The 62,300-nt window shown below is 40.3% G+C and overlaps 1 protein-coding gene across 5 annotated transcripts; it reads right to left on the bottom strand.

Moving 5' to 3' along the window:
- Window positions 1-1,664: 1,664 nt before the first annotated feature.
- MIA2 (MIA SH3 domain ER export factor 2) lies at window positions 1,665-59,917 on the bottom strand. Of its 5 annotated transcripts, none has more exons than XM_077819101.1 (26): window positions 59,766-59,917; window positions 50,612-50,839; window positions 50,397-50,497; window positions 43,304-43,435; window positions 32,672-32,693; window positions 32,459-32,547; window positions 31,899-31,970; window positions 30,953-31,063; window positions 29,578-29,649; window positions 29,141-29,245; window positions 24,711-24,833; window positions 22,439-22,550; window positions 21,919-21,965; window positions 21,389-21,479; window positions 19,816-19,954; window positions 18,185-18,286; window positions 16,596-16,656; window positions 16,239-16,274; window positions 14,517-14,584; window positions 13,361-13,443; window positions 12,800-12,928; window positions 10,387-10,545; window positions 8,780-8,911; window positions 6,128-6,204; window positions 5,413-5,635; window positions 1,665-2,374 (listed from the first exon to the last, which is right to left on the bottom strand). In XM_077819101.1, exons 1-26 carry the CDS (start codon window positions 59,839-59,841, stop codon window positions 2,208-2,210), a joined length of 2,757 nt encoding a protein of 918 aa, XP_077675227.1. In that variant the 5' UTR covers window positions 59,842-59,917; the 3' UTR covers window positions 1,665-2,207. The 5 variants fall into 5 exon arrangements, with proteins under 5 accessions (XP_077675227.1, XP_077675228.1, XP_077675226.1 ...); XM_077819100.1 differs by having other exon boundaries at window positions 1,667-2,374; window positions 22,451-22,550; window positions 59,766-59,916; XM_077819102.1 differs by lacking the exon at window positions 29,578-29,649 and having other exon boundaries at window positions 22,451-22,550.
- Between the last annotated feature and the right edge of the window lie 2,383 nt (window positions 59,918-62,300).

The raw sequence follows: 62,300 nt of genomic DNA, 5'->3' as shown, positions 1-62,300 counted from the left end.
ACCTGATCCTTGATCACTTTTCCTTACTATTGCTGCTCTCTCCTTTGCCCCTGGAGATCCACAAGAGCCAGCATATTTGATACCTTCTTTATTAGGCTTATAGTTGTTGCTCCTTTCAAACTGGAACACTTCCCTAGAATACATACAGCACTGGTGAATCTATTTTTTGCACATGGTTGCTTCACAAAGCGTCCAGCCAGAGCAATCTGGCTTTCCGGTAAATTAAATGGAGGAAGACTGCTCAGAATTGACCATTTTTTACACCCCCCACCCAATGTAATCAGTTTTTGTTTGTAACCTAGGCCTTTTGTATTAGAAGTTGAAGCCACCCAGTAGTGCAGAGCTGTCCTAATTTAAAAAATAATTCCAGCCTTTGAATATAAAAAAACAGTGGAAACATAAACTGATCCAGCAACTCACCTGAAACCAGAGGCATGGGAGGGAAGAATTGCCACATTTACTGCAGTGGGGGAAATGACCATTTAAAATTTCAGTATTAACTAGTTCACTACTGGATGTTTCTGCTAATGCATTTATGCCAATGTCCCCATGAACTTGCCTTCACTACTGATCAGTTCTGTAGTGCACTTAAACTGTCACTACAAGTCTTTGGATGTGAACCACGAAGTGCTGTTGCAATACTGAATAGCATGGCACCTAGGAAAGTACAGGAACAGTGTGTGCCACATAACCAGCATGTGAACCAAGGGGAGAGGTGTGCTAACCTTACCCAGTATGCTAAAGATAGCACAGTAGGTGGTCCTCTGCTGCCCCCCCTCCCCCCCAGCATGTGACTTACGTGTTTAGCTATCCATCTCTTTCCTTGTTTGTGAATCCCTCTTGGCAGCAGACAGTAGGACCAAGGCAGCTGGCTGTTTATCTGAGTCAGTGTGCATGTTCAGGCAGGAGGTAGACACCCAGGTGCCTAGAGTGAAGCTGCTGTGTGCATGCCCAGAGGGGGGGGCAGGGGAGAAGAAACTTATTCACTGAATGAGCATAGGTTCCTACAGCATTAAGCAGCAGCTGAGTGGGCGTTCTGTGGATCACAATAGTGCCTAAAAACAAGTTAGGTGCCTCATTAGCCTCATGGATTCCACTCCCACTCCCTCCAGTTTTAGTTCTCAAAATTGAGTGTATATGGAATTTACCCTGGAGAAAGTGTACCCATTTCATAATTAAAACTCCTACATTTTTCAAAGCTGCCACAGTAAGTTCAGCTTGCCTTAAAGTACCAGGTCTTGCTTTTAACAGGGATGTTTGTAACAGTCACTGACACATCATTTGCCTTTCCTCCACTCAGTGTTGAGCATCAAGTGGCACATACATAAATATGGAATACAAGATGGAGTAGTCAGTTAAAGGGAATTACTAGCAAATCAATAATTAAGCAAATCCATTTAGATTTTTTCCAAATGTTAGATATAGATGTCATGGTTAGTAAGATCCCCAGAGTGACATGAGGTTTTAGTGTGAATAGATGCCATTTTCAGACTACATCTGTAACAGGACTACCTAAGAGATGAGATCAATAAATGGAACAAATTTGAAGTAAGGAATGGCTTAAGTCCCTCTTCCCTTTCATTCTCTCAATGGGTAAGCTAAACAATATAAATGCATAATTGCATTTAAGAGAAATATTTGTCTAGTGTAGTAGTATAAACTATTTGAGCTGAATGGCTTTGGGCAGTTAAACTTTAGAGACTACAAGCATTGCAGTAAGTTCACATTAGACTTGATAGGAGAAGGGAGAGAGTCAAAAGTAGTTTATACAGAAATTGAACAGTTTGCTTAACATTACCACCACACAAGTTTGTAAAGTGACTGCATTTTTATTAATTCAAACATTTGTTGTTTTCACTTTTTTTTTCTTACTCCTACAGCAAGCACTGCTCTTCGCATGCAGAGTTTTCCTGTGCAGAGGAGACAACAGCTGGACTGTTTTCAATGTTACTCTAGTTTAGTACACCTTCAGAACAGGTGACTCAAATTAAAAATACTTAATTTAAAATATGACTACTGTACAATGGAAACTATTTAATTTATCCTTATTTACAAAACACTATCCTGAGAATCATTCTATTAAGCTTCAATTTGAGCAAAGTATTTATATAGAATCCCTTAAGTAACAGCAGTTACTTAACTGAAGATGATTTTACAGGTATAGAAAGAGTACATCAGGTTAATTTCCAAGATGTCAGACAACAGCATCAGGTGTCTTGCTGTGGCTCTGGATGTCCTGCAGCTGGAGTATTTGATTGATTAATTAATGCAGGAGGCTCACTCCTATTTTCAAGTGAAGGCGGAGGAGGCAGAAAAGATCCAGTTCTTTGTGGTGGATATTGAGAAAAAGGCCTCACTGGAAATGGATTTCTCACTGTTTAAAGATATTTATAAAGTATTTAGCTAGTTACATTTTTAAAGCTTCATTATCCAAAATATATAGACTTAATGCTGGATATCCTTTTTTCACTATGCCAATCAATCTTTTAGCAGTTTAATAATTTACAGTGACCTGTGTCTGTAAACAAGCAAAGGGCACGATGCCAGAAAACACAAGACTTGTACTAGGTGTTAAGAAATTCCCAGTGCTACAGTCTAGGTTGGGAAAAGAGGTGGAAGACGCACCAAACCATGTTACACCTCTCAATGGTATCCAATTACAGGGTACTGCACTGTAATGAGGGTGAATGTAGGTATGTATATGCCACTGCCATCTCAAATAGTCATATGCACTTGAGGTATGGCATTCTGCAAGGTTCTCCTTTTGCTCCTGGAGGAGAAAGACTTGGATTATATCCATTGATTCTATCAATGGGACATGAACTGTGATGGCTGTTGGCAGGTACTACTTTATTACAGTACATTTAAGCATTTTGCTTGAAAAGCCCCACATCAGGCATTTTAAAAGTTTGATTTTTGTTGGTAGAAAATAATGGGAAAACTCCACTTAATAGTCCCTTAAAGCCTTTTAAAAGTATCCCTAAATATTTGTCAAAAGTGAAGATCAAACTCTCATCTCACACCTCCTACAGAGCTAGTATCTGAATTTATAAAGTGCACCTACCACAACTGTCCATGTGCAAATTTTTTAAATTCCACCAATACATTTGATCATGAGGTTTTGTTGCCTTTCGCGGAGCCTGCCTGGGGTATGTTGTTTCATTTGAGTGAGATGGTGGCTTGAGCACAGAAGCCTAAAAGTTTACTAATTTGAGGGAAGCTGATCTGCAGCCTCCTATAAGCAAGTATTAAGTGACCTCAAACATGAAGCCTAATGCTTCCTAATTTGATTTTGCCAACTCAGAGGCATTGGTCAAACGCTCAGTTCCACTTTCCCACAGCACATCTGTGTACTGAGGGTATGTCTACATTAGAAATGTAAGTTGACCTATATTAGGTTGACTTACAGCCACTGCTGTAAGTATGCACACTACCCTCCTTTGGTTGGTGGTGTGTCTCCTCACCAGGAGTGCTTCCACCAACATAAGAGGGGCAGTTTAGGGAGCTGAGAGGCCACTCTGCCATGAGCCCAGCTACCCCATAGGCTTGAGATGGGCTGTTTGTTTCCCTCTGCACCAGAAAGCTGCCTGAGGCTTTTCAGCCCCTTCCTCCTCCCTGGAAGGAGCCAAGTTGGCTTGTCAATTTCATGGCTTAGGAGGGAAGCCACTAGAGCAGGGGACAGCTGGGCTCCAGCTTCCCAGCTTTCTTCTATGAAATTGACAAGACAGCCAACAGTCAATGTAAGAGAGATGGTGTCTACACAGACACTGTGTCACCCAAACTAGTTTGACATAAGCTCTGTGCCTCTTGTGGAGGTGGTTATATTAGGGTGACCAGATGTCCTGATTTTAGGGTCGTCTTCTTATATAGGCTTCTATTATCCTCCACCCCGTCCTGATTTTTCACATTTGCTGTCTAGTCACCCTAAGTTACGTCAGTGGAATAGGGCACTTGCAGCAGCCGGAGGAAGGCTGTAGTATAGATACTGACCCGATTAGGTTGACATCAGGTGACTTATGTCAACCTTACTGTGTAGTGTAGACAGACTTTCAGATTCTAGAATTTATCAAAATTCCACTCTCCTGCCACATCAGAACAATCCTGTGCATGAAGTGGAATAAATATCTTACAGCTAGCAATACGCAATTTGACTTCACAGGTAGGCCAATGAAATAGGTACGAGTCTTAATAGAGGCAAAGGCAAGCCTTGATTTCAATCTGGGGGCAGTTAGTGGTTTGCCCATGACACAATCTTCTGAGCAGTGGAAATAGAGGAACAGCAACAGCAGCATTATGCCAGCATGCAGCCTTCCTATCATGATAGTGAGGTATTTTCCTTTATCAAGTGACTGCATCCCTGCAGATCTTCTCCACTATTCTTGCTCTGTACTTATTTTGGAAGATTCTAAGCACCTGTGTATCATAGAAGGCTAGAACTTGGCAGGATCTCAGTTTATTTCCTTTAACCAAAATAAAAGCTATCCAGTTGTGGAAGATTTAACTTTCATTTACATAGCCTCAGTTTAAAGCTGGCACGTGATCTAGTTCACATTGTTGTCTAATGGCTTCTTGTTGAAGGGTGGAAGATATTTTTAAAAGTGAAAAGCAAGCGTAAGTATATAGAGAGACTAACACTGTCTAGAGTGCATGTAGGAGGGAGCCTCCCAACCTGGATCTGCACAGCAGAGCTCTGGCTAGTGCACTAAAAATAGCTGCGTAGGGCGTACCTGGACAGACTCAGAATGGCTATTTTTAGTATGCTATGTCAGTGGACCTGGGCTGGAGGACTCGCTTCTAGATACATTGTACACATCCCCTGACAACACCAATTAAGTGTCAAAGTGCACACTTACAGTACAGTAAGATGTACAGGTCTAAAGAAATGGTTGGCCAAGCTTCTCTGGCCCTAGCATAAATTAGAGCTCCTGGGGCCTGCTCTAGCTTACCTCAGCAGGCTATGAGCTTCAGTTAGAGTGCAGTGTACTCTGCCAATGCCCCCTGTCTGTGCTGAGGCGGTGTTGGGATAGGAACTGGTTATATCAGTTCTACACCTGCTGGGAAATAGGGAGGGGCTAGAGAATCTGGCCTAGTTTCCTTGAAGCTTTACAAATAGTGATTTTACAGTTATGTAGTAAATTATACAAGAACAACAGGATGGACAGATTTGGGATGAAACTTAAGTCTTAACTAACTTTATGAAAAAGTAGCTACTTTGTCATGCCCTTCACATTAGCTTGATTTGGAGGAGAGGAAAAAAGGGTGTGCAGAACAAGAAAGATTGTACCAACACCAAAAGAGGTCTTAGAGAAACACAGTAAGATCAGGAATATAATTTACATATACACCCTGAGGATGGTAGTTTTAGGGAATTAAAACTAATTAAGAAAACAAATGCAAAGAGAAATGACATACTTGCCAAGGAAGGACGTGGTAGACCCACAAAATCCCTTGGAAAATATTCACGAGGTCCATACATGCCAATAGGAGGAGGAGGTGGGAAAGGAGGTCCTCTTCTTATAAAAGCTCCTCTAGGATCCACAGGCAACAGTGGAGCTCTCGGTGGAGGGAGAGGTGGGGGAGCGAACCCTGCTTCACTTTCAGAGGTGAGTGACTGATCAGACACGGTTAGGAAATTCTGTAGCAAAAATCAGAAAACTGGTCAATCAGCTTTTTGAAAGCGATAAGGCCTGTATTTTCAAGACAGGAGGTGGAGGACTGAGCTAGGAAGCCTGGGTTCTATTCCTTGGGCCAGTTAATCTCAAAGAATGCAGCTGGGAACAGTCAAAGGAAAAGAAAAGTGGGGAAATGAGTGCACACAAGCCATCATCTGGATCACTATAATTGTATCCCCTTCCCCACATCCTTTTGTCTTTAGTTTTTCAGATGGTCAATTAATTTGGGATAGGGACTATGTTGTCTTATATACGTGCTTAGTACATTGTGGGTGCTATCACAATCTATATACAAGTTTGCAGGTCTTTAAAAAGAGATAGAGGAACAAACTGGAACATAGCTGATCATCGAGTACATACAAAAAACCTGGTCTTAAAAAGTTTAGAACAAATAGATTAAAAATATATCCTTGCACAAAAAAATGAATTTAAGTTTTTATTCATCTATTACTTACACTAAAACTGGGATAGTCTTTAGTTTCATTTCCACTGGGCTCTGTCCTTGAACTATTTTCTGGAGACGCTTGCCCATCTGTGTTGAAAAGTAACAAAATAAATAGGTTTTCCCACCACTTCTTCTGCAGACCACCACCACCACCAAAGTTTGTCCCAAAAAAGAAGGGGAAGGGGGTGTTAGATACTGTCAGATATAGGACAGCATGCTTAGCAATTGGATAGGGGACGTTGGATACGGTCAGATACAGGACAGCATGCTTAGCAATTGGATATGTGCTAAGGGGCAGTTAAGGGTTAGGTTTCTGGGCCTGAGCATCACCAAGGAAGAGGATAAACATCTGATGTTAGCACTACAACCCAGCTGCAGGTTTTCCAAGTTGCTGTTGGCCCAATAAATCTTCTCTCTCCTGGATATTGTATTTCTCAGTTATAACAGGGTCTTCCTTGCTTGGGAACATACATCTTAGTATATGCACCACACCACTAAGGCTTGTTACTTTTAGTCTGAAGGCCTACAAAGATGGCCACCATCACAAGATGCAATCTTAGCAAAATCTCCGCAGAGACTGCAATATTCTCTCACCCACTATATCTGGGTTGAGAAGGAACAATTGTGCAAGTTTCCCCACAATGCCTTGTTGCTACTTGTGTTCGATCTGTTTTGTGAACAAGGGAATACATTTAATCTGGCACCTTTCATAAGAATTAAAATGTTCTCTAAAACAAAATGAAAAAAAAAAGAGGAGGAGAGGAAGCCAGAAGGGAATCTGACAGATTGTAATGTCACTGTTTCCTGTCCTAAAATAAAAAAAAAAAACAAAACAAAAACACACATAGTTGGGGAATTGATTTTTGAACAATCCTGCTTTAGCTTCTCCTTTTATATGAGCAAAAAGCATTGAAATGAAAAGAAATAACTGAGCCAAGACAGCTACTTATGCCACCAGGCAAATAATGCTGGACCTCTATTTGCACTTTCTATCTGGTTTGCTTCTTCCACAGCACAGAGGAGAATTTTTTCCTCAAATCAACAAATAGATTATCAAGGTCCCTTCTCAAAATCTCAAATATAGGTCTACTTTAAAAGATTTGTGGATCGTCTGTTTGGTGGGATACACTCTACTGAGGTGTGATTTCTAAAGTGCACTAACTTTATGCATTAACTGCTCCATGTAGACACAGTGTACTTCAACACAGCAGCATTTGAAACAGTACTACATTAAAGCACCCTAGGGAATCTTTACCGAGCACCAGCAGGGTGGCACTCAAGCTGTCAAACCTAGGAGCTAGGGTGGCGTTGACAATTCCAGCTCAAGTCACAACCCCAAAGCAAGATCTATTACAATTATTTTAGCATGCTAGTGCAAACCCCATTACCATAAGTCTGGACCTGGGCAGACAGGCTCACCCCCAGATGCAGCATAAGCACACCCTGGGGTGTTCCTCGTTTTCTAGATGTTCAACTTGAAATATCCAAGACCTGATTTGCAGGAGTGCTGAGCACTCTCAGCTGTAACTGAGTCAGTGGGTCCTGTGCTTTGAACATATAAGGGGTGTGGCAAGATGGCCGATTTTAGTCTGGTGGGTCCTGCGCTTTTCTTGGCGGGGAGCTAAGATGCCACCCTTTGCCACTGCTCTTGGGTGCCGAGGGCCCCACTACTAGTCCAGGAAGGTGGTAGAGGAGGGAAGCGGGGGAGGGGTCTGGGTTTGCTCCTTGCTCTGAGTCCCTGCCCCTCTCAACCCTGTGGGTTTCTTACCCTCGTCCCCCTTAGGTGGGGTTACCCTCAGTCCTTAGATGCTGAGGGGAAGGGAGTCTCCCTGTCCTGCTGTGCAGGGTCTCCCTTACTCCAATTCTCAAGTCTTCCAAAGCTCTCAACACACCTCCAAGCTCCAGTCCTGCCTCCTCCTCCTCCATCTGCCTGGCACAGGGGGTTTTATTAGGTTCCTAACAGGGCCTTAATTGACTGCAGGTGCTCCAATTAACCTGCAGCCATCTTCCCTAGTCTACAGGGAACCACGCCTTAATTAGCCTTGAGCTTATATATTTTCCCTCTAGCACTCTCCCACTGCTCCCTGGCCCTTGTGTATCACAGGGGCTATGAAAATAGTAAGTACTTGGAAAAAAATCAGGCCCTAAAGGTCTCAATTTGGACACCCAAAGTTAGTGGATACATGACAGTTTTAGCCTTAATCTCTCTCTACCTCAGTTCCCATTTTCCAGAGGGGATAATACCATTTTAGCTCACATGGGGGTTGTGGTAACATTTGTGAAGCACTTTGATGCTACAGCGATGAGTCCCATAGGAAAGCCTATGAGGAAATGATTAACATTGCATTCAGTGCAGAGTCTGAATGCTGTAAACAGGCATAGGCCCTCACACTGAATGAGGAGGATACAAAGAAAATATTGAATAGCTACCATTCAGTGAGCAAAATCCATCCTGTGGAATAGATTGCTATCCCGATAATAGGGAAAGTAGTATCTGGGCTAGCAAATGGTGAAATACATTTCTGAACAGAACAATCTTATGTTATAGGTTTGGGCCATGGTAACTAACAGGTAATCCACTACCATACCTTATTACATAATTATATAATTGTACTATCTTTCATTCAGTCACATAATGGCAGCAGATTAAAGCAATTCCTACCTGCTTTATCAAAAGACTGCATGTTATAACTTCGTAGTTCTGCTGGTCCAGAAAGTCTTCCTGAGTTTGGAGGATTAGAATAAAGTCTTTCTTGTCTTCGAGGGGGGAGAGTTGGATCATTATATGGCTGACCTACCATTCAATTAAATCACAAGAGGCAGTCTATTTAGCAAAGAGAGTCTCAGGATTTTTGTTAATTAAGTTATGTCTGCCTGTTTCCTCTTTGGATTTCTTAAAATCTCACAAAACATCCAAAATTAGATAGTGTATAATATAGGAAAATTGTCTTAAAATAAAATAAGAAATGAAAGTAAGTCTCCAGCAGAGCATCCTTACTACTTGCACTTCTGGTAAATAAAACATCGAATTCCACACAGATTTAAAATAAGATCTCAACGGCTGCTTAAGAATACAATACCAGAAAAATCTTACTATGCAAATTGAACCCAACATGACTGATGCAGCAGCTGATCTACATGCTGGATCCGTGCTCTAGTCAGGAATAATTACCATATGTTTTAAAATATGCAGTATGTTCAATATAAATGAAGTTTGATTTTTTTTAAGACTACATTAACATGTACTGTAGCAGGCCATGCTATAGACACTATCCTACTTCATTAAATCTGGAATACTTAACATTTAAGGCATATTGATCTCATGTACTAAAAGGTGACCTGAAACTGGATTTCTTTTTGAATTGAGTTTGTGCCCTTTACTGTTTTATTATGTATATAGATGGCCTGACAGGTTGTGTCCCCCTCACTTCTCCCATGCTTACGTTGTAACTTAGACATATCAGGAATGTCAAGGTTGGTTGTCCCTGGTTTTGCTAAAGAACACATGGGAGATCAAGAACATTTACTGTGAGCTTTAACAATTTAACTGAAGAGGCAAGGGTGAAATCAACCTCTAACAGAGCTTTCCTTTAATCAAAAAGTAAAACCTGTTTAACTTCAATGACTTGAGCACCCTTCCCCAACCATGTGTTTTAAGCAGTCTGTATATCTGCACTAGGAAAAAAGCTTGTTTTTAACAAAGATACAGGATTTTACAATGTGTTAAACTCTCTCTTTGTAAAAAAAACCAAAAAAACAAAAAAAACCCACACCATTTCCTAGTGCAGACATACCCTCTATGGGTCAGCTTCTGCTCTCTCTTAGCTCTTGAGATCTCACCATTTCTCCAATGAACATAGAATCTTCCAGACTAGACACAGCTTGAATTTCTAATGCCTAGAACAAGCCGCTAATAAAATACCTGCATTTAATTTAACCCCCAAATGCTCAGTTACACATTATATATATAATCCTATGCTTGGTGCATCACAGAGCCATGCATCTCCGGAGAGGAGCTCCAGGAGAAATCTAAACTCCTCCTGGGACTCACCAATGCACAAGGGGAATGAACCTACTATTATACCGTTCACGTGTTGTAGTATATTCTCCCTTGTGCACAGAAAGCAGGGTTACATGTCAAAGTTAGGTAGAAAGCAGTGACTGTGAATGTCTTTTTAAAATGTAGCTAGTATCTGAATACACATCAGTTTCCAATATTCTTATAATTACATTTTTACAAATATCTGATGGCCCAGGATATTTATTTACCTGATGATGGCAGCATTATCCTACGATCTCTGTCCCATGGAGGTGATAGGGACCCAGTGTCTGAAGGTGCTCTGTGGGGATCAGATAACCTGTCAGAGCCCAATTCTCCTCTTTCATTAGCAGCTTCATACATGGCAGGGTTCCCTGCTCCTCTTGATCCTTATTAAAGAAATAAGGAATCAGTTTATTCCAACATTTTAATAATGTGTTGCAGCAAACGTCACTGTCTGTCAATAGTAAGAAAAAAAGTGCCAGTACTTTAAGTATGTGGTAGAAGCATAGCTAAAGCAGGACAATTTACCAGGTGAATTGTCATGATTCACCATAATTGCTGCATCAGCATAGTTGTCATGTTTACTGAAAGTGTTTAAAAGGTTTGCTTAAAGAAATAAAAGCTTAATTCCTTAAAAGATGAATCTATAATATATTCAGAGTCCTCTTCTTTTTAAAAAGTATATTATAAATCCTCCTATCATTCCAATCAGTGAAGCTGGTACCTTCTTGTTAAAAGTTCTTCTCAGTGTCGGTCCCCTGCAACTTGAAGGGACATGGTCAAATTAAAAGAAAAAAAACTCAATTTTTTTAACCTACCATTCTAGTGAGCAACACTTTCAAAAGCCGGAAGAGAAGAGAATCAAAGGAGATTAGAGCATGTAAAGTTGGTTTCACAGATCAGAAGAAATAGGGAAAGAGAGTTTTATTGTAAGTGTGGCAAGACCACAAAAAATGGGAAGGAAAACTCAGGAGCTGAGTAGTAGGTGAAACTACTTTATTAATTATTTTATAAAATAACTCTTGTAAGTTGTTAGTTTCCCTTTAAAAAAAGCGTGATTTGCGCTGAAAAAAATGACACAAATATGAAACTCCATGATGTCATTTTGAGTTTCAATTACCCTTCCTCACTGTCAGCACCTCAAACAGCCTGGAATCTGAAAGTCAAGCTATTTTCTGTCTTACACAAAATTACAAAAAGATTATACAATCAGAACTTAGTTACCAATTTCTTTTAAAATATCTTGCTCACTCAGCTTCACTGGCTCTGCAGCATGAAATGAATGGTAGGTACTTATTTCTGTCACTAAAATAAATATGCAGGACTATGCATACATAGTCCCTTTTCACAGTAGAACTGCACTTTAAAGTGAACAAGTTGAAACTTTCATTCCTTCCTACTGTCCCCCCAGAGAGAACCAAATCATCCTGGAGACCATTCAACTGTTAATAACTACTGTACTGTTTCTCTTCAAATTTGAAGGTATTTGTAATGTAAAGGTGTATAAAAAATTCCAGTTTCTCCTATTTATATAATAAATTATTAATTAAGAGACCAGGTTTTAAATGTGATATAGCTAAGGCCGAACTTTCCATCTTCAGCCTGCATTTTCAAAGTTCTAAGAACTTAAATTGTTAACCTTGAAGTGCAGCTGGCCTCAATTCTTCATTTTAAAATGCTATTTTAATTGAATTTTGATTGTTTAGCATCCTAAGCTGATCTGCTGCTCCTCCTCGTCTTCACAAGTAGAAGGATCTCATCTCCAAGCAAGTTGGGTCTGAATATGTCATTAGGGGCAGACAATAGTAGTAATTGGAGAAGCAGCTTCTGCAAAGAGTAACGAACCAGAGACTTCCACTCTCACTGCATTGTAACAAACTGCTGAGCTCCCTTGCAACACTTCACCTTATCCCCATTCCTCCAGTTCTCTTATATTTGCAAAGACCACCACAGAATTTGTGAGAGATAGAGGTGAAGGGAGTCACAGATTCTCTCCCTCTCTTACATCTGTGGGACAGTGGTGTTCTCCTGAACAAAGGCTGCCACAGATTTGTATTTTTTTTTTTGGGGGGGGGGGAGGAGCTAATCCTTCCTTCAAGCCCTACCTCACTTTCCAGAGAGACATATTTCTTGCCAGCCCCATTAGGATTGTCCCACACTGTTTGAGTGCATAGGTGCACTCCCCTCCCTTTGTCATTTTCAGACCACTATTCTTTGAGCTGGGAGCAGCAGCACTCTCTTCAGGAAACTAATGATGTCACTGACCAACTCTTGTTGCTGATCGTGGAACGAGACTGAGCAGGAATTCTACCTCTGTAAAGGAGGAAAGGCTCAGGCAGCATCCCTGTCTGTCCAAAAGAGACCAAGTTTGCCTGTTTCCCTACACTTCTGTACAAAGTGATGCCACAAGGAGTAATACCATAGTTTAGTGATCCAGTATTGCTACCGATATTACATAATGGACTGCTTTAAAAATGAGCGGGAAAATTATTTTCATGTTTATCTGGGATTTCATTTTATACTGAATTGGCTGTTTTTAAATACTTTTGCAGGTCACCATCAGGAGAAAAAAAGATAAGATAGATTAATAGAGGAGAATGAAACTCAGAATAGAGATGTTTTGAAATTTGAGAATTGTACCTCTTCCTCCACCACCTGGAAGCATAGGTGAAAGTCTTAAAGGGCCCTCCAATAAGGTTGGCGGGGAAAGAAAAGCTCTTGTTTCAGATGAAGGCCGGCCCATGGGTGAGGGTCCATATGGAGAATGCTCTGGAACAGTTAAAACAAAATATTCAAATTCAGTGTTAAAAACTGCATAAGTAGTTTACTTTTCACAATTTAAATTCAAATCTTGGGTCACAAGTGAAATGAATCGGGTGGTTTTGTTATGTGTTCTAGAATGAAACCACGATGTGGTCTAATTTCAAAGGCACTTCAAAATTCTTATTTTAGACTAAATACCCAGTAGAAAATATTTAAGTGATCTAGAATAATGTATTCACTCAGGGTCAGCTTTAAAAAAAAAAAAAAAAAAAAAAGAAGAGGTGATATTTGCATGCACAAATGCTTGCTGTGCTTACAGTTATGAATATGCTGGTGGAGGGGGTGGGGGAGGGGGAAGAGAGCCAAAATATCACCACCACACAACACCTGTAGTATTTTACAATCCAAAAAAAATGAGTTTAAAAAACTCCACTGTACCTCTGCCAAATGGTCTAACTGGGACATCAAGAGCGTGAGGATCTTTTTCTAAAAGGTCAAATCTAAATTCTATTTCAGTTAATCTGTAAATATGGGAAGAACAAAAAAAGTTACTAACTTTATAAAAAAAATCATACCAGTGTTTCCTGGAAATCCATCATTCTCCACCAACATTTCTATTGAAATATAAAATTAATCTAGAATTCCATTTCCTAGGTGGTATCAAAGATATTACATTAGCTAATGAAATAAATTACAAAGAATAATTGTCAAACATAGAACAAGTTATCAATTTAAGTATTCCTCAAAATACTCATCTACCTTTATACTGAAAGGTAAAAATTGTAATTCACACATTAACAAATGGAACAAATGTTACAAGCCCCAACATCACATTATCCTCAGTTACTGTAAACCTCATTTCAAGGATTTTTAAATGGTCTATTAAATAAGTAAACAGTACTCAATTTTAAGAGTACAAACATTCAGTAATCAATGTTCCTGGTTAATATAGGAGATCATTTAACAAATTCCTGGTGCTATCTTTCTCAAAACAGGTATTTAATTTCAGTATTTTTAACCAGATCTTACATTCACATACTATAACCATAGTTACATTTCATTACCGAAACAGAATAACATTCTCTCCAGCAGTTTCTATGCCAAGATGGACTAATGTTCCTTCTACCATTTTAACTATGGAGAGGAGACTGAAGGTGTACCATGCTACGAACATTGTGCAATCTGATTGTTGCTGGTGCAATTTGTACTGTTGTGTAGCTAAGAAATCACTCCTGCTCAGTCTAGACTCTCAACAGTTCTCCATTTCTACGAAGTATCAGTCACTCAGAAATGTTTCCACCACCCATCCAAGGTTTTCCATTATCACAGAACATTACTAACACAGAGAAGAAAAACAGGACAGGGCGAACAGCTGCATTTCTACAAACCTGTGGACTCATTAGTTAAGGGTATTCTACTGAAAATACATGAAGGACCATGGCATGGTAAGTCATGCACAGTCTGAAAAATAATTTACCCACACCTATTTGTAGCTGTGTCAGTTCTGGTTTTATGCTTTTCCACTCACTCCTTCAGAAAGATCAAAATTACAGCTAAATTATACTGTTCAGAATCTATCCAGTACAGTACTTACTTTTGTCTGTTGTGTGCATTTTCTTTTCTCAGATCATTAAGATGTCTTTCCGCTGCCCGGGCTGTCAGCTTTAGGAAAAAAAACCTACTCAATTAAATATTTCATAACTAGTACACCTCCTGGATTTCCAGTAAGTATTTCTAACTGATAATTTGTAGGCCTGTTGCTCGTAACATGAAACAGGTCTATAAAGTGTAGGGGAAATCATCACATGTACTTTTTAGGAAACTGCAAAAGGTACATATATTGGATTTCACCAGCAAAAACCAGCATAATATTTTTAATAACCATCCACATAGAAAACACATACTAGGAAACTCTGACTTAGGGGAGGTTGAAACTCCTAGGTATTTTTCACAATCAGTGTAAGTTATTAGCAGTTCCACTGAAGTCAGTTGTTAAAACATCACATGATTAGAATCAGTCTTATTGGGAATCTTAAGAGGCTACACTCCACATCAGATTTTTGCCATATTTAAAAATAGTGCAAATCAAAGGAAGCCAAGAAGTTAAGTTACTAATACTATTGACCTTATAGAATCCAAAACAAGCATTATAAACTTATTGTAATCTTGACAGCAAATGTGTAAACTTAAGATCTCAAGTTAAAACAAGATCAAATAATGTTAGATGTTAATTATTCTTTTTAATGTATTCATAAGAACTGTGCAATAACAATGAAAAAATCCTAAAAAGATTATTTGAAATTCATCCACTATCACTTACTTCTGAAACAAAGAAAGAGCAAGCAAATGAAAAAAATCTAAGTTTGTATCTAACAGTGAAGGGAAGAGGGGATGAAATGCGGCCTTTTGTTCTTTTCTTGAATAAAAGAGCTTATTTTATCTTACAAAGGGCCAAACTATTCCCACGGTTACATGCACACAACTCTGATTTCAATGGAAGCTGCATGTGAATATTCGAGGTCAGAATCTAACCTTACCTATCCTGACTTATAGATTCTTTAAGGCACACATTAAAGTTGGCCATGGGGAAACAAAAAAAAAATCCACACCATTCAAGTATTATGGCTACACTGCATCTCCAAAATATAACCAGGCAAGTTTTAAGACGTAAATAAGGTCTATTTGAAAACCTGCAAAAAGAGCTAGGGCAGTATGGGGAGTACCCTAGCACGGAGTCCAATTAACAAGGTTACTCTGAAACCTATCAACAGGATTCTCTCCTATGTAGACCCCTTTGCAAGACTGAAATATTTATTAGTAGTGAGATATTTTCATTTTCTAGTTTAAGGAGAAGAGATAAATGGATTTTGCAATTATATTCTTACAACAACAAAAAAAGCAACTGAGCAGAATGTTATCACAGGACAAAATGTCTTTTACTATTAGATAAAGGCAGAACAGTACAGCCAGGGAATTTATTAAAATGGCATTGAAACAAGGCCAAAAAGTTTATTTACAAAACATCAAACAATTGTTAAACAACATCTTGTTCCAGTGGATTTATTTATATAGCAAGTGATTTTGTAACATTCTGGCAGAATTAAAGAGACTTGGTTTAATTACTACAGCTATTTTATCTGATAAAAAAAAACCAAAAGATTTGTCATTCAGAAACCTACTAACAAAAATATTTAATGAATAGTTTGTCTGTAAACACTCCACTAAAGTCAAGGTATAAGGCAGTCTGTTCAGCAGTTTGAAGAGCACTGTAATTTTTCCATAACAGAGCTGAGAAATTTTAATATTTGGAACTTACCCAGTTATCGTGAGCTTTTTTCTCATGTGAAGTAATCTATTAGAGAGAGATATGCATTAGAATACATTTAAAATAAGTTATTCATCTGACACAAAAAAATAAATTAAGACTTCAAGGCTATTTTCTGATACAAAATGAACAGGCCCCCAGAGTTTAAACTGAGAAGTTATACTCTTACTCAAAAATACCACCCACTTGGTAGTCTTTGCTAATTGTAATTTATATTAAGGTATGTCTGATGACATTAACCAAATAAAGCACTGCAAGCAGCTTTAAAGTGGTAGTTTCAAGTTGAAAGTCAATTGTATCATTCCTGAGTATGGCAAAATGCCAGTTAAGTCAATGTAAAGTATATACCTGACTCTGATAAGAATGAATGGTTCTGTCTAGCTCTTCTTCTAGATCTTTTGCTCGTTGTCTGTAATAAAAATGTTAGAGAATACAATTTTAAATATGAATACCACCACAGATAGTGACACTGCAAATGAATAACTGAGTTTATACACAAACAACACTATTGTTACCTATGACCAAGGCCAACTTAAAAAAGGATGAATCAGAAGAGGGGAGTGGGGAGGAGAGATAGATCCTAGGCCCTGTTGAAGTGGTGCAAAGAAGACTGGAAAAGGTGGTCTAAGTGACAAGCTGAAGATTTCGCTGGCATCTGGGAATTCCTCCAGTGATGTAGAGCCCGCAGAGTCAGCCCTACTCTTTGCAGCACCTAGTATAGGCAGTGCATTTTTGCATACCTGCAGTTACCAGCTGCCAGAGTTGCCCCTTGAGGGTCATTAGAGACTTAAGGATTGCTGCAAGTTGCATTAGGGACCAAAATGACCCAGGAAAAGGGTACATAAAAAGGTGATATAAGGCCATTTTTCTTCAACCCTCCCACCCACACCTACATCCTCCTTCAGGCCCTGTGTTAAACACAGCTCAGGCACACCCAAAAGATTAGACCCAAGGTAAGCACAGAATTTAATTATGTTCCACTATCTGCAATATCCTCTTAGAAACTTTAAAATAAAATTTCCCTCCTACTTCATATTTTGCCTAAATATGAAAAGGACAGATTGTGTTTTGAACTGAGCATTTTTGTTTACTCTTTAGGGTACCAACATCAAGAACGTCAACATTATTCTTGGAACTGCTTTAAATCAATTAACTGATCAGCAGAACCTTCTAAAGCAGTGGTTCTCAACCAGGGTCCGGGGCTCGCTGGGGTGGCCACGAGCAGGTTTCAGGGGGTCCACCAAGCAGGACCAGTCCTAGACTTGCTGGGGCCCACAGCAGAAATCCAGAGTCCCACTGCATGGGGCTGAAGCAGAAGCCTGAGCAACTTAGCTCACAGTGCCCCCGACGGCATGGGGCCCCAGGCAATTTCCCAGCTTGCTACCCCTTAAAGCCGGCCGTGGCTTTTATATGCAGTTATTGTGGCTCAGGTGGGCCATGGAGTTTTTATAGCATGTTGTGGGGGGCCTCAGAAAGAAAATAGGTTGAGAATCCTGTTCTAAAGTCATCAAATTGTGCTCAAAAAGTCACCAACTTCCAAGGGGAGTAAAGGCTGAAGAATCATGCCATACTTTGGGAACCTCTAAGACAAACTATCCTACCTACCCTGCTTTGCAAACAAAATGGAGTGACCCATTATAAGAATACAAAATTTTAGATTCTACACACTGATGGAAAGAAGAAAGAGAGCCTGCCACTGGGCACTTGAGTGTCATGTGTATTTATCCTATCTCTCTCTCACACACACACACACACACACACTCTTCATTTGTATAAGCTAGGATAACTATAAAAAGCATGGACATTTTTTGTTGGGGGAACACTATGACAGAATATATTGTGTAACAATGCATTATAATAAGTAAATTTACTAAGTCTCTTGTGGATTTTGTAAACTGTAGAGAAAACACCAACAGTGAATAAAAATTTGTAAGTACCTGTAACTGTTTAGTTCTTCTGCAGCATGATTAATTTTCTCATCTACTTTAGAGAGTTTTTCTTCTTTCTGTAACCGCTCTCTCTCTTCTACTGTTAGTTTCCTTTAAACACACAGACAGTATGGTTAGCTGTACCTCAAATAATAATTTTGCAGTTATTCCCTCAGCAAAGAGATTATTTAGTGTGATATTCACCCACAGAAGCAGAAAGAGGTTGTGGTGTGTAAGTATAGTGTTTTAAAATTTGTTTACATAGCTCATTAGCCATTAATTATTAAAATCTGGAACAGTAAAAGTAATACCAAGACTATCACTGCACTCAAATTAACTCTGATGCACATAAGGCAGCTCTGCAGAACATTCAGCCCACAGGCTAGAATAGGAACCATTAACCATTCTCCCCTACACATGGGTTCTTGGCCACTAGGCTGCATAAATGTTGAACTACTAGTCATGCCCTAGCCTCTCCCCAAATTCACGTATCTAGTGCGCTATGCAAACCAATGACTGATACATATTTAATCATTTTTTCTGAGAAATGTCAGTATAGTTTGCAATTGTCACCTTGCTATTTCACTATTGAATGACTGTCCTAGCCAACTGATAGAGTTAAACACATAATAGGTCTGTTGAAGTTTCAAAAGTGACTTAAGTGCCTTTGAAAATTTTACTATTCCCTCTTCTCTAAACAAAAGTCCAGTTTATCCATAATTACAACATTTTTAAAATGTATTGTACTTCCCAGGATGCTAGTTTTTGCCGGCCCAAAGTTGTGTCGGCCATTGTAGTAAATACAGGAACCTCAGAGTTACAAACCCCTCAGGAATGGAGGTTATTCGTAACTCTGAAATGTTCATAAAACTGAACAAAACATATGGTTGTTCTTTCAAAAGTTTACAACTGAACATTGATTTTAATACAGCTTTGAAACTTTATTATGCAGAAGAAAAATGCTGCTTTTCCTTTATTTTTTAGTAGTTTATGTTTAACAGTACTATACTAAATTTGGTGGGGGGTCGTTTGTTTTTTTTCCGTCTCTGCTGCTGCCGCCTGATTGTGTGTTTCCAGTTCCAAATGAGGTGTGTGGTTGACTGGTCAGTTCGTAACTCTGAGGTTCTACTGTAAAGGTTAGCTCTTTAACCAGCTGAAATAGGCTATAATTGTCTAATTGGTACAACACACTTTTGCACACAAGCACATTTAAAAATAAATACCCCTCACCTGTTCCCATAAACAGTTACAGTGTTAAATACACAAGAGGTATACAGTCCCTTCTTATACAAGCATTTCAAGATTAGTGTCATGGACTTTCCCAATATATTTCATCCATCACTTCAAAAAATAAATAAATAAATAATAATCACATCCGAATCTAAAAACAAAGATGTAAAAATCTATTTGTTTATTCAGCTATATATCAGTTTACCACAAATGCTCAGGTTTTCATATGTATACTGTACTTTCAGCCAAATTATAAGGAATCTGGTTGATATAAACTACAGTTATGACAATTATCTTTCAACAAATTGTAAATTTGTTGACACATTTAAATTGAAAAGTCAAAATGACTTCCCAATCTTCCCTTAATCAATCATTAAATGCTTAATGTAAAAACATAGCGGTATCCATACCTGTGTAATTTCATTTCATTTTCTTGATATAGCTCTGTCATTACTTTAAGCTTTTGTTGAAGCTTTTGAAGTTCACTTTCAAAATGTGCATTTTCAGACTGCAAGGAGACTTGCTCACGTTGGAGGTTTTCAATGCGTTCTGTCAAAGTTAGAGACAGCTGAATAACGTGCACACTTTATGAAGTTAAAACAAAATCAGAACATTTTAGAAAGTAAAAAACATTGCAAGTCAAGGACTTTAAAGTTTTATTAATGAAGGCCTGTTTGACATTTGGGAAATAACGTAGGGAAACATCTCCCTACAGTCCACAGAATACGGTTTAGTTTTTTGCATTGTGATATATTTCCACAGACTGCACAATTGAGAAACAGTACTGCTTATTGGTCTTAGTACAGGACAGGGAGTCAGGAGTTCTGAATACTTCTTCCAGATTTAACACATACTTGATATGACTTTGGCTTAGTTACTTAAGCTCTGTTTCCCCATCTGTGGTTGGAATGGCTCAGAAAGTCAGAACTTTTCTCTGGAGGATGCCATTTTGAGATCCATAGTCTAAATTTTTAGGTTTTTTATTATTATTATTTGTTTAAGTGTGCTCAAGATGACAAGCAGCATGAACAGTAGTTCACAGAAGTGTAGAAATGCCCCATTCATCCCAGTTGGGGTTAACCCTGAAGCATCATGATAGTTAACAACATGGAGCAAGGAGATAATTTAAATGTCAATCTCCTTATTTATTCAGTTGCAAACCATGCTTCCTTTCAATATATTTAAGCCTCTGAAGTTCAAAGGCTCGAATGGGGAAAAAGGCTAGTCAGTCAGTCTAGAAGGACATCAATTTGATGGTCAGCATAGGAGACCCTTAAAAGTTGTCGGGGGAAAAACTGCTGCATTAGAGGACAGAATAATCCAAAAGGCCACCAGGCATATGGCATTTTAAATTGAGTCCAATTTTCTGTTGATAGTGCTGTTATTTAGGTTAAAGGCATTGGCTAATAAGATGCAAGATGTATAAAGTTGCACTAATTTTATTTTAAAAATATATTTCCTTAGAATGAAATCTTTGTAGATTTTGTCCAAAGGAAAAGAGGTGACTATGTACTTTCCAGGCAAGAGTATTTTTAGAAGAAAGTAATGTTGTATTCCAACTAAATATAATGAACTAATCGCTTATATTATATAATGAACTTTATTAGAAATGAGTTTCACAATTAAAGACACCAATGAAAGCCATTAAACATATTTTCAATAGCAATAGTGAAAAAAGATTTTCAGTATATTTATTTTTAGTGGAAACTGTTGCATTTTCAACAGTGAACTGGGGTAACAAATTAAAAATGGCATATCAAGTCTATATTATTGCTGTAGTTTTAGCCACTCAATCTTTTAAGACCAAATTTTTAGAACTAGTTAAGTCACTTCAATTCAGATTTAATGGATTTTTAGCTATTACTGTAAACTTAATATTTTTTCCACAAAAACTGAATGAATAAGCCAGAGTTATTTAAGGACATGAATAGCTTCTCTTATTTAAAAATATCTGTTATTTTTAAAACAAAATAATCTAATTACCTGTAAGTTCTTCTTTAGCTTTATCTTCATCTGCCAGTTTTAAATATACTTGATTTCTTTCTACTTCCAGAGTTTTTAAACAAGCATTTAACTATATTAAAATAAAAAAGGAATTAAGTGTGAGAACATTACTGCAGGAAAAAGACTCAATTCTACTTGACTGTATTTCTCAGATAATACAATACTAAAGTCAGAATGTTATGTTATGGCTGTAACGTTAATTGATTACTGCTTGGAAATGCAATCAGCTAATACCCTATTTCAGAAGGACAGGGCAGGTTGCATTCATTCTAGACCCTGGCAAAGAAAAAAAGTGTCAATTAAGATTGTTTAAGTATGGTAAAAAATATTTAGAAAAAACAGACACCCTGAACTTTGTTTACATTGATACAATTATATATGTCCATTAAAGTACATGCCATCATGGTGTTACATCTAATAAATAGCAGTTTTCTTTATTCCTCATTTTTATTCTGACCTCTTCCCTCCAAACTTTTAAAATCAGTACATCATAAAGTGTGACTACATACCTTAGCAGCATAGATCAACTTCTTTATAGTTCGTTTCTGCTGATCATCTAATTAAGAGCATAAACAAAAAGAACAGTGAAATCACAAACAGCACTGTGATATGTTTTGACTGGAATGTACACGTACTACTCCTAATTACTGAATATATTTTTCATAAAAATTGTGCTTAGTGTGGTGGAAGCCAAAGCTAAGTGAGAGTGACACTCTCAGTGTGGAAAGGAAAAATTAAAGCTGACGCTCTTCTGACATATTAACACAGGCGGATTTCTTCCCCAGCTGATTAAGCATCAGCTGAGCTGACTGAGGAAAAAATGGCAATGCAGGATGCGTTTAGTATTCTAGAGGAGCACATCTGCAAACCATATTAGAATGCAGGGTTAAGAAATCCAGCTTCTACCTTTAACAAATTAATTTAATTACAAGCTTTGTGTAAGGTCTAGTTATTCTCTTTTCCCAATTAACCTTTTTTTTTTTTCGGGGGGGGGGGGGGCGCTTAGAAAAGAAGTTGTCCAGATTGTACCTAAAAGCTCACCATTTTCTGTTATATCAACATCCCAGTGGTTATCTTCAGTGTTGTCTTCTCCTATTGCTGTGCTCCAGTCTTTCATCTTCAATAAACATTCTGTCAATGACTAGATATTACCAAACATAAATAAAATTAAAATCCAAAATGAAATACAGGCAGTGAAACTTTGACTACCACACCAAGTCATATTTTCAACTTTTTACTGTACTTTATTAAAGAACAGGAGTACTTGTGGCACGTTAGAGAGACTAACGAATTTATTAGAGCATAAGCTTTCATGGGCTACAGCCCACTTCATCGGATGCATAGAATGGAACAAACATATAGTACACACACACACACAGAGATAAACTGGAAGTTGCCATACAAACTGTGAGAGGCTAATTAGGTAAGATGAGCTATTATCAGCAGGAGAAAAAACACTTCTGTAGTGATAATCAAGATGGCCCATTTAGACAGCTGACAAGAAGGTGTGAGTTATCATAGAATCATAGAATATCAGGGTTGGAAGGGACCTCAGGAGGTCATCTAGTCCAACCCCCTGCTCAAAGCAGGACCAATCCCCAATTAAATCATCCCAGCCAGGGCTTTGTCAAGCCTGACCTTAAAAACTACTAAGGAAGGAGATTCTACCACCTCCCTAGGTAACGCATTCCAGTGTTTCACCACCCTCCTAGTGAAAAAGTTTTTCCTAATATCCAACCTAAACCTCCCCTACTGCAACTTGAGACCATTACTCCTTGTCCTGTCCTCTTCTACCACTGAGAACAGTCTAGAACCATCCTCTCTGGAACCACCTCTCAGGTAGTTGAAAGCAGCTATCAAATCCCCCTTCATTCTTCTCTTCTGCAGACTAAACAATCCCAGTTCCCTCAGCCTCTCCTCATAAGTCATTTGTTCCAGACCCCTAATCATTTTTGTTGCCCTTCGCTGGACTCTCTCCAATTTATCCACATCCTTCTTGTAGTGTGGGGCCCAAAACTGGACACAGTACTCCAGATGAGGCCTCTCCAATGTCGAATAGAGGGGAACGATCACGTCCTTCAATCTGCTCGCTATGCCCCTACTTATACATCCCAAAATGCCATTGGCCTTCTTGGCAACAAGGACACACTGTTGACTCATATCCAGCTTCTCGTCCACTGTCACCCCTAGGTCCTTTTCCGCAGAACTGCTGCCTAGCCATTCGGTCCCTAGTCTGTAGCTGTGCATTGGGTTCTTCCATCCTAAGTGCAGGACCCTGCACTTATCCTTATTGAACCTCATCAGATTTCTTTTGGCCCAATCCTCCAATTTGTCTAGGTCCCTCTGTATCCTATCCCTGCCCTTCAGCATATCTACCACTCCTCCTAGTTTAGTATCATCCGCAAATTTGCTGAGAGTGCAATCCACACCATCCTCCAGATCATTTATGAAGATATTGAACAAAACCGGCTCCATTCTATGCATCCGATGAAAGTGGGTTGTAGCCCAGGAAAGCTTATGCTCTAATAAATTTGTTAATCACACTTCTTGTCAACTGTCTAAATGGGCCATCTTCATTATCACTACAAAAGTTTTTTTTTTCCTGCTGATAATAGCTCATCTTAACTAATTAGCCTCTTTCCAACTTGTGTGTGTGTGTGTGTGTCGGTCTATCTTCTTACTATATGTTCCATTCTATGCATCGGATGAAGTGGGCTGTAGCCCACCAAAGCTTATGCTGTAATAAATTTGTTAGTCTCTAAGGTGCCATAAATGCTTCTGTTCTTTTTGCGGATACAGCCTAATACAGCTGCTACTCTGAAACCTGTACTTTATTAATTTCTCATTAATAAATCAAATTAGCTGGCTACCTATCTAGGATTCTACGTGTTCCACTACTTACCAACTAAAACACAGGCAAGAAGCACTACAACAGGGGGGCACCACTAAAGGTTCTTAATGATGCTCACTGGGATATTTGAAGAGTTCTGTATTTTTTATACATATAAAGTGTCTTCAAAGTGAAGAATCTTTTAGACTGCAAATATTCCTATTTATTTCAAATTTTAGATTCTAGGAGTCTGTAGCCTTTGGACAGTGTCCCAATGGACTCAATGAATTCAAACCTCAACCCAAAGCAGCTTTGTTTGCCCAGGGAGGGTCGGGGGGTGGAGGAGGAGAATAAGAAAAACTAAAAATAAGTTAATGCAAGAAACAAATTGGGACAGCTTAACATCTTTTCACCCTAATATTTAGAATCTCCTATAACAGAAAAAAGTCAGTTTTAAATACAGCAATCTACCTTGACTTGACTTTCCTTGTTTTTCAGAGCTTCCTCCATATCTGCTTTAGACAATTCAAAGATTTTTGTTTGTTCATTTAATTCACTAAATCGTTCACCCCATCCTTCAGCCTCTTGTAACAGCTTAAAAAAAAAAAAAAAAAAAAAGTGCACCAGATCAATAAAGAATCTATCACAAGTTGAAAATCAGGAATAACCTCTCAATGTTTTTCATATTTCAACAATAATTAGCCATATGTACACTGTACTGATAGGCAGCATACCTCGGGTGAGTGTCTTGAAACCCCACCACCACCTGTCCATGAGAACTAAACAGAACTTAAGATTGTGTAATGTTGAAGAGCTCAGTGAAACATTTTATATTGTTGTCCTGTTCTCTAAATTATTGTCAGCTGCACTAGCTCTCTAGTGTAATTAGTTACTAGGATATCTAAAAGCAAGTTTAGCTGAATACGTCAATCATCGTTTTAGATAAAACATACAGAATGTAAAGAAGCCAATTAAAATAAAATATTGAGTTTTTGGCTAATCATCCACAGATTCCTGGGAATAGGTTGAAGTGAAAAGACATTAATTTCCCATACTCTCTCCTTAAGCTACAGCACTTGTTCCCTTTTCACCCTAACAAAACTGACAGAGGGAAGTGTACCATTAATGCTTTTATTTCTATCTTGGAAGTTCTCTATTGAATAAAATAAATGGGGTAGCTATTTAATTCATCACATAACCCACAGATTTTTTCCTAACAATTATTTTTTTCCACCTAATACCATATGGTTAAAATATATTTAAAGGGACATGTTGCTACTAATCAAAGTCATGAGTACTCTATGTAAGCAGACCCTAAATACTAAAAATACTGTAACTAGCCTTTTGTTAAATTAGAAGGGCAGCCAGGTTGTGCAAGTTTTGGGACTACATTAACAATTTTACAGGAATATTTCATTTTCAGAAGCGTCCTACAAAAAACAAGGAATAGACAGACTTCCAAGTTTGTTAAAATAAATGGAATTGCAATATGTCAGCTAATTAAACCACACCTGCATATTATGAGAACTAAAGCAAATTTGTTCTTTAAAAACTGCATATTTAATATAAAAACCTCAATAAACTATTAAATGAATCTTTTGAAAGATTCTGAGAGCCTATTGTTCATCCTCCAGCTGGAATCTTTAAACATACCAGGTTTACAGATTGGAGTGACTCATCCATTTTAATCAAAGAATACTCAATTCTATGTAGATGGCGTTAAACAGGGGAACCCTCATGCAAGAATACAAGCAAGCCTAAACTTCAGCTTGCCAAAGATAAGCAATGCAAAGACATAATAAAACAGAGGTGGTGTATAAACCTGGAAGGATTAGATTTTTATCAGAATCAGTAAATGTCCATTTCACCATACACACAAAACAAAAGGTATTTCCATTGATAACAGAAATTTACAGAAAGCCAAAGAAAGAAAACTGTTGCCTGAGAACAGAGTTTGATTTAAGATTATTTATTCTGTATATCTTGACACATGATGTTGACAATTTATAATTTAAACAGTTAAAGCTTTAACTTTTTGAATCTTAACATCTGCTTTCATTAGATATTGTCTGATTCCCCCGCATTTACATTTTCACACCCATGGGAAAATAGAAAAAAATGCTTAAAAATAACCATTGATATTGTCCATCAAAATTATTTTAATAATATACAAAATTTAATTCTGCCAAGCCTATTTATGTGATAAAATGAAGTGAATGATAACAGTCACCTGACACGGTATGTGCCCTTTCAAGTAATAAAAGTCATACACTAGTCAAATTAGACAAGTGAAAAATGAAGAGAAAGTTTTCATTATTCCAACACTGCCATCATCACTAAATCCCCTTCACTGATAAGCAACTAAACTTTAAAAATACATTCTAACAAGAGTCAAAGAAACAGTGAACCAAAGCTGATTCTTGTACACCGTAAGGATTATAGCAGATGGAAAGGACAAGGATTTTGCAGTGAGCTAAGGCAGCACGCTTTCCTAGCGTTCAAATTAGAAAAAAAAAATAGTATAATAAATGTTTATAAACAGTTGTCTTGTTCAAACTAAGATGTTTAATCCTGTCTTTGGCATATCATTAAATCTATTCAGAGGGTAGCAGATCTGTTATAGTTATGGCAATGATGTGCCAGAGGATTATGACCCATTTGTGTATAAGACCAAGGAAGAAAGTACACTGATTTCCATGAACAAAAACACACTTTTGTTATCTTTTGAGTGAAAATGAAATTCCATCTTTAAAAAAGGTAAGAAAAAAAAGGATGTGTATATTCTACTAAAGAAAACCAAATTATTTGCTTACAATGTTTTCATTAGGGAAGAAAAACAAGCAAGACAGACAATTTTCATTTCCTTTTCTGATTGGTCTATTGGTAAGGTCTTTTTCCCCCCCCACAGGGAGTACACCAAATATGATACAAGAGTGAAAGAAGTTGCAGCATGCACTAGCTCAATTCATTAAAAATGTGAACACAAAACCCTAAGTACACTAGATGTCCTGATCTTGAATGTGTCATGTAAGTTTATTTTACCTAGAAGGAATTCCAAAGTGATTACTGTAAAGGAGTCAATTATGACCTTATGGAAACAGATTTTGATGTTTGTAAAATGATTAAAGTTACGTCATTTTCAACATTTAGTATTGTCTTACTTAAAGGTCCCTTTCTACAGAGGAGAAGCAGCAAAAGAACGTCCTCATTCAAACTCCTCTGGGTTCAAAAAAGTGAAACAGCAACAAGATATTCATGTCACAAAGATAAAAAGACGCTGGTCTGTTCACTTTTTTAATTAGGCACTGCTTCTCTGACCTTAGTATATTATTTCGAGTACAATAAAGGGTACAATTAGGAATAAAGACCAAAGGAATGGACTTAAAGCAAATAAAGTACACGAGAATAATTTTCTTCCAATGGTCTCCTCTTTTCCTTATAACCAAGTTACCTGATCCAATACCCTCTCTACAATGATTACTTCCAATCAACTACTTCTCGGTTCACTCTTGCATACGACATATGTTTGTCTGTTATACCAACAACTTAACATATCAAAAAATGAATCTCATCTTCTACCACCACCACACTTCCATTCTCACTGTTGATAACAGAGATTTGTGAGAACCAGAATTTCCCTTCCACGGAAAATTTTACATTTCCAAAAATACTGTTCTGAATTAAAATAGAAAATCTGATATGAAAAGTTTTCTGTCAAACATTTTCAAAAGATTCCATTTCAGAAGAACCAAAATGGAATTTGTTTAAATGGTCCCGGCAATCCTAGCACCCCAGCTCTGCAGAAGCCCTCCTGGTGGGCTGTGGTGAAGCCAGGAAGTCCTGGAAGCCCAGGTTCCCCAGCAACTAACCCGGCTGGCTGCCAAGAAGCCCTTAATCCCAAGCTCCCCACCAGGCAAGCTGCCAAGGAGCTGGGCAGCTGAGCAGAAAACCAGGTAAGTTTCTGGCAAACTGGTTTCTGTCAAAGTCTATATGTTTCAGCAGAACATTTCAGTTCTAACTAATTGCCATTTTCGGATAGAAAAATGTTTTGTTGGAACATTTCTGACCAGCTCTAGTTGATCATTCCAACATCCTACCCACCACCCACGCCTGCAACTTCTGTGTCATTCTGAACTCTATTCTCTTCTTTTCTACTACAAAGCTGATGAACCATTCCTATTCTGGTTTATAGCAACTAAAATCCTTGTTCACTGCCTGGTTTACCTCTTGCCTAACTACTCCAGTGCCCTCCTATCTGGCCTCCCCACTTCTTACAATGCTCTCCTCCATTCCATCCCAAATGCTACTGCAGTAACAGTATTTTCCTCACCTGCCACTTTGCTAAGTTATTCTCCTATTTAAACCCTATCTTTGTCATCTGAATCAAGTTCAAGCTTCTGGTGCCCACTTTTGTGGAGTACCTCAACTATGTACTTGCCTAAATCTTTATTCTCATTTCTTCCAAAAACCTCTTTTTTCTCAGCAAAACCTTTTCCCATCCCCTTTGTATCCTTCTCTCAATATCAGTGTTGCTTTTTTTCATGCTGCCCTTTATGGGTGGAACAAGTATTTCACACTTTACTTATTAAGGTTTCTTCTCTCTCTCATGCACATTCCATAAAGCCTTTTGAGAGAGAGAGCACAAGAGAGATCCAAGGAAAGTATTTAAAATAAGTTATTCCAAAAATATATATATATATATATATATATATGTGTGAACATATATCCTGGAGATTTTGTGTGTGGTGTGTGTGTGTAAATATATATACACACACACGATCTCCAGGATCATTTGGTTATGTTCAATTTGATGATGAACTCCTTCGAGCAGGGATCATATCTTTAGTTATGTGGAAACTGCCACGCATATCTACAATACTACATAACTAGGAAGAACTTACCTGTTTCTCGCTTTCCTGAAGATGACAGTTTTCCTGTATTGCATCTTGGACAGACGTCTCAAGTCTCTCTTTATTAATGTGAAATACTTTTAATGTGGTCTTGGCCTAAATGAAATAAAAAAAAGCAAACTGCTTCAACAGTATATCTGAAGATCCAATAGCTTGTTGCTGTTTACAATAAATTTCTTGGCAGTGTATGTTTTATAATTGTGTACTAACAAAATAAAGTGTAATTGTGCTTTTCAATTAATGGTAACTGCCACGCTCTTTTGTAAAATGAATCAGCTACCACACACCAAAAAGTTGGACTGAACCCTAGAAGACTGGTATTGATATTCATGTCAAGTCATGCCTGTGAGTATTTATTTGTGATGAAACAATTTATTTTAGTAATTGGTTTTCCTAATTTGAACAAAAACCTCAGATATTTGACTTACTTCTGCCACTTGTGACTGGATAGATTTTGCTTCACTTTCTAAAGACTCCATTCTTCTCTGTATTTCCGCCATCTGCAAAGCCGTAATATTTATTTTCATACAAGTTCTTCCAGGTTGAAACTTTTTAGCCAAACTAATTTTATGAGATAAATTTTCAGAAAATGCTACTAAAATGTATTCCTGTAAAAATACTTATTTTTAAATTGTAAGGATTGTCTTTGCAGGCCCGACAATACCAGTTTTCTTTTCAAAGATTTTCCTTAAGGAAGATTTTTTGACTGTACGATAGTGACATATGATTACATACTACTATCTTCTTTTTACCTTTCTTGTAACATACTGTTTCTTTTTACAATGCTTATAATATGTATACTACATCCACTGTCTGAGATATTGGAGAATCATTAAATAATTAATCCATTTCCCTAAAAGTACTTTAGGAAAGGATTTTCCTATGCAGGATATTTAAAACGTCAGCTGAGTGGGCCTCCAACTATTACTCCTTTACAGCTTTTAAAAAAGTTTAAGTGTTCACTGAATTTAGCACTCTTACAAATCCCTTTGTCAATTAGTTCATAAAGTAACAGCACTGGCATCACAGGCAAGGAAGAGACCATAATTCATAAGAGCTCTATGGTTGCTTTTATACAGCCCGATAAACAGCAGTTCTGTGAGCTTCCCTAATTACATAGTTGTAGAAGTTATTCTGAGAGGTACTTCTCCCTTGATAGCAACCACAAAATGCTTGTTTCAGCATTATCTACCCAGACAAGACTGCCCCCTATTTCCTGAATATCCCCAAGATAGAACCAAGTTACTTTGGCTGACAATAAGCATCCATGGTAAACAGCACAACATTGTAGGGGAAGGGGGAAAACCAAGATTAGCTGTTGATAAATGAGCCAAAAAACACAGCATTTTTGGAGGTTTTGCGAAAATGATTCCCCCCACTCCAGCACAGAAAGTTTTGTTTTCTAAATAAAAAGGAAGTTAAAATTCAGAGAACCTTCTCCAAATCATACATTCTAAAGTTTATTTGGATGCATTAAATAAACTGCAAAGAAAAAAAAAGTTTAAAAAAAAAAATCACTTACCTGTTAAACAAGTCTTTTCTCACCCTTGCTATATAGGACATTCAACGTACAGCTGTATCTTTAGCTCCTAAATACTTGCATGTTAGTTCCTGAACCTTAACTACCTGGGATTGTCTTGAATGATTTTAAAAAACAAAATTAAAATTCAAAAAGGAATGAAAAGACCGCCTTTTCAGTAAATGTCTTCTCAGAGAAATAACTCTGATTATACACAAAAACATGTTCCAATTTTTAAAACCAAGTTATCTGAATATGTTTAAAAAGTTTTTTCTGAACCTTACCAAGTCATCCTGTTCTGATCGCTTAGACTTCTCTTCTTCCAGCTCTTTTTCTAAATTCTCTATTTCATCCTTGAGTGCAGTGTTTGACCTGTTCAGTTTTTCACAGGTTGCCTAAAACAAGTCATTTTGATAGTTAACCTATAGAAATTTACAGTTATAAAGTAATTAAATACAGGTGTGTATACTGTATTTTTATGGAACACTTTAATAATCTATAGAGGTGCAATAAGGCCTCAAAAGTTAAGTTTGCATTGAGATCTGTGTTTAAAGTGGGGATTAAATCACTTACATATGAACAGTCTTATTCCCAACCTTACAATATTTACTCCAAGTCCAGAATGAATTTAAGTAAATTTGTCAGTTTATTAGTTATTTACTTTTGAATAGCCCCATAAGAAGTATGGTGAGACTACGCTTTTTTGGAGTCCTCTATCAAATAAGTTCCTGATTTTTGGGATCTAAAAATGGATTCATTTCTAGATTACAGCAACATGTAAGACACATGCTATTTTAAGTTATTAGCGTGTATTTTTGAATCAGAACTATTAATCAATATTTAAAATTTATGCTGCAATATGTCATACAACATTTTTTCAAAATACTGTTATACACATTTGATTCTGCATCACTCATTTGATGGGTTTGCATAACAATTTTACAGGATGTCACCTATAGGAAGCAGGCAGAGAAAGCTATCTGCATAATTATTTGCTCCAAAATTAATTGCCTGCATGTCCGATTTGCTCCATAATTAATTTCTCTGCATAACTGACCCACTCCATAATTAATTCACTGTCTCATTTGGTAATGGTTTGAGAAACCCTGGATTAGCAAAACAATTCCACAGATTTAAAAAAGAGTACACTTCTGACACCTTCAGTTTTCCTGAAACACCACCTCAAATTATACAAAAAAAGCCACTTTGTTTCTTTTAGTCTGTTTTTACCTCAATATGTGATGTATTTGTTGACTCTTTCAGAAGACTGGCATCCTTTAGAGATGATTCTAAGTCTTCGTACTGAAAGAGATACATGATATCAAAATGTGTGTAAGATCAAAAATTGTTTTAAAAAATGAAATTAATTTATGATTAAGTTTAAAACACTAAGGGATGGATTTTTAAAAGTATTTAGGCACACTAGACCTTAATTCCCAATGGGCGTTAGTGGGATTTTCAGAAGGGCCTACATGCATCTTTAGGTGCTTAAGTATCTTTAAAAATCTGGCCCTACGAAGGTTAGCACGGAGCATAAAAGCAAGACGTCTAGGTGTACATTTCCAATGCAGCGTATTGTACTATAATTTAAGAGGAAAATGCATTGAAATCTGTATCACACTTAAAAGAACTTGAACAAAGGGGAAAAAACACACAAGTATTTCAAGATCATCATAAATATAAGCTTTTAATATTTAAGTTTAAATAAAGCTTCTGTTGCTTAAAAGAACAACAATGGCTCAATATGTTAAAAACATACATTGGAGGAGGAGAACAAAAATAAGAGTTACCTCTTTCTTCTGGAGACTAAGTTTTTCAAGAACTTTGCATTTGTCTTCAATTAGTTCAGCAACTTTACTGGCAAGCTGTTTTTCCCTTCCTACAAAGGACAGTAGCTCCATTTTGTAACATTCAAGTTATTAAAAACTATCATAAAAATAATTTAAAATTACCAGTGTAGCTAGAAACATGCTCCACAGAAACAATAAGGAAAGTTAACTTACCTACATAAAATCTGCTTCTAACCTGAAACAAAAAGAACAAGCACTGAAATTTGTCTATAATGTTACACAGCTTGCAAGGATAACAGTATTCAGTTTTTAGCCTCATCTTCTCTGCATTTTTTACTTAACGTTACAATGTTTACATAATCTACAGTAACTGTGGTTCTTTGTGATGTTGTAGTCAGCATGGATCCCACCATAGGTGCACATCCATCTCACATATATGAAACTGGAGGTGTTTTTGAATAGCAGCATCTGTTGGGGCTGCGCACAAGTTCTGTGCCTCCTCACGCTCCCATACAAGCCCATAAAGGGTGGGGAAACCACACACACACACACACACACACACACACACACACACACACACACACACACACACACACACACACACACACACACACACACACACACACACACACACACACACACACACACCCCCCCCTGATTCTCTCACCATTTAAAGCAGTGATGGCTAAGGAATCTGAAAAGCAGGCGTGGAAGGTGAGTTGTGGGATCCACACGGACTATGTTCATCGTGAAGAACAAGAGTTACTACAGGGAAGTAACTGTTCTCTCGTTTTTTTGCGTATTCATCAGTGTGGAACCCATTGTAGGTGACTGATGAGCAATATTATCCCTAGATAATAGAAGTGAGGTGTTTTATTTGTATCAGTCAAACAGTGATTGAAGTACTGCTCCTGAACTTGGTATCTGACCCAGCTGCCATGCCTACAGCATGTTTAACAAAAGTCAGTGGGTTGCTCCATATTGCAGATCTCAGAGACTGGCAGGAAGAAGATGCTGCCAGTTCCCTGGTGGAGTATGCCTTGACATTCAGAGGGAGAGCATGTAGCTTTTCCTCCAGGTGTTGAGGGAGGTTTCAGAAAAAAATAACCGCAAGGTAACTGATTCTTCAGATGGAATTGCGAGACTGCCTAAGGCATGAACTGGGGTGTGGTCTCAGTACCATCTTGTCTATATGGGAGGATGTGCAAAGTGTAGAGTTGCCACCTGTCCAGATTTTCCCAGGATCATTGCTTTTCTTTTTTCCCACACAGGTAGCTGTCCTGGGAAATCTGTAAAAGTGCTCAACACACACTACCAACTGTCCAGTTTTATGGGCGAAGGATCATCTCAGATGTCCTGTATTTTTGTACCTCAGAAGTGGCAACCCAAGTAAGGTGGTGTGGCCATGAGGGCTTGGAGCTCAGTGACTCCCCATGCTCAGGTGATGGCAACCAGAAAGACCGTTTTGATGGTAAAGAAATGTACTGAGCAATATGACAGTGGTTCTAAAGGAGTCAACCTGTGGAACTCGCTGCTAGGGGATGCAGTGAAGGCCAACAGTATAACTGGGTTTAAAAAAAAAAAATTAGCTAAGTTCATGGAGGATAGTCCATCATTAGCTAAGATGGTCAGGGATGAAACCCCATGCTCTAGGTGTCCCTAAACCTTTGACTGCCAGAAGCTGGATGACAGAGGATGGATCACTCAACAATTGCTTTGTTCTGTTCATTCCCTCTGAAGCATCTGGCACTGGCCACTGTTTGAGGTCAGCATACTGGGCTACATGGACCATAGGTGTGATCCTGTATGGCCATTCTTATGTTCTTATGAGTCTCCAGGAGTTTTAGAAGGACAATGTTGAGGGCCCACGTGGGAGTCAGTCTAACCAGAGAGTAAATATGAAGGAGGCCCCGAGGAAATTTGGATATTGTCAAATGTGAGATCCCAAATGAGCGTACCAGAGCATGACACACCAATATTGCTGCAAGGTGAACCTTGAGAGAGAGTTGAATGCTATTCCAGCATATTTCAGGTGCAGCAGGTAGTTAGGGAACTTCAATATCAAGGCCTCTACTGGGTCTAGATCACATTGGGCTGTCCATATGAAAAATCTTTGCCATTTTGAAGAGCAAGTATTCCTAATGGAAGGTTTCCCACTTTGTATGAGGACTTCCCGAATCTATAGGCGGCAGTTTCTACCAGCAGTGCTCAGTCAGCCAACATCCAACACATCAAGTGCAATGACTGCATCTGACCCTGGTTCTGAGATGATATGTTCAGACAGGTTGGGAGATGTATGAGTCTGTCCTTGTATGATGTATGAGTCTGTCCTTGTGGAATGACACCGAGTTCTGCCCAGAGTCCACAACTCCGTGTTTGGAGCGCCCTCTCTCAGTCCTGGGACTTGGGTACTGGAGGTGTTGAGATCAGTGATGAGTCTTTTCTCGGTGCCCTTTTCTCTGAACTGGTCTTTGGCATCACTTGTGGCTAGACTGGGCAATAAATAAAATTGGCTTGTCTGTTAGCAGTACTACGTAGCTTGTCTCCTCAGGATCTGATGAGACCTTCAGGCCATGTTAAGTCGCCCTGTACTGGGAGATCTGTACAGGTGGATCTAACTGCCAATACTCAGTCCAGATGGGTCAATTCTAATCACAGTGGTCATATGTTGAAATATCAAGAGTTCTGAAGGTTTGTAGAAGATTTTGAGAAGGTTCAGCGAAACCTAGTGGGTTAGACATTCACAGATTAGAAGGAACAGAGAGGATTGCAGTCACTCAGCCCTTAATGCCCTTGTACAGGAGTACAAGGTGTATGCAGTGTAAACAGACACTATTGTTTAAAAAAGGGGGGGGGGAGAAAGGGGAGGAGGAGAGACTTGAATGCAAGAGGTTCATTGACACCTACAGTGGGATCTATACTGTCAAATACATTAAGAAGAAATATCCTTACATTGATAAACTTATCTATCCTTGATCCTAGCTGTCCTGCATGACTGAGAGACCCTAGGCCAGTGATCCTCAATTAAAGTGGGCCAATTTCAGAATTTTATTACAAGAGGCGGGCCATTTGCGAAGAAGGCTGACAAAAGTAAAACCACTTCAGCTGCCAATAAAGACTTTGATTGCAACGTAAGTATTAGTGTTTCTACCTTTTAACAAAGATTATAAATCAACACAATTACCTGTGTTTGTTACAATCTTTAGCAAGCTTTTTGAAGAGTGGTTTGTAGGTCAGGGCAAGGCACATGCAGTTGTGAAGATGCTTATCTATCAGGTGATTGCGGTGTTGGTCTCTTATAATGTTCATGATAGAAAACCCAGATTTGCAGAGGTACGTTGATCCCAACACTATTAAAAGATAGATGGCTAGATTCTGACAATTCTGAAACAGGTCAGCATATTGAGTCCACAAATCACAAAGTCCCACTTCTCTGAATTTTGCCTTCAAGACGTCTGAGCTCTGGAGCCTTACAATTTCTAATTGAAAGGCAGTTTCGTTAATTGAATCAAGAATGTTCTGTGCTTCAAAAGGGCACAGTCCATTGGCAGAGACAACAAATGGATCACAAACAAATAAAAGCAAATCCTTTGGAATTTTAAAATTCTCCACTCGCATTTTAAAATTTTTTGATCAGATTGCTTAGGAATTCTTGCACCGTTTTCACTGAAGTTTTATCTGTAGCAACAACACACAATGTAGGGAAGTGCAACATCTTTCCTGTCAAAGATTTCAAGATTCCTCTGAGGCACACCCTTTTTCAAACAGATCCCTGGAGGAAATTCAAGTGATCAGTAATATCACACAGAAAAGCTACCCATGACATAGAGGGGACATCATTCATAAATTCCAGGAACTCACAAGCTTATTGGTCTTGTGGTTTGAAAGAATTTCTATTAATTCTTTTTGAAACACACAAAACCTCTCTAATATGTGCCCCTACTTAACCAGCAAATGTCATTGTGCGGCAACAGGACTGTATTCAGCTGAAATGTCTTGTAAAAGAGCTTTAAAATAATTTTGCAAGCTAGAAGTTGAGCATATGTAGTTCACTAATCTCATCACAATACTCATTGTTTTTTTCAAGTCTCCAGACAACTTACCGCACAGGACAGACTGGTGAATGATGCAGTGAAGTGTATTTAATGAAAGATGTATCACTGCCAACTATAAAAAAAAGCCCTTCTCTGTCCCTGACATGGAGGGACTTCAATCTGTAACAAGCAAGTTTACTTTCTGCAAATCTAAGCTATTTCCCCCCGCCTCCCGAAAAAAGAGCCTTTTACCTTTCAAAAGTGATCTCTCCTGTGGTGTAGCTTTCCAATGGTACTAAGCAAAAAAATTCTTCCTTAGATTTCATGATGGTGAAATTTTTAAACAGACAGCAATAGCTGGGCAGTGTCACTTAAATGACTTGATTTGTTCACTGCAAGAGACATGTATTTGGTGTTTTTTACATCAGAAAGCAGAGCTGACAGACAATCCTTGTAAATTACCTCTAATCTTCGCACTGCCATGGAATCAGACAGGATAACTTGTTTCACACGGTTCACAATGTCATCTTTGTTTTTATCTCTGGCAAAAAGGTCCTTCAGCATTTTCAACGTGCACTTCTTCACAAACTTAGCATCCAGGAAAGGCTTTTTCTTTTTAGCCAGTACCAACATTATTCCAAGAGAAGCAGCTGTTGCTTTTTCCTGTACAGTCGCTGATGTTACAAGTATGGCATTTGAAGTGTGATACGAAGACTTCAGATTTTCAATTTTGTCATGTCTTGCAACACTGCCAGCAGGATAGACTGTGTTGAAGCTACTGTGCTTTGATTCAAGCGGCGCCTCACCCTGACAACCTTACAGATCGATACAGTGGTTTGGCATATTAAGCACAAAGGTTTTGTGTTTAAATGAGGTGGCATTAAAAAAAAAAAAAAAAGGAGAGAAAATCCGCTGTCCAGTTCAGGTTAAAAGCTCAGGTTTTGCTGTTGACTTTGCGATACCATACCATGCCACCATTACTTCTGCACTCTTGCTGGCAGTGGCACTGCCCTCAAAGCTGGGTTACTAAGAAAGTCATAGGCAAATGATAGGCAGCACATCACAGTTTGTGAATGTAATTGTAAACATTTTTTAAGATGAGCTGGCAGGCCACACAGGAAACCTTGGTAGGCCACATTTGGCCCACATGCCACCTATTGAGTATCACTGCTCCAGGCCAGTGAAGACTACTAACATTGGACATGTCTGCTTTGGAAACACAAGAAAGCAAACAATCCATTATTTCAGCACAACACCTTGCACTGGAAGTTTCTAAGAAAGCCAGAACATAAGAATGGCCATACTGGGTCAGACCAAAGGTCCATCCAGCCCAGCATCCTGTCCACCGACAGTGGCCAATGCCAGGTGCCCCAGAGGGAGTGAACCTAACAGGTAATGATCAAGTGATCTCTCTCCTGCCATCCATCTCCACCCTCTGACAAACAGAGGCTAGAGACACCATTCCTCACCCATCCTGGCTAATACCCATTAATGGACTTAACCTCCATGAATTTGTCCAGTTCTCTTTTAAACCCTGATATAGTCCTAGCCTTCACAACCTCCTCAGGCAAGGAGTTCCATAGGTTGACTGTACCCTGAGTGAAGAAGAACTTTCTTTTATTTGTTTTAAACCTGCTACCCATTAATTTCATTTGGTGGCCCCTAGTTCTTATATTATGGGAACAAGTAAATAACTTTTACTTATTCACTTTCTCCACACCACTCATGATTTTATATACCTCTATCATATCCCCCCTTAGTCTCCTCTTTTCCAAGCTGAAAAGTCCTAGCCTCTTTAATCTCTCCTTATATGGGACCCATTCCAAACCCCTAATCATTTTAGTTGCCCTTTTCTGAGCCTCTTCTAATGCCACTATATCTTTTTTGAGATGAGGGACCGCATCTGTACACAGTATTCAAGATGTAGGCGTACCGTGGATTTATATAAGGGCAATAAGATATTCTCCATCTTATTCTCTATCCCTTTTTTAATGACAGGTTTCAGAGTAACAACCGTGTTAGTCTGTATTCACAAAAAGAAAAAGGAGTACTTGTGGTACCTTAGAGACTAACCAATTTATTTGAGCATAAGCTTTCGTGAGCTACAGCTCACTTCATCGGATGCATAAAAGTGGAAAATGCAGTGAGGATGTTTTTATACATACAGACCATGAAAAAATGGATGTTTATCACTTCAAAAGGTTTTCTCCCCCCACCCCACTCTAGAGTTTCTTAACTCTGGGGTGGGGGGAGAAAACCTTTTGAAGTGATAAACACCCATTTTTTCATGGTCTGTATGTATAAAAACATCCTCACTGCATTTTCCACTTTTATGCATCCGATGAAGTGAGCTGTAGCTCACGAAAGCTTATGCTCAAATAAATTGGTTAGTCTCTAAGGTACCACAAGTACTCCTTCCCTTTTTTAAAGATTCCTAACATCCCGTTTGCTTTTTTGACTGCCGCTGCACACTGCGTGGACGTTTTTAGAGAACCATCCACAATGACTCCAAGATCTTTCTCCTGATTAGTTGTAGCTAATTAGCCCCCACCATATTGTATGTATAGTTGGGGTTATTTTTTCTAAATGTGCATTACTTTACATTTATCCACATCAAATTTCATTTGCCATTTTGTTGCCCAATCCCTTAGTTTTGTGAGATCGTTTTGAAGTTCTTCACAGCCTGCTTTGGTCTTAACTATCTTGAGCAGTTTAGTATAGTCTGCAAACTTTGCCACCTCACTGTTTACCCCTTTCTCCAGATCATTTATGAATAAGTTCAATAGGACTGATCCTAGGACTGACCCTTGGGGAACACCACTAGTTACCCCTCTCCATTCTGAAAATTTACCATTTATTCCTACCCTTTGTTCCCTGTCTTTTAACCAGTTCTCAATCCATGAAAGGATCTTCCCTCTTATCGCATGACAACTTAATTTACTTAAGAGCCTTTGGTGAGGGACCTTCTCAAAGGCTTTCTGGAAATCTAAGTACACTATGTCCACTGGATCCCCCTTGTCCACATGCTTGTTGGCCCCCTCAAAGAGCTCTAATAGATTAGTAAGACATGATCTCCCTTTACAGAAACCATGTTGACTTTTGCACAACAATTTATGTTCTTCTATGTGTCTGACAATTTTATTCTTTACGATTGTTTCAACTAATTTGCCCGGTACGGACGTTAGACTTACCAGTCTGTAATTGCCAGGATCACCTCTAGAGCCCTTCTTAAATATTGGCGTTACATTAACTATCTTCCAATCACTGGGTACAGTAGCTGATTTAAAGGACAAGTTACAAACTATAGTTAATTTCACATTTGAGTTCCTTCAGAACTCTTGGGTGAATGCCATCTGGTCCCGGTGACTTGTTACTGTTAAGTTCCTCAATTAATTCCAAAACCTCCTCTAGTGACACTTCAATCTGTGACAATTCCTCAGATTTGTCACCTACAAAAGACGGCTCAGGTTTGGGAATCTCCCTAATATCCTCAGCCGTGAAGACTGAAGCAAAAAATTCATTTAGTTTCTCCACAAAGACTTTATCGTCTTTAAGTGTTCCTTTTGTATTTCGATCATCCAGGGGCCCCACTGGTTGTTTAGCAGCCTTCCTGCTTCTGATATACTTAAAAAACATTTTGTTATTACCTTTTGAGTTTTTGGCTAGCTATTGTTCAAACTCCTTTTTGGCTTTTCTTATTACATTTTTACATTTAATTTGGCAGCATTTATGTTCCTTTCTATTTACCTCACTAGGATTTGACTTCCACTTTTTAAAAGAAGATGATTTTTTTATCTAGGAAGGCTTCTTTTACATGGTTGTTAAGCCACGGCGCCTCTTTTTTAGTTCTTTCACTGTGTTTTTTAATTTGGGGTATACATTTCAGTTGAGTCTCTATTATGGTGTCTTTGAAAAGTGTCCATGCAACTTGCAGGGATTTCACTCTAGTCACTGTACCTTTTAATTTCTGTTTAACTAACCTCCTCCTTTTTGCATAGTTCCCCTTTCTGAAATTAAATGCCACAGTGTTGGGCTGTTGAGGTGTTCTTCCCACCACAGGAATGTTACATGTTATTATATTATGGTCACTATTTCCAAGCGGTCCTGTTATAGTTACTTCTTGGACCAGATCCTGCACTCCACTCAGGACTAGACTGAGAGTTGCCTCTCCCCTTGTGGGTTCCTGTACCAGCTGCTCCAAGAAGTCATTTAAAATATCGAGAAATTGTGTCTCTGCATTTCATCCTGAGGTGACATGTACCCAGTCAATATGGGGATAATTGAAATCCCCCACTATTATTGAGTTTATTTTGATAGCCTCTCTAATCTCCCTTAGCATTTCATCGTCACTAACACTGCCCTGGTCAGGTGGTCGATAACAGATCCCTACTGTTATATTCTTATTAGAGCATGGAATTACTATCCACAGAGATTCTATGTAACATGTGGATTCATTTAAGATTTTTATTTCATTTGAGTCTACATTTTCTTTCACATATAGTGCCACTTCCCCCCGGCCCCAACATGACCTGTTCTTATTACAGGGAGATAACTATGTCAGTCACTGAAACAGGACATGATGCTTAATGGACTAATGTCCAAACTAAAAATATTGTAATTTTACACACATACAGGAGCTTTTTTGCAGACATAATTTCTGCCTCACTGATGGAAAACAAAAAGACCTACATGTAACACACAAACATCAAATGATGATATTTTATTTTAGGATCAAAGAGATATTAGAATTATTTTCAAACAAAAAAAAGATGCTGCAACTCAAATGATGGAAGTTATTAACACTTTGTACCATATCTTCAAAACACAGGAATCATTACATTTACCACTGAAATGTAGCTATTTCTTATGCACAGTGCTGCAGCTACTTAAAAGCAGACAGACACTACACAGTAGTTCAGGTCAGCAAGTTAAGAATATTTAATCTATTTTGAACTGTAGGGAGAATTTAGGATGTTATTACTCTGACTGGAATTTGACCAGCACAAACGACAAATCTTGCACAAAAGTGTCATTAGATTTTCAATAAGTTTGTGTGGCCAAGAACCTCTGTATTATGTTCCTCTAAAAGAGCAGTGCTCCCCAGCAACATATTGAGGCATTGGTTCAGTAGTGCAACATACTATATCACCAACATCACTTCCTGAAGCATCCTGAACTGTTCTAGGCAGTCTCCCATCCAAGATGGGCCTGCTCCTACTTATCCTATAATATATGTCAAGATCACAATCCTAGCTGGTATAGCTACAATCAAATATAGTGAAGTACCAAGAGATATGGGAGTAAAAATACCCACAAGATGCTTAAGGAATAAATGGGAAACTAAAACATGCAGCTGTTATTTTGGAAGCTGGCTTTGAAAATTTTTCCCATAAAATGAGAAAGTAGAAAGGGGAAACTTTATCACTGTTTAATTTAATTTGCTGTTATAAGGTGAATATGCATTTCACATTAAAAGCAATGTTCTTTCAGCAAACAGTCAACCACTAAGAACCTTGACAAGAAGGCTACTACCCAATTTTCCTCCAGTTTCAGAAAGAATATCATCAACTGTATGATCAGCTGACTTAAAACTTTATTGTGACACTCGCAAACCAGGTCAGATCAGGGCCACAGGCCAATTCACTTGTATGTTAGTGTAGATCAAAGCAATTATTAAAATGTAAGTGTGCATTCAGATATTTAAACTTCATGAAAATTAATGGGTCATTACTTTCATTGTTCTCGTTTATCTATTCTTGTTATAATGTAACAGCAAACATTTACATGTGTATATAACCCTGTAACTAAATTACCCGTCAAAGAAATCTTATGAAATAGTAATGAAGGACTTAAGGACTTTAATAGAATATGTTAATTTCAAAGCAAGTCAAGGACTCTAAGTGCATTCCTCACTATCTGTCATCAAAGAAAAAAAGTATTTGGGTCCAGACACTGTCAACTAGCTAGTAAAGAAGATATAAAAGATGGATTCAAGGAAAGATCCTTCATCTCTGGACTGTTTGGATTCTAACACAGCAGAATAACTGAATGAGAAGATAGAGTTATTCTGGATAGCCCTGAAGGACTTTTGGGAAATTGGCAGTTTATTACATCACTGACACCATTTGGAGTGACAAACTGTGATTTACTCATTATATTTTATCTGCTTTAACCTCTCAATAACTCTCATTCTTTTTTCTTACAGAATAAACCAATGATTAGTTTACTGCAAAATTGGCTACCAGTATTTTCTTTGGTTTAAGGTCTGGAGTACCAATTAATCTGGGGTGAGTGACTGGCCTCTTGGGACTGGGAGAAACTTGATGTGGCGGGATTTTAGGTTTAAATAATCTTTGATCACAAGTCCAGTTTGTCTGGGTGGTAAGACAGACTGGAGAGTCTAGGGGACTGTCTGTGACTTGATGGTAAAACACGTATAGTGATCCAGGAGTTCACGTTTGTTACTGGTTTAGTGAAATCTAATTATAGAACATACCACCAGTTTGGGGTGTCTGCCCTGAGATAGGTTTCAGAGTAGCAGCCGTGTTAGTCTGTATTCGCAAAAAGAAAAGGAGCACTTGTGGCACCTTAGAGACTAACAAATTTATTTGAACATAAACTTTCTTGAGCTACAGCTCACTTCATCGGATGCATTGTTAGTCTCCAAGATAGGCACTCACAGTTGTGAGCCACTCCAGACAGCGTGACACCTATTTGAATTAAAAATTCAAACTGATGAAATGACAATTTTAACCAATTTTTTTAAATGCAAACCATCTACATAAATCTGTACTTCATTTTGGATACTTACTGATTGATAACTCCTACACAGAAACAGTAAGACTGTAAAAACTCCAACAACTGCAGCACAAATCACTATTTCCCATGGGAAACCATAAAGATCAGGACCAGGTCTCATATCTTCAGGCAACGCTGTCACAACCTTCAAAAAAAATAAAAATAAAAATAAAATAAAAAAAAAATCAAGCATCAAAAAATCAAGAGTAGTTAAAAAAAAGGGACAGATTACCTACTATTTTTGACAAATGCAGATATTACTTATTGTTTACTGAGTCAACTGTGAGACTATAAGACTCTTTGTTTATTTACTTTTTCAAAACCCTGAAAAGTAGCAAATGTTGTCAGAAGCCTTTTGTTTGGTTTTTAAATCTTTTGTTTATTTAGCAATCAGTGTATAATATAACCGAAGACACATATGGTACGTTGAACCAGAAGAGACACAGCTTTTTAAGTTTTCCTTCTGAACTTGTTGTTTACGGAAAGGGTCCTTCATGAGGTACAGTAGTTTGTATGTAAAAGCGTCAGCATTAAAATAAAAAAATGTTTACAACATAGTTGGTGGACAATTTATAGTGACAGCTAAAGATATGCAAATAATTTCTCTGACTAAAATATAGCATAAGTATGGTTTTAGAAAATAAAAATAATGGTTCAGTGTAGTTTACTACGTAAAGGATTGTGATTTGCATAATCTGTGTTCTACATTATTTGTAAATAGATATGTATACATTATTTTCTAAACAAAACAAAAAACAGCCTGCTTAATGCAGCTCACCTTTCCATATACAACTATTAGTGTATAATATTTTATTCACTAAGCAGAAAAGTCTTAAACTTTGAGTCTTTCAAGCTGAGGTGCTCTGTCTGCACTTGAAAAGAGCAGCATGAGGCCTCCTTTGATACTGTTAAAAGGAAAATAGAAGCATGTTTTCCTTCCATATTTGAGACTATATTTCCGAATTTCACAGACCTTAAAAATGCTTAAATTTAACAAGTCTTATGCCGCCTCTCAACCAAACCTCACTATGTTTCCATTCCATTATTGTGCCCTTCTCATCTTGATTTTCCCTAAAAGTTGTCATGATCCCGGGTCCTGCAAGCTGCTCCTCACCGGGAGGCCCCCCTGTGCGGGGCAACTTGCCGAACTGGGGCCTAAGCCGGACACCTGACTTTTCTAGCAAAACGTAAGATATCAGATGACAAGGTTCGCAGCAGATTAGCTTCATGTAAATGACAAAACACAGGTTCTGGTGAGTGGGTCACCGAAGCGCAGAGTCACGTTGCTTGTCGCAGTGAAGCAGCTTTCGTGTTAACGAAAATCCTCCCTCCCTCAGAGCTCTCCAGCGAGTCACACATCACACCTCCCCGCCCCCAACTGGGGAAGTTTCACAATTGAAGGGTCCAGCAGAACCAGGCCGCAAAGCGGCACCGTCCCTTGACACCCCGGCTTTCCCCAGCCCCCCCGGCCGGGAAGCTCGCTGCCGCCGGCCCCGCACTCACGCTCCGCGCTCGCTCCAGGGCCAGCCCGCAGAAGCGCTGCACTGTCTCTCGGAAGCCGCGCCACAGCCCCGCGGCTGCAGCCTCCCGAGCATCCTGGCAGCTCTTCCCGGCGGCCATTTTACTGCGGCAGCGGCTGCTCACGCTCTGGGCGGCGGCGATGGGGCAACCGGCGCTCAGAGCCCATCGCCGACTGCAGGAGCAGCAACCCCAGCAGCCCCCACGCAACTTCCTGCCGGCGCCAGCCTGACAACTGAGCGGGCCGTACCACCGCCCCAGAGAGGGGAGCGGGGCGAGACCGTGGTGCCTCGGATGTGGGTGGGGGGGAGGCGACTGCCACCGGTGGGAGCTCAACATATGGGACTGCCCCCAAAACAGGGGCCGAGCCAGGCGGCTCCATTCCGGGGGGCAGCGGGGATGCCCGGCTAAGCGAGAAGAACAGAGGGAAAGAAGGGAAGGGCGGCACCACTGCGTGACACAAGCGGGGGATGGAGGGGGGCAGAGGTTGCTGCTGAGCCCCCTGTGGGGGGGACCCGCATTAGCCCGCCGGCTAGGGTGACCAGATAGCAAGCGTGAAAAATCGGGACAGGGCGTGGGGGGTAATAGGCGCCTATATAAGAAAAAGACCCCAAAATCGGGACTGTCCCTATAAAATCCGGACATATGGTCACCCTACAGCCAGTGCCCCCCACCCCATTGTGTGCACCTGCAGCGCAGACGGGGGCGGGCCACGGACCCAAGGACACACCCTATGTTGGGATCTGCAGACTCAGGGGCCACCTCTCTGAACGTCAGACCAGGGGTGGCTCTTTAGCCTCCATTTTAGGAACAGTGGGGGCAGACTCCTGAGGAGATGCCAACGTGTGCCTCCATTTGGGGCTGGGCAAGACACTGGCAGCCCTGGGATAGCACAAGTCATGTTAGCAGGATTGTGCTGGGCAGGTCCAGGGAAACACAAGCAACCTGTAACAAGTCTTCGCTCCAAGTCATGAGGGGCCCATTGAGACCATGCCTTGTGACTCACTAAGTCATTCATTAGATGCCCATGTCAGCTACCTGCAGTTTGTTCTATAACAAATTCCTTCTAGGGAATAAGGGGGTTAGTTTTATATATTTATTGGGCTTTTGGGGGTCTTATCCTCTGTCCTTTTTTCTCCCCATTGATATCTTCAATAACCCCACATCCCAGTGGCCAACTTAGGAAGGCTACATACAGTTCTCTTTAGAGCCTATCAAACTAATATTTAGCCTCTTCTAAAATAAATCATTTGAGAGCACTGAAAGGCACTTCACTCTCCACAGGGCTCCTAGCCTGAGAAAGTAGGAACTTGAGCTCAAGTCCTCTGTTTAGAGGCACACTATTCTGTTAACTAGACTGCTAGCCTAACCTAAAATTTGGTTGTTTAAACATTTTACACACAAATGTATTCCTTCACAAGCAAAACAAAGCCTAGGCCCTGCTTTATCCAAGCTGTTGTAACCCATCTTGCTTGCTGAATTTCAGGAAATGAACCCTAGTGTCAGCCAGTGAGAGTTTGGGGAGAATATTCTCTCCCAATGCCTACCACAACTTTATATACAGGAAGCAGAAAACAAAGGGGAAAAAATCTGGGGGGAAACAACAATTAAACTAAGCAAATAGGGTGTAAGGATAAGAAAAAAATAAAGGAGAAATAGAGGGACCCAATTTGAACACCCCATTCTGAAAATATTTCCTTTCCAGCAGAGTTACTACACATCTTCAAACACTTATCATACCCTAATGGAGCTAAGCTCTACTAAACGCTGACTCTGGACAGTTAAAATCTCAAGCCAGTGCAAAGAGCCCTTCATAGACAGATGTTAGAAATTCTACACTTAACTCCAAAAATTGTTGGAAACTGCTGTTTCAGGTGGAAATGTTTGAATACAGTTGGCTTGGTATTTATAACTTACAATGTAAACAGAATCCTTTCCTCACAAACTAATATAGCCCACTCACCTTTCAAACATTTAAAGAGATACAATTCAGAATAAAAACAAGATAGAAAGTGATTAAAGAAACCAAAGGAGAGATCATCACACAACAGTACGGGTTTAGAAGTATTTCCATGGCAATCTCACAATCATTCCTCTGTGTAGTACTCAGTGGATACAGAACCAATCTCTTCTTAGCTAGACTTTAACTACTTGTACAGAAACTTACCCCTTCCTTTGTTTTGGAAGTTTCCATTGGTGAATCAAATATTGTAATCACATAACAAACATTTCTATTAAAACTATGAGCTTAAAAATATCCCTAGTTTCTTCAGGAAAGTTCCTGATCCAGTCAGAGAGACATCCTGCACTGGTATGTTTCCAAATGGACAGAGATCCTGTTCTGACATTTCTGCAGTCAAGGGCGGGGGGGCCAGAGGTGGATTAACGACTAACAACAAAGTTTCTCATTTCATGGCACATCATGTCTCCTTTCCTTTGTAAATATAAATTAATTGACACTATGTGTTTTTAAAATTCTAATGCAAAGAAATGTTATATTAGGAAGTCTAATATATACATTTCTTATTGTTTTATAAAAGCTAAAGTACACCTTTTAAAAAATTGACCATATTGTGGGCCCGTAATACCACGTGTTGGTATTACACACTGAAACACAGAGGCTGCAGAAAATATTGATAAGCCATATCCTAGCTACGTGGCATTGTAATTTTACTTATTTCATTATTTCTGTAACTTGATTTCTACATTCCATTGGGATTATTTTCATTATAATTACGTTTGTAAATCCCAGCTTTTATAAAGGTTGACTCAGTCATTCTTTGTATGCAGCAACATATGCAATTTGCATCTTTTATTGTGAAAATCTAAGAGGAAGGAAAAATGCAATACAAGGGAGCAGTTGGTACCTAATGATGGGAATTTGAAAGTAGCCATTTTATTTGTACTGAACAATAAAAATTTGAATTTTAACACAGCCTGTAAAGCGTGAATACTCTATGTATCCCAATTAGCCATTAAAGTCTTAATTTCTAAAGAAAAAAAATTATTCATGTTTCCCTCTCATGGTTCATGTATTTGCCAGAACATACTGGGATAAATTATAAGCATGTAATAATTAATCCCAGTGTGTCTCAAACTTTAAGACCTTGATTATACCACATCTGAACCTCAAAAGTTCTTGGCATATGACCTCTTCAGATATGCTTCTTGTATTTGTGCCTCAAGAGTTCCAGTGTCCTCCTTACTTTGCCCCCTCCATCCCATTTATCTTTCAATCCATAATATTCTCCCTTTACCTGTCAAATTTCCACATCCTCTGTCTTTCCTCTGCCTCTCCAGATCCCCTTTCCATCCCTTCAGTTATCCCTGTCTTCACCCCCTTTGCTTTGTTTCTCTCAGATATCCCTCTCCAAATGCCCCATGTCTCTGCCTACCCCTTCCCACCTTCCCTTTTCAAGCCTCTCCTACCCAGTTTCTGCCCCACCTTCCCTGCTATCTTCAGAATATTGCACAACAGCTCCCTTCACTTACCAAGCTCCCAGCCTTCCCTTACTCTCAGACCTTCCTTCCCCCAAGTCTCCCCTCTACTCTCCCTTCTTCTCTTCTCTCTCCATATCCACCACAGCAAGTTTATCCCATACTTTCTTTCTTCCCTTCCCCCAATCCCCTTTGCTTCTTCCATGTTCCATCTCCCCAAGGGCCCTCACTTGTATTTGTTCCCTGCAGTACCAGCCCCCCCAGCTCAAGGCACAACCTGTACTGGTTCCTCACATCTCCACTCCCCAACATTCCTCGCTGTATCGGTGCCCTTCCCTCGCTCCACAAGATCCCTCTGTCCCCAGTGCCTCCCTCATCAGCTCCACAAAGTCTACCTTGTATCAACCCCTCAAGCAAATTCCCTCTTGTATCTGTATCCCCCAGATCACCTCTTCCCCATTGTTCCCCCATTCTCTCTCTCTCCAAGGACCCCTTGGACTTGTCCCCACTCCCCAGCCCCCCTAAACCTGTCCCTCAATTCCTCATTCCCTCCCTCTCCAAAGATCAGACCCAACATCTCCATGTCTCTCCCTGTACCAGCTGCCCTCTTGCCCCCAATGTACCCCTCTCCAAGCTCCCCTCTGTCCCACCCCTTTCCCCAGCTCTCCCAAGCTCCCCAAGTCCCCCTCCAAGATGCCTCCCCTGTTCAAGGCTTCCACGTTCCCCCTCCAATGTCCCCTTTGTACACCCCCCCCTCAACCACCCCTGGCCTCTCTTCCCCCTTCCCTCCCCAGAGGAGAAGCAGCAGGAGTGGGAGCTGCTGCTGGTGGGTCATGGGTGCCTCCCTGCCTGTCTCCCACACCAACTGACAGGGGATGAGAAGGGTGTCCATGCAGGGAGGAGACTCAGCCAGCTCCCAAGTCTAGCTGCATGGGGACACAGTGGCCCCAGTATCAGGAAGCTGCACTGCAGCTGACTCTTCCCAGCTTGTCTTTTCTGCCTGATTGTACACGTTTTACTGAGGGGTTATAAAGAATAATTTTTTTAAATCATCTTGTACAGCATCTAACTGTGGCCAGTGTACCTTCAGTTGTACTTCTACCACAGTTTGAAAACAGGTTTCAGAGTAGCAGCCGTGTTAGTCTGTACTCGCAAAAAGAAAAGGAGTACTTGTGGCACCTTAGAGACTAACACATTTATTTGAGCATAAGCTTTCGTGAGCTACAGCTCACTTCATCGGATGCATTGTGTTTTCCACAGAATGTATCCAATGAAATGAGCTGTAGCCCACAAAAGCTTATGCTCAAATAAATGTGTTAGTCTCTAAGATGCCACAAGTACTCCTTTTCAGTTTGAAAACAGTTGACTTAATCTATATATTGAAAGAAGAAAACAAAATCTATAGTAACACAACTTGCCGATGGCGAGATTTTTCATTTGTAGATTTTGCAGCAAATACAAAATTATAATTCCCACACCCACTGTGCCTCACATTTTATATTATTTTATATATTGTACTAACTTTCGTACATTGAATATGTTCACAAGAGGACCATGTTATGTTGCTGTGGGAACCAAAAGTTTAAATTTCTTCGTTCTGGTACTGTATGTGTAAAATCACTACTAAAAGATTGCAGTACCTTTTTTTTTATTTTTTTATTTTTTCAAGGCCCAACCCAGCTTTCATTTAAATCAAAGGGAATTCTGCCAGTGACTTCAATGGGAGCAGGAGCTGGCCATGGGTTTCCTTTAAAAAAATAGATAAAAAATGCTGGTGTGTTTGAGAGGTATGTCTTCTTGGCTGTTCAATAAACCCACATTTGAATGTACAGTCACGAAATGCACAAGGGAGGATTCTGCAGAGGCAATGGGAGCAGCAAGGGGCTGAAGAAAACAGCAGCTAATGTGGCATTTCCTGCCCCTTCCCCTCATCAGTTGGGCATCAGGTCTCCCTGTGGCCAAGTTTGAAAATTCTGGTCTCCTTAAATGCTTCCTCAACATATAAACAGAGGCCACACTGAAGATACCTACCCCAATTTTGCTGTCAGTTCCAGCTCCAACTCCAGATGAGTTTCAGAATGTAATAAACAGCAGAATCGGGCTCAATTTCCCTCTGGTGGTGTTAAAACATTAAAGAAACAAAATCTTACCTTTTTGCTAACAGTTGCCACTGCTGAAAATACAGATTTTACAAAGTCACCAACGTCAAGACAATCAAAATGCAGGAGAATCTGATATATCCAGTCTTCTTCTGTTAATTTATAAGGAAAGAAAATGTTTTGTATTATCATGTTATCTTGTTAATAGCTCCATTTTTATTTTATTTTTTTAAGATTGCAATCTTGTTTTCAGATCAAACACTTACCATTATTGGGAATGTAGTTTTGAATCAGGAAAAAGATCTGTGATAAAGGTTTTTTAGCATCTAACTGAACATTTTTTGCTGAATTGTACATTTTCTCCTGAGCATTCACTGGAGCAATTGTTATTGCTTTTGAATGTTGGCCACTGTTACGTTCTTTATACAAAGCTGTATGCATGTGATGGTCTTCTTTTGGAGCTTTGTCTGATAATTTTCTCTCATCGGATATATCTGCAAACAATTGTGAAGTGGAATCATGTTTATTTTCAGCCTTCTCATCAAGAATATTTTCTGCATGTGAAATTTGATAAGATTATTTCCCACTATGTTACTAATTTGGCTTCTGAATTCCTCCTCATTTTCAAAGTCATTTTCAAAGTCAGACTCTCACTGGCAACTGCCAAAAACCCCCAAAACCAAACCCCTAAACAAATGGACAACTGATTTAAAGGGTTACTCTTCTGATGTCACCATGTGACAAGACAATATAATAAGTGACCTGGCAGGAATATAAGAACACTTTCAGGACAGGGTTATATTTACATAATGTGTATTATATCACTGTAAATCTATATTTTAAAATTGGGCCAAATTCTGGTCTTAGAATGGGGCTGCATGGATGTAACTGCAGACAAAAAAAAAATGGCTACATACCTTTTGTAACTGTTCTTCAAGATGTGCTGCTCACGTCCATGCCATTCTAGGTGTATGCACGCCCACATGCACGGTTGTCGTAGATTTTCGCCTTAGCGGTATCCATAGGGTCGGCAGTGGCGCTCCCTTGAGTGCTACACTATGCGCCTGTATACCCGGCTTCGCTGACGGTATGCCTTCTCAGCTCCTTCTTGCGGGCAACACCGACAGAGGGGCAGGAGGGAGGGTAATGGAATGGACAGAGCAACATCTTGAAGAACAACAGTTATGAAAGGTAGGTAACCGTTTTTTCTTCTCCAAGTGCTTGCTCATGTCAATTCCATACTAGGTGACTCACAAGCAGTTTGCCAATGGAGGTGGGCTCAGAGTTCAAGGTCTTGCAGCTTGCAGCACTGCCCTGCCAAAGCCAGCATCATCCTGGGCCTGCGGTGTCAGCACATAATGAGTCATAAACGTGTGTATAGATAACCAGGTAGCAGCTCTACAGATCTCCTGCGCTAAGAAGGCTGCAGATGACACTTGTGCTCTAGTCGAGTGCACTTTGACTATTGCCAATGGAGGCACGCTCGCCAGCTCGTAGCTGTACCAGATGCAGGCTGTGATCCTGGACAAAATCCTTTGAGCAGACACAGGATGACCTTTCATCCTATCTGCCACCACCACGAACAGCTGCATTGTCTTAGGTAACAGCCACGTTCTATCGATATAGAAGGCCAGCGCCCTTCTGACGTCCAGGGCATGTAACTTGTGCTCCTCTTCGGCTTTATGGGGCTTCAGAAAGAAGATCGGTAAGAAAATATCCTGGCTGGTATGAAACTGGGAAACTACTTGGGCAGGAATGCCGGGTCTGGCTGCAGCTGGACCTTTGTAGAACACTGTATAGAGTGGGTCTGATGTAAGCGCTCTGAGCTCAGACACTCTGTGGGGGACAGACATAACCCCAACCAGGAACAACACCTTCCAGGAGAGAAGAGAGCAGGAAGCCAGAGGTTCGAAGGGAGGCCCCATGAGCCTCGACACCACGAGATTCATATCCCAGGAAGGGACAGGATCCCATCATGAGGGTAAAGACACTCCAGACCTATCAGGCACCGAGCCATCATGTTGTGAGCGAAGATCAACTTGCCTTAGAATGGAGGGTGGAAAGCCAAAATAGCAGCCAGGTGGACTCTAATTGATGACAGTGACAAGCCCTGAAGCTTGAGGTTCAGGAGATAGTCCAGGATCACTTGCAGCGAGGCCTGCAAGGCCTGGACGCCCTGATCCAAGGCCCAGCATGTGAATCTCTTCCATTGTGCCCGATAGGTCACTCTGGTGGAGGGCTTTCTGCTACCCAGCAAGACCTGTTGCACACAGGTCGAGCATTTCCGCTCATCAAAATTCAGCCATGCAGCAGCTACACAGCAAGTACAGCACAGCAAGTACAGCTACACTATCAAGTACAGCACCTCCAGGAGACTGCTGTGGTTCTGGGACAGCAGGTCTGGCCAGAGAGGGAGTCTCAGTGGCTCGACTACCGAAAGGTCCAACAGCATGCTGAACCAGTGCTGGTGAGGCCCCTAGGGAGCTATCAGGATAACCCTCGCCCTGTCCTGCTTGATCTTTACAAGGACTCTGTGGATCAATGGCACCGGCAGGAAGGTATAGATCAGGACACTTCACCACGTAAGCAGGAAAGCATCTGACAGGGAACCCCTGTCCGTCCCCTGGAGCGAATAGAACACGTGGCATTTCCTGTTCTGGCAGGACACAAACAAGTACACCCTGGGAGTCCCCCACTTCTGGAAGATCATACTGGGTGCCTCTGGATGGAGTGACCACTTGTGGCAAGACGAGAAGGTCCCGCTGAGGTGATCTGCTAGCACATTCTTGGTGCTGGGCAGGTGCGCAGCTACCAGATGAATGGCATGCTGCACACAGAAGTGCCAAAGGCTGAGAGTTTCTTGGCAGAGGGCTGACAACCTGGCTCCATCCTGTGTGTTGATGTAATACTTCACGGTGGTATTGTCTGTAGGTCCTGCACCACCTTGCCCCTCAGGTGGGGCAAGAAAGCCTGGCACACCAGGCGAACTGCTCTGAGCTCCCTGATGTTGATGTGGAGGGCCAGATCATCCCGTAACCATCAGCCCTGGGTGCTCAGCTTGCCCAGGTGTGCTCCCCAGCCCAGGTCCAAAGCATCGGAGACCAGGGTCAGTGATGGGGAGAGGTTTGCGAAGGGGGCTCCCTGCAACTCGGACCCAGTGTCCAACCACCAATTCAGGGATAACAGGTACCCTGACCACCCGGTCTAGATCGTATCTGTTGGGGGTGTAAACTGATGCCAGCCACACATGTAGAGGCTGGAGGTGGAGCCAGGCATGACTGATCATGTGTGTACAGGTGGCCATATGACTCAGCAATTGCAGGCAGGTGTGAGCTGTGGTGAGTGGGCAGCTCTTCACATGGGAGATCAGGTCTGACATGACATGAAAACACGCCTCTGGAAGGAAAGCTCTGGCTCACATGGAGTCGAGAACCGCCCCTATGAACCCTATGCACTGGACCATCCTTAAGGTAGATTTTTTCTCATTTATCAACAGGCCCAGGTCGAGGCTTCTCTGCACTTGGTCCTGAGACCTACCCTTGATGGGCCAGTCGTCAAGGTATGAGAAGACGTGGACCCCTCAACGTCTGAGGTAAGTGACCACCAATGCCATACATTTTGTAAAGACCCTTGGAGCCAATGAGAGGGCAAGGGGAGTGCCTTAAATTGGAAATGGTGTTCGCCCATTATAAAACGGAGGAATGTCTGTGACTTTGGAATATTGAGATGTGGAAATAGGAGTCTTTCAAGTCGAGGGCAGCGTACCAGTCTCCCAGATCCAGGAAGGGGATGATGGAGGCAAGGGAGACCATGTGAAACTTCAACTTTTTGAGAGACTTGTTGAGGCATTGCAGGTCCAGAATGGGTCTGAGGCCCCCTTTTGCTTTTGGGATTAGAAAGTAGCAGGAGTAGAACCCCTTTCCCTTCAAGTCCTGAGGGACCTCCTCCACCGCCCCCATGTGCAGGAGGTTCTTGACCTCCTGAAAGAGGAGTTGCTCGTGAGAAGGGTCCCTGATGAGGGATGGGAAGGAGGGGGGATCAGAGGGAGGGGTGACCAAAAATTGCAGGGTGTAACCATGAGACACTACGTCCAGCATCTAATGGTCCAAGGTGACTTGAGACCAGGCAGAACAGAAGGCACAAAGATGGTTGAGGAAAGAGCAGGGTGGATCCTGGAAGGTGACTGGGGCGTCGCTCTCAACCGCACCCTGAAAACGAGCGCTTCTGGCACCCAGCATGTTTTGCCGGGCCGGACTGCGTGGGTGAGCGGGAGGAGGAAGGGCGACGGCGACTGAAACTAGCGTCTCTGCCTCTTCTTCTTGAAGATCCCTGGTGACACTGCCAAGGCCTAGTCAGCAGGGGCGGCCGGAACTGCTTTCTCACAGGCTGCAAAGTATACATGCCCAGAGAGCAAAGGTTGGCCCTGGTTGTCCTTTAGCCCATGCAGCTTCACATCCGTCTGGTTGGAAAAGAGACCATTCCCATTGAATAGGAGGCCCTGGATGGAGGTCTGCATTTCCTGGGAGAGACCTGCAGTCTGAATCCAGGAGCTGCACCTCATTACCACCACCAACACAACCACCCTTGCTGCCAAGTCCACCACATCCCATGCCATCTGGAGGGAGCACCTAGCAGCAGCAGTGCTCTCCGCCACCAGAGTACCAAATTCCTGGGCCGAACCCTGTGAAAGGGACTCCTTAAACTTATGGAGGGAGTCCCAGAAGTTAAAGTTGTAATATCTCAAGAGGGCCTGATGGTTCACCACCCAGAACTGCAAACTGGTTGTTGAATAAATCTTTCTTCCAAACAGATCCAACCGTTTGGCCTCTTTATTCTTGGGGGTCAAACTGGTATGCCCCTGCTTGTCTCTTGTGTTGGCCGCAGAGAAGACCAGCGAGCTGTGTGAGGGGGAGTATAGAGGAACTCAAACCCCTTGGTTGGGACAAAATACTTCTTTTCGGCCCTCTTTGAGGTGGGAGGAAGGGAGGAAGGAGTTTGCCAGAGACCCATGCCAATCTTAAAGACACTGTCATGCATGGGTAGTGCAACACAGGTTGGGGTAGAGGTTGACAGGACATTAAACAAAGTGTCAACCTGCTCAGCCATTTCCTCCACTTCCAGGCCCAAGCTCTTGGTCACCCGATGCAGCAGGGCCTGGTGTTCCTTGAAATCGTCCATCGGGCTGGCCCTTGAGGGTCCCACAACTGTCTCATCCGGGGACGAGGACGATGATTGCACCACCCAGGGGAGGTTCCGGGGCATCTTTCCCCACAGGGAAGGGAGGCTTAGGGATGGGCGCCATTCCCTTTGCCTCGACCACCGAGTGTGCCTCCTGCACTGAGGCCGGTGCCATCAGTGCCGCCAGCTGTTGGTCCAAGGCGACAACTGATGAGTGGTGAGAAGGGGGCATTGCCACAACCGGCATTCCCCATGCATCCCAGTAAGGCCACTGCGCTGGCCACTGGCCATGCTGCCAAGTTGGCGCCATCAATGTCAATGCAGCCTCGGGTTCCCATTCATGCTGGTGCAGTCAAGATGAGGGGCTGAACTGGGCTTCCATGCCGGAGGACTCCCCTGCCGGTGACCACAGTGGGGCCATTGATGCCTGGCTCTGCTTGCTGACCATTGCCTTTGGAGACCAATGCCCGGAGCGAGGTGATTGGTGCTGGTAACAAGAGGACCGGTGCCGATGCCAGGGGGACTGGAGATGTGACGGAGAGCGCTCTCACAATACAGGCAACCAGGACCTACACCTAGAGGACGATTGGTGGGAGGGCGAGCGGAGTCGGTAGAACGGAAACCGGCTTCTTGCTCTAGGTGATCTGCATCAAGATGGCGGCGACTGTGAACATGGCTCCAGTGACCAAGGATGAGCCCCAGAGTGTCTGGGCTACAACTCCAGCAATCTGCGGCATGGAGGTAGAGAGTGCTACTTTGTCTCGGGGGATCAGTGGTGCTCCACTGCCCCCTGAGCGGTCTTAGTGGCTGGCTTGTCCTCAAGGGCAACCTTTGCTGGTTCCTGGGCACATGCTGCATCGGCAGCATTAGCAGAGGCCTGTACTCTCTTGGTGCTGGGGGAGCCTTTGAAGGTGTCGGTGCCGCCAGGGTTTTTGGTCCCATGCTGCTCCTGGGAATCGGTGGTGGACGTTTCACAAGGTTAAGGGCCCCAGCTGGGGTGATGCGAACACACGGCTCCGGAGTGGCCGGGCAGCCTGAAGTGGGTCTTTTGCCCAATGACCCATGGCCCGTTTTGCTTGGTGCTGGGGAGCCATGCTTTTTAGTCTTCTTTTTGGGCACCAGCAACGGGGAATGGTGCTGGGCAGAGCCCAGTGCCAGGGGCACACTGTGCGCCAAGGCCAAGGTACTTGGCGAGTCCTAGAGGGGCTGCATGGAGGCCGGACGCAGGGTGGACTCCATGAGGAGAGCCCATAGCTGAATATCCCACTCCTTTTACATGCGGGGCCGGAAGTTCTTACAAATTTGGCACTTGTATCTAATGCAGGGGTGAGCAAACTACAGCTCGCGGGCTGCATCCAGCCCATCAGACCTTTTAATCCAGCCCTCAAGCTCCCGCAGGGGAGCGGGATGGGGGACTTGCCCCGCTCTGCCTGCCTGGCACTCCCCAGCCCCCCAACTCACAATTCCTTAATGAGCACCATCTTCCTGCATGCAAAACCACACTGCATAGGCACGATTGGCACTGCTTACCTAGACTTCACTGCACTGTTTCTGGGATCAGAACACTGCCCCTACGTGGCAGCACACCCAATCCCCGAAGCGCCAGCCTCCTGGCACCAGCCTCCGCCCAAACTACCCAATGATCAAGACCAGCAGTTTCGCAGGGATACCCCCCTAATCGAGTCCAATTAGGAACTGCAAGCTCCTTCATCGACCAATCCCTGAGGCACCGCTCCTCTGAGAGACTCACCTCATTCCTCATCAGCCAGTCACCACAGCCCAGACCCTCCCGGTCTCCTATGGCCCCACCCTCGAGGTTTTATGTTTATTTCCACTAAAATGTATCTTTATTAAATAGAGTTTATTTGAATACCTCTGAATTGTTAATTTTGTGAACATTCATGGACCGCCATATAATTTCCATACCCAGATGTGGCCCTCAGGACAAAAAGTTTGCCCATCCTTGCTCTAACATGTGACTCCCCTAAGCACTTGAGGCAGCTGCTATAGGAGTCACTTACAGGCATAGGCCTGTTGCAGTCCATGCAGAGCTTAGACCCCAGGAGACCAGGGCATGCCCCACCTGGGGAAAAGTCCTGGCTGGGACCCTAACTGCTAACAATTAACTACACTTAACAACTACTTAACACTAACTACTATAAACAAAACTATTTACAAGGCCGTAAGGCTCAAAGTCAGTAGACAAAAAACCGCTAGCCCTTGCAGTGCAAGGGAAGACGCTCCGACTAACCACCACGGGCGGTAAGAAGGAATTGAGAGGGCGTAGGGTTGGTGGCGCCTGATATACTGGCACATTAGAGCGGCGCTGAGGGGGATGCCACTCCCGACGCTACGGATACCGCTAAGGCAAAAATCTCCAACAACCATGCATGTGGGTGCGCACACACCTAGAATGGATTCAACATGAGCAAGCACTCAAAGAAGAATTTGTGTTGCCCAGATGTAATTAAGGCCAGAATATAGTTCACTACTTAGAAAAATTTATGTTTTGTCTTGGATCAGTACTGATTGGAGTACTCTTCCAGGATTGCCAGGTCTCTTTATGAAACCATGTTCAGATATGTGAGAGGAAAACTCAAGTAAGAGAGCTGTAATAGCCAGGAAAAAAGAATTCATACAGAACTAAAGATGATCAGCTTTCCATAAAAGAACAAATGTCCTTGCAAATGTTATATGCACAAAGAACAATCATAGACATGTTTGTCTGTGAGTAATGAATGGCAGCACACAGCAGCTGCACATATAGAAGAGTATCAAGAGCTCATACAATTAACAAAAAATGCTACTACTATACGAGATTAACTCAATTTTGTGGAAAATTTCATAATCTAGTTCAGCAACTGTGAAATTATTGTATGTCACCACTCTGCATATATATATAGATATATGATGACAGAGCAAAAACGACTGGAGTTATCTGTACCATCCTAAATTTTGATTTCTTTAATTAGTTCAATGATTTAGATTAAACAAGCAGAAGGCTTCAGAAAACAAAATCTTTCCAGCCACAAAAAGGAAATAAGCATTAATTAATTTTTCATAGCAGTTGGAAGTACAGCTACTATATAAAAATACAATACAGTCACAATTAGTTACATTAAGTGAGCTAAGAAGAATTAGCAATTTGTTAGAGAAAAAGGGTTACCATTAATTAAAATTAAGTCTGTTCATGCAAAAATTTTATTTATTAGAAAATACCCTAAACTGGGTCATATTTTCAAAGCCTCAGTTTGGCTACTGAAACTGCACATGCCTACTTCCATGTTATGCCTAGATTTTTATGCAACCTAAAACTTTAGATTTGTATGTATGTATGTAGTTATATATCTAACTATGCAGTTTGTATGCACTGTTGACTGAGAAATATTGAAGGTGTTAAACTGTGGGCATAATTTTAGAGGATTTAGAATATTTGATCCTTTGGGCCAAATTCATTTCTGGTATAACTTCACTGGCTTCAGTAGATTTATACCAGGGATAAAATTTTTCCATTAGAAAAACCACATTTACCAACTACATTCCTACTTTACTTATATTGTGAGAATGATAATTTAAATGATGGTGGCACTAGTCACACAAATATGATACAGTTTGGTACTTTATGATGCCATCAATGACTACTGGAACCAAAATATGCAATGGTATCAAGAGTTTGATTACAATGGGGTTGATTATAAAAAAGAATCATGGTAAAGTAGTCTTAAGTCTGACTTTTGAAATCAATGGACTTACTCACCAGAGTAAAATAACAGGCTATGGTGTGAAGTATAACAACAGATAGCCTGGTCTAATGTGCACTGAAGTAAATGCAAAGACTCTCATTAACTTCAGTGACCTTTGGATCAGGCCAGAGAACCTAAGGAAGAGGAACTATCTCTGGAATAACTGTGAACTCTTTATCTCTTAACAATTTTAGGTGGTTTTCTACTGGCGTTACCACTGATTTTTTACAAGTACTTTACCAATGTCCATATATTTTATATTACATAACGGTGTCCATAACCTATAATTAGTGTGGCATAAGGGAGTTATATATTCCTCAAAGAAAGTGTTAAATAGCTACACTCTAATCACCTATTAACAGCTAGTAGCTAAATTCACTAGTGTTGATTTTAAACCACTAAAAGTGAACAGTGTCACACCTGTCTTACATTTTTCTCACACAAAGCAAGTATTGTTCTTGTTTTATCACCTTTAATTAGTAAAGCAGTCGTCCAGTACCTGATTCTGCATTTTGGACTTCACACTTCGTTCTGATGGCTGACAGAAGATCTTGTACTTCTGGAAGAAAATTCATTTTCTCCTTTATACATTTCTCATAGTCAATGTCCAGATTATGTTCCTCTTTCACAGAAGCAGTCACTTGTTTCTTCTGCATGAAACTGTCTTCACATGTAAAAGTAGTGATATCATGCTGAACTTTTTTAAACTGTTGCTCTAGCACCAAGAGTTTGTTTTTTTCACATAGACTCTTTAAAGGTTGCTTCATTTCCTGAGACAATTTTGAATAAAGCTGTTGGTACACAATGAATGGGTTGGATATATCTGTGTCCCCTTCAATTAATCTTTGGCCTTCTTTCCTGGTTTTCTGGGACATAGACCCTGTCTCCCAGATTATGGTTTTATCAGTTTCCTTGTTGTTTGTTCCTGTTTCTGATGTAATATTTTTTTCCTGAATGCCAAGTTGTCCTTCCTCAGAACTATCTTTTAGCATTTTAAAATTATCTATGTTTAAATTATTTGTAGCTTCTGCCGTCTGAATTGTGTCTTTCTCTTGTTCAGATTCGTTTTCCTTTAACTCAGCCTCTCTCCTTTGCACGTTATTAAATTCTACCTTTATCTGGTTTATCCTAATATCTTCCCTGTTTTCATTTGGGTCTAGGACAGGACTTTTGTGTTCAGAATTTATTCTAAAGTCTCCATTATTATTTTTACTAAACAAACTTCCAAGAAAATGTGAAGTTTTTGTAAAAATACTAGCCACTCCCCCCGCTGTCATGACACCATTTTTATAATTTATATTTTGGGAGTCTGTTTTTTTCTGATCCTCAGTATCTTTTTTGCTTTTGTCCTTACTATCTTTTGCTTTTTCAGAAGTAGTTAATTTTTTTATATGATTTATGTTTTCAGTTGGAAGAGCATCTTCCCTGTCAATGTGTCTTTTACCATTCAGATCTCTATGTTTCACAGCATTTAAATGGAGTGTTTCCAAGCCCTGCTCACTTTGCGAAGGTACATGTTCTATGTTGCTGTGTGCTGAATCATGATAATGGGGAATATGTAACAAAGGCTTGTTAGGATTAGAGCCACCATGATTTTTAAAAGGTGCCTGGGTTTGCAATTCAGTAGACTCAAAAGATTCTAAATGTAATGCTAGGGGTTTTTTTTCAGAGTTTTCAACTACACTAGATTGTTCTTGGAATAAATGTTCGTGTTCATTAAGTAGGATATGACTGGATTCTGCAGTTGTTTTTGTTATAACTAAACTTTCTTCAGACATTTTCTGTGATTCTGCTACATCCTGTAACTTTGGTGTTACATTGTCATTTGAATGAGGATATGATGATATTTTCTGGTATTCAGATTCATTTTCTGTATTTATGCTTTCCATATCTTCATGATGACTTGAACTGCTGGGCTCAGGTACTTCTAAATCTGATGGTATGGAAGATTCTTTTCTTTTATTATGTAGCATCTGAGTTTTATATTTCTTTCCAGGATCTGAATTACTATTATCCCCAGTCCCACATTCTGATATCAGAGGCTCATGTTGGGAAGATGAATCATCCAGTTCTATATCTAGTGGCTCTTTCTTATGGTGTGGCATATTCATGGAAATTTGTTGAGACTGAAGCTCCTCTTCAGAAAAAGTATCAGCACTAGCTTCAGGTGCTATAATTTGTTCTTGTAGGACTTGTTCACCAAGAACATTTACTGTTAATGAATCATAACTAATTCTAATATTATCAGGATGCTGTTCAGACGGATTTGAAATATGTTCTCTTTTATTGTATTCGTCATCTATTTGCTCCTGTGGAAATGGCATAGAAGACTGTGGAACTTCATTGCCTTTGTTTTGCAGACCATACATAAAATAATTTAATGTGTGACTGTCTTGCTCAAGAATTATACTCTCACTTTGTATTATTTCCTCAGATGTAGCTACTGAAGATGTTTCTTGGTTAGCCAAAATATTTGCTCTCTTTTCATTTTGGGGTTTATTTGGCTCATAATTTTTTATCATTTGCTCACTGTGTTCTAGGTTATTTTCACCACACTCTGAAACATGTTGTGAAAAATTCTCTGGCTGTTTTATTCTGTCTTGGGAAAAATGACTAATGTCTTTGCTATTCACTACAATTTTGTCTAACACAACATCATCAACATTTGAGCTGGAAAAATGATCTTTTATGGAATCTTGTGAGACATCACGCAAACCTTTGTCTGAAGAATTTTCAGTATATTCCTCATCAGTGAGTTCTCCTTCTTCTTCAGACTCCAAAGTAATATGTTGTGCCTGTACTTCATTATTTACATGGTGTTTTGATAGTGATTCATCAAAATCCAGAGAAGATAACTGGTCTGAAACTTGAATTTTCTTTGTGTCAGCAATGTGATCAATGCCAAGTTCATGACCATTATCCTCTGAAAAATTTTCAGCTAAGTAACCCTGCCTTACTCCCTTTTTAATAATATTTTGTTGACTAGAATAAGAATCTTCACGGAAGTATCCATGTTGTTCTGGTAAATCTTTTA

This window comes from Eretmochelys imbricata, chromosome 6 (genome assembly GCF_965152235.1).
Source record: "Eretmochelys imbricata isolate rEreImb1 chromosome 6, rEreImb1.hap1, whole genome shotgun sequence".
Taxonomy (NCBI): Eukaryota; Metazoa; Chordata; order Testudines; family Cheloniidae; genus Eretmochelys; species Eretmochelys imbricata.
This window is presented reverse-complemented; position numbering and strand designations above follow the sequence as displayed.

Bases quoted from the DNA above. Each gene is read 5' to 3' on its own strand.
- MIA2 (XM_077819101.1), bottom strand. From the start codon at position 59,841: ATGAATTTTCTTCCAGAAGTACAAGATCTTCTGTCAGCCATCAGAACG. The intron at 21,480-21,918 runs GTATGTAGTCAC...ATTTTAATATAG, and splicing joins AGTTGATCTATGCTGCTAAG to TTAAATGCTTGTTTAAAAAC. The intron at 10,546-12,799 runs GTACAATTCTCA...TTCTTTAATAAG, and splicing joins TCCAGGTGGTGGAGGAAGAG to GATCAAGAGGAGCAGGGAAC.